The sequence below is a fragment of the Hemiscyllium ocellatum genome, chromosome 35 (genome assembly GCF_020745735.1).
Source record: "Hemiscyllium ocellatum isolate sHemOce1 chromosome 35, sHemOce1.pat.X.cur, whole genome shotgun sequence".
NCBI classification, from domain to species: Eukaryota; Metazoa; Chordata; class Chondrichthyes; order Orectolobiformes; family Hemiscylliidae; genus Hemiscyllium; species Hemiscyllium ocellatum.
Window position 1 is genome coordinate 21815201 of NC_083435.1, and position 71553 is coordinate 21886753.

Sequence of the window (71553 nt, forward strand, 5' to 3'; positions counted from 1 at the left end):
ACGTGTGGAGGGGGAAACCAGTCTGATTCTTTCACTTAGACTCGGGGCAAAATAGATTGTCGGGGTTGCCCCTGGCTGAAAGCAGTATATAATGGCACAGTTGACATATAATGGTTGAGGGGATGTTTAGCTCTTGCACCTCTCCTGATGCTTTATATCAGTGCCTAGAGTTCCAGTCTTCTGGCCCCAGCCAATGCCTCGTCTCCATGGCTGTGCAATTCCTACATGTCCAGCCTCATCAGGACAGTCTGTGGGCTCTCCACTTCCTTTGAAAGATGGCCTGAACAGTGTCCACCCGCCACCAACACCCTCCTCTACACAGCCATGTTCATTCCTCCTTTAACTTGTCTTACTTGGCAAAGGTGCACATTATGGGTACCAGCAAGGGTCTCAATAATGTCCGTGTCTTTGTGGGGAATATGACAGGAATATTTCCCGTTCCAGTCCTCCTTCAGCCCTTCCCACTACGTTCTGATTCAATGACGACATTGGTGCTACTACAAATTCAATGGCCTGTTTCCAATTTCCACCCTCCTCTCACTTTCAACCACTCCAACTCTTCCCTTTCCTTCCTTAACTTCGCATTTCCATTTCTGATAACAGGCTGTCCAACCAAATCCATTACAAACCCACCAACTTCCACAATAACTTTACCGACACTTCCTCAGTGTTTCTTGTGAGGATGCCATTCCATTTTATCAGTTTCTCCAGTCACATACATGCAAAGGATGGCACTTTTCACTAGGGTGCCTAAAACATCATTGTTTTCCTCAACTGAGGAACCTCCCCTACCCCCACCCCGCCCCGCCCCCCCACCCACCCGTCCCCAATGCAATCACAGGTTAACACTTGCCCATTCACCTCCTTGTTCATCACTGTCCAAGGTCCCAAATATGAAACAAAGCAACATTTTACTTCTGCTTCTTTCAATCTAGTCTCTTGCACTCATTGCTTACAACGTGGTCTTTTTATATTGGTGATACCAAACGCGGCAGCATAGTGGCTCTGTGATTTGCACTGCTGCCTTACAGCACCAGGGACCCAGATTCAATGCCACCCTCAGGCAACTGTGCAAACTCCACACATACATTCTCCCCATGGCTGTGTGGGTTCCCTCCCACAGACAAAAGACCTGCAGGTTAGGTGGACGGGCCATGCTAAATTGTCCCATAGCAGCCAGGGATGTGCAAGCTTGGTAGATTAGCCTGGGGAATTGCAGGATTACCAGGGCAGGGACACTCTTTGAAGGGTTGGTATAGACTTGATGCATCAAAAGATCTGCGCCCACACTGTAGGATTCCACAGAACTCCGATTGTGTGCTCACTTCTTGGAATGACTCCACTCTGACCATAGCAATGACCCCGAATTTTCAGGTGCCTGCCATTTCAACAAGCCACCTTGCTCTCACACTAACATTTTCAGTGAGGCACAATGCAAGATCGAGGGACAACACCTCCTTTTTCAATTATACACTCCACAGTCTCTAAGACTCATTGTTGAACTCAACATTATCAGAGCGTGACCTCTGAATGCCATTTTTCTTACATCCCTGACAACCTGCTGACTTCACTCTGAACAGAATAGACCCATTTTATTCATGCTGGTTTACATTTGTACCTAATTTCCATAGCTATCCCCTCTTTACCACCATTACTTTTGTCTTTTGCTCTGGGCATCCCATAATCTGATTCACTTGCTACTCCTTTCCTGGTCACAGGATAGACACTGTTCAGGCCATCTTGCTTTCAGTTTCGAAGATGAGTCATAGAGGACTTGAAGCATTAACTGCTTTTCTCTCTCTCTCTCTCTCTCCCCACAGATGCTGCCAGACCTACTGACCTTTCCTTCCATACCGCACAAGGGGGTGCCACTTACCTCACCAGTCAGTAGGTGGATGATCTCAAAGGCGTGCTTCACAATCCGCACGGTCATCAGCTTCTTGCCGTTGTTCCGCCCGTGCATCATCATGGAGTTGGTGAGACGCTCCACAATGGGGCACTGAGCCTTACGGAAACGTTTTGCAGCGTAGCGCCCAGAGCTGTGAGGGAGGTACTTGGCATATTTCTCCTTGACAGCAATATAATCCTGAGGGAAGGAAAGAAAGAGTTCAGCAAGGCTTCACGTGCAACCAAAGACAACTAACAAATGTGCCAAGAAGCAAGCAAAGGCAATGGAAGCAGATTCTAAAGTCTTTTTCAATACTGGGCCAAATAAAAATATGCCCAGTGGGAGGAAAGAGCAAGACTAAAGGGACAGATTCACCAAACAGCCCAGGTCAGACATAACCAATCCAAACAGCCTCCTCACAAGTAGAAAGCAGTCCCCCCCGTGGGTCACCAATTACCTCACTCAGTCAACAAGTGCAGAGGCATTAACACCAGCGCAAATATGAAAGGATTAACAGAATTCAGTGAACTATCAGCAGGACAATATTTCTAAACAGTATCTTCATTGGTGGGCACCAACTAGAAACAAGTATTGTACTGCAAAATGCAAAGGGGTACCAGTGTCTACTGGCAAAAGTAAACAGCTTAAGATGACAGGCTTTGACAGCAACCACATCTCCATTTACGCTGCCAGGGTTTGCAAGTGGATTTTGAAGAGTCAGGACCTACCCAGAGACCCACCATTGTCCAACAACTCATACCTGGGCAAGTTTGCAGCCAAAGGGAAGGAGAATTCTGTTGCCGCAACAAAGACATGCATCAAAATAAAAACATCAAAACATGCTCTGCACATGAGAAAAGTACATAATACTGTTTATTCCCTTGGTCTCACTTCACAACCCCATACATTTTGCTTTATTTTTAAAAAAGATGCTGCAGCTTCCTCTCAAATATCTTGACACTTGTGCATTCTAAACTTCAATCACTCCCAGTATGATTAGAAAAAGAAACCCCACTTTTTTTTTGCCAATTAGCTCATATCAGTGCCCTCACAATACAGCTACCCATGTAAATGTTCCCCCATCCACTCTGTCCAGAACTCTAATAAACAGTCCAAACATCTGTTCCTCATGTCTGGAACTATTCTTGTTAATCTCTTTTTGCATGCTCTCACATCATTTATCCAGAAATGCATTCATTGTCTAACTACCGTTTTACACAATTCTATACTCTACACCCTTACTAATAAATCCAGAATGCTATATATTTAAATACACTCTCAACTTGCCCTTTCCAAATTCAAAGCCTTATGCACATACACTTATCCTCTTCCTTGTTTACTACGTTTCCAATTATGCCTCATGCTCCTCAGTCTGAGTCATCAATACATCAGGAAGAGCAATATGCACCATGATAGATGAACTATAAACAATCCTCCAAACTAAAGTATAGACAGCGGTCACTACTCTGTTGCAGCAGCTTGTCAAATGGATTTAGAACCCCGTGTGCAGCATATCAAACACACTGCACTCACCAACACTCTTACCTCTTTAAACAAAACAATTCCATGGCAACTTTGCTTAATTCAACCACATTTGCTGAAGAACGTTATAATTCTGTCTCCAATTATTGGTTCTAGAAATCTCCCCCTCCAGCAAGGTTATACATGACCGGCCTGCAGTTGCAGGGCTTCCAGTTACTAAAAGTGAGCACCGATTGAAAAACAAGTAGAAGATCATTGTTAAAAAGCCCGACTGTTTCATCTTGACGTGGTCCACCTACTGGATGGATGGTCGAGTACCTCAAGATTCACATTCTGCTTCTTTTGACAGTGGTGTGGGACTAGACTTCCAGAATTAGCCACCAAGGGTCAGTATTTACCAGTGTAGTGCACTGGGACCTCAGTGAGCAGCAGATAAGTTTAGCACACAAAATGTGAAATAGATGCATGAAGCATCCAAACAGTCAAAGACCTATCACAGGTAAACACAGAATAGCTTATACTTTTCAGTACTAGCACCCACATGCAGCAAACAGGTGACTGCCCATTACTGGCAGCTTTAGTTGAGGGAAGGCACTCGTGCATTCTAAACAAGGTGATGGATCAACCGAGATATAGCAGCAGAGTTTAAGGGGACATTTCAAACAGCCAAAAAGTGTATGCCTACTCTCAACAAAAGTCCTAAGGTGTGACATCCACCATTTGAATTAGTTAGAGGTTAAGAAAATCGTCAAGGTGAGAGGCATGCCAGAATTTGCCGGAATATAAGAAACAGCACAGAATGATTCGGAAGTTAATCAGGAGCTAGCTAGAAATGCAAAAATGGATAGCAAAATTTTCTAAAAGCTATTTGAAAAGGGGAGAAAGTAAAGTTTTGCACCTCTCAAGAATGTGAATGGGGAATTAATAGATGATAAAGAAATGATGCCACATGAAATGGCCGAATATTCTGCTTCGGTCTAATTGCAGAGGTCACAAAAGCCATTCCTGCAATAGGTGTAAATGAGAGGGAGGATTGGAGAGCACAACTTAGCTAAATCACGAGGTCAGTGCACTGAGCAAACTGGCAGAGCAGTGAAAGGACAGGTCGCTGGGTCCAGCCGGATTTTATCCTTAAATCTGAACAGGGTCACTAATGAGGATGATAGGTATTTATTTTCAGAAGTCCCTAATTTCAGAAAAGGTTCTATCCGAATGGAAAACAGCAAGTAAGCCCTCTAAGCAAGAAGGGATGGAGGTAGAAAACGGGCAAATACAGACCAGCTAGTTTGAAATGAGGAAGATGTTAGAATTGAACATTAAAGTGATCAGTACATTAAAAACACAAGGTTACCGAGAAGAGTCAGCATGCTTTCGTCAATGACAAATCACTTTTAACAAATTCAGAGTTGTTTGAAATATAACATGCTATGAAACCTGTAAATGCAATTTGTTTGAATTCCCACAAGGCATTTGATAAAGAAACCACAAAAGATTTTTGCAGAAAATAAAAGCACAGACTGCAGGCGATAACATATCAACAGCCATAGGATTGGCTGGCTGGCAGAAAGCACAGTCTGTATTAACATTCCTGTCTGCTTAGCAGGATGCAAGTGGAGTCCGCAAGGGTCTGTACTGGGGCTTCAAGTGTTAAAAATTTGCAATGACTTTGATGGGGCAACAAAGACATGGGCATTAAACTGTTAGACAACACCAATTAGATAGGAAAGCATGCTGTGAAGACAACATAATGAAGTTACATATGGATATACACAGGTTGAATGAATGGGGGAAAAAAAATTTCAGTTGGGAATATAATGTGGAAAAACGTGAAGTGATTCACTTTGGCAGAAAGAGCAAAGAAGCAGAATATTACTTAAAGAGACTGACTGCTGAAACCCCAGGTATAAGGGAATGTAGCTGCTCGGGCACATGAGCTACAACGTTAGTATGTGGTCCACCTACTGGATGGATGGTCAAGTACCTCAAGATTCACATTCTGCTTCTTTTGACAGTGGTGTGTCATCAAGAAAGCTAAGGGGATGCCACCCTTTATTACGAGAGGAATTGGACACAAAAGTAAGAAAGCTCTGCTTCAGTTATGCGGGGTATGACCATTTTAAAATTAGGGTTTGTAATTTCAGGAGAGATTTGGGGAAAAAAATTTCTGAATGTTTGTGACTTTAGAACACTGCCTCAGAATGTGGTGGAGGCAGGGACACTGGAAGATCAAGATTAAGGCAGTTAAGATTCTGGTCAGGTAGAACATTGGGGTAGGTGGGAAACAGAATTTGAAAAAAAACTGATCATAAATACTTGGCTAGGCAGGTTCAAGGGGTCTACTTTTGTTCCTATTTCAAATATTTGTAGGACATCAGGAGAACACATTCTCCCGTCTTCGACTCGAGTGCTGGCAGCACACACAACCTGGCGAGAAAGTATCACTCAGCTAATTGTTGGGATGCCAGGTACAGCAACCAGGCACCGATTTAGACACCCCCAAAACCCAAATCTGCTATCACAGGTTTGGTGAGGGTGAAGATCGGTTAAAATACAGGTCTCCAGAAAACATGGTGAATTTGGCAGCGCTCGCATGTCTGAATCAGAAGGCTTTGTATTCAGGTCACACTCCAGAGGCTGAACACAACCATCTATACAGCTGCTGCCAGTGCTGTGCTGAGGGAGTACTGTCTTTCAGAGGAGAAGCTAAGCCAAGATTTTGTCCATGCTCAGGTTGGTGGAGAAGGCTCTGTGGCGATACTCATTTTAAAACAGGCAAGCTTTCCCCAGCATCCTGAATAATAGTTATTGCCTGAACAAAAATATAGTATCAGTTTCAGAAAAGGTCCCAACCGAATGAAAAATAGCAAATAAGCCCTCTTTTCAAAAAGGGATGGAGGTAGGAAACAGGCAAATGCGGACCAACTAGTTTGAAATAAGGAAGATGCTAGAATTGAACATTAAAGTGATCAGAACATTAAAAACTCAAGGTTATTGTCCATGACAAATCACGTTTAACCAATTCAGACTGCCTGGCGTATTTCCATTATTACAACTGTAACAACACCACGCAAAGTTGTGGGAAAACTCAATAAAGAGGAGGAATAAGGAACAGCTCCAAAATACCTGCAGGGAAATGTCATTGATCTGGACATCATCTGTGCTCCATTTGCCAAACAGCTTGATCTCAGGGGTCTCCGCAACCGCGGGCACACCTTCCCACTCAGTCATTCTGCAAAAAGAGAGACCGAGAGATAATACATCAACCTAAATCAAATTGAGAGAAGCTAAAGTAAGAGTGGTACACTCTTAGGAGACAAAAAATTAAGGGACATTTCAGCACTAAGCAGCGTAGATCCAGGGGAAGTGGTCAAGGGGCACTGTCCAGTGAAAGCAGAGCACAACGCTCACGTGTGAAAACCTCTGCACAGGCAGAAATTACCCAGAAGCATTCTGCCAAAGGGACATTTTGATTGCCCTGGAGCACACAGAGTTCCTGAACCCTGGGCATGGGACGAGCGCTTAAAAATACAAGGAGGGTTCTGTAAAACCCAGGTCGCTCGGTGATCCGAGCATGTTAAGCGTGTGGCAGAGACAAAGCTTTCTAGAAGACGACAGACGTGAGCCCTTGCCACTTGTTGTTAGCAGATGAAATGACCGGAGGGAATGGAAACAGAAATTGCAGTAAAGATCAGCAAGGTCAGGCTGCATCTGTGGAGAAAAATCAGTGTAAGCATTTTGGGTCAGTGACCATTCCTGAGAACTGAAGGGAAAGGAATTTAGGATGAAGGAAAGGTTGGCTCAGAGGATTTCAATGGAGGAATTGATTGGGGGGGGGGGGAGGAGGAGAGAAAGAGGAGAGAGGGGAGGAGAGAACATGTCAGCCATAAAAGAATGGGGAGGAAACATAAGCAGGAAAGGGGTTGGAGGAAATCAGAGAGGACAGGATTTTGGGGAGGGGAGTGTTAAATCACACTGAACAGGATTCCAGCAGGGTGGGGTGCAGAGAGGATGGGATTCAGGGGGGCGGGGTGGAAAAAACAGAGAGGACGAGATTCCAGGGGAGGGGGGGGTTGTGCAACCAGACATGACATGATTTGGGGGGCAAAACCAGAGAGAACAGCATTCGGAGGGGGGAGTGAAACAAGCGAGGCTGGGATTCAGGTGGCTCAAATCAGAGAGGATGGGGTTGGGGAGGGAAGAATCAGAAAGGAAGGTTGGGGAGAGAATCACAGAGTAAGGGGGAACAGCCTCTTCGCGCCTCAGGATTTTAGATTAGATTCCCTACAGGGTGGAAACAGGCCCCTCGGCCCAACCTCCGTTCCCTCCATGACTACCTGGTCAGGTAAGGCCGTTCCCTCCACGACTACCTGGTCAGATCCACATCCCCCCCCCCTACGACCCACCCTCCCATCCTGGCACTTTCCCCTGCCACTGCAGGAATTGTAAAACCTACACCTCCTCCCTCACCTCTATCCAAGGAGCCTTCCACGTCCAAAGTTTTACCTGCACATCCACCAATATCATTTATTGCATCCGTTGCTCCCGATGCAGTCTCCTCTACATTGGGGAGACTGGACGCCTCATAGCAGAGCGCTTTAGGGAACATCTCCGGGACACCCACACCAATCAACCACACCGCCCCGTGGCCCAACATTTCAACTCCCCCTCCCACTCTGCCGAGCACATGGAGGTCCTGGGCATCCTTCACCGCCGCTCCCTCACCACCAGATGCCTGGCGGAAGAATGCCTCATCTTCCGCTCGGAACACTTCAACCCCAGGGCATCAATGTGGACTTCAACAGTTTCCTCATTTCCCCTTCCCCCACCTCACCCTAGTTCCAAACTTCCAGCTCACCACTGTCCCCATGACGTGTCCTACCTGCCTATCATCTTTTCCACCTATCCACTCCACTCTCCTCCCTGACCTATCACCTTCATCCCATCCCCACTCACCCACTGTACTCTATGCTACTTTCTCCCCACCCCCACCCTCCTCTAGCTCATCTCTCCACGCTTCAGGTTCACTGCCTGTATTCCTGATGAAGGGCTTTTGCCCGAAACGTCGATTTTACTGCTCCTCGGATGCTGCCTGACCTGCTGTGCTCTTCCAGCACCACTGATCCAGAATCTGGTTTCCAGCATCTGCAGTCATTGCTTTTACCTTCGGCCCAACCAGTCCATACGGACCCTCCGAAGGGTAACCCAGCCAGACCCATTCCCCGCTGAATGATGCAATTTAGCATGGGCCATTCCACCCCGACCTGCACATCTTTGGACTGTGGGAGGAAACCGGAGCAAACCCCCGCAGACGCGGGGAGAACGTGCAAACCAGAGAGTTGCTGGAGGCTGGAATTGAACCCGGTTCCCTGGTAACTGAGAGGCAGCAGCGCTAACCCCTGAGACACCTCATATGGTCCTGGCATAATCACTGGAGGTGGGGGATGGTGTGGAGTGTAGGGGGTGTGTATAGGTGGTGGTGGTGGGGGGGGGGGGGTGATGTGGGGGGGGGCGTAGGGGCTGTAGGAGGGTGTGGGGGGGATGTATAGGGGTGTGGGGGGTGTAGGGAAGGAGTGGGGGGTGTAGGGGGGTTGTAGGGAGAGTGGGGGAGTGTATAGGGGTGTAGGGGGTGTGGGTGGGGGCATAGGGGCTGTAGGGAGGGTGTGGGGGATGTTTTGGGGTGTGGGGGGGTGTAGGGAAGGAGTGGGGGGTGTAGGGGGGTTGTAGGGAGGGTGGGGGAGTGTATAGGGGTGTTGGGGGTGTGGGTGGGGGCGTAGGGGCTGTAGGGAGGGTGTGGGGGATGTTTTGGGGTGTGGGGGGCGTAGGGAAGGAGTGGGGGGTGTAGGGAGGGTGGGGAGTGTATAGGGGTGTAGGGGGTGTGGGTGGGGGCATAGGGGCTGTAGGGAGGGTGTGGGGGGGATGTATAGGGGTGTGGGGGTGTAGGGAAGGAGTGGGGGGTGTAGGGGGGTTGTAGGGACGGTGGGGGAGTGTATAGGGGTGTTGGGGGTGTGGGTGGGGTAGGGAAGTGTGGGGGTGTGGGGGGGTGTGGGGGGTGGGGGGGTAGATTGTGGGTGGGGGGGTTTGGGGGGTAGGGGAAGTGTGGGTGTGGGGGGGGTATGGGTGGTGGGGGGTGTGGGGGGTTGTAGGGAGAGTGGGGGGGTGAGGGTGGTGGGAGTGTGGGTGTGGGGGGGTAGGGGAAGTGTGGGTGTGGGGGTTGTAGGGAGAGGGGGGGGGGGGTGGTGGGGGTGTGTGGGGGGGTATGGGTGGTGGGGGGGGTTGTAGAGAGGGTGGGGGGGAGGGTGAGAGGAGGTGGGTGGTGGAGAGTTGGGTGGGGGGTGAGGGTGAGGGGAGTGTGGGTGTGGGGGAGGGGGGGGGGTCAGCATCTGAACAAGAGGGCCCCGGTTCACGTGGCTCAGTCACACGCTCCCAGCCCAGTCTCTTCCCTGTGGACACTGGACTCCGAGGCTGAGGGCCTAGCTCTCAGGCCGCGGGCACATGTCTCACTGGGGCGGCCCCGTCCAGGCCCTCTCCCCCGGAACCTTCCCCCTATCACGGGCCGAGGCGAGGATCCCCCTATCACGGGCCGAGGCGAGGACCCCCCCCCCCTCCTCTCCCCTGCCCTCGGTGTCAGGGCCGGGGCCTACCCTCAGGCCTCTCCCCGCCGCCGCTCTCCCGCACCTGCTCCGCTCGCGATCCGCCGCCGAAAAGACCGTCTACGGGTTGCACCGAGATCATAAAGCAGGGGCCGGGCCGCGTCACTTACCAACCTCCCCCGGCTCCGCGGAGCACGTCGATCCGCCCGGCGGGGACAGACGCAGCTCTGGGCATGCGCAGTCCCGTAAATGGCTATGCCTCCGCCATCTTTCGTATGGACACCCGGGAGACGCGTTCTCCCCCTCCATTCCCATCATGGAGCATGCGCGTCGGTGCCCGCTCGCCATCTTTACTCCGGGCAAAGGGGAAATTGGCGCGGCGCCATATTGAATGTGGGCAAGTTGAGAGCTGGCCATAACTGGCCTTTCTACCTTGCCCCAAAAATTATTTATTAAAATTATTTTTTTTTAAAAGAGTTCATTCAAAAATATGAGTGTTACTGTCATACACTGCCATTGCCCTTGAGAAGTTGATGGTGACCTACCCTATTGAACCTCTGCAGTCATTGGGGGTTGCAGGTCCACTCCTCAATGCCATTTTGGAAGGAGGTCCACGATTTTAACCCAGTGTAGTATATTACTAAGGCAGTATATTACTAAGATAATGAGGGTTGGTTTGAGAATCCACAGCGGGAAAAACTCTGCTCCATGTTTCAGACCCACAACCCGTCATCTCGCTCTGCTCCCAATCTCTTGGGATGTTGCCAGCCCTGCCTCATGCTCCCAGAGCTTGGATTTCAGATTTCCACTGGAAGTATTGTGCTTTTGCATCGTAGCAATGTAGGAAGCACAGCAACGAGATCCTATAAGCATCAATGTGATGACAACTAGGTCACCTGTTTTTAGTGATGTGCAGAAAACATTGGAAAGAACACTAGGGACACTGCGCCAGGTCTTCTTCAAAATAAGTGCCAAGGGATTTTCCACAAACCCCTGATAGGGTTAGCCAGCTCAACAGCATGTATTGCAACATGCCTTTAGAGTCATACAGCATGGAAACAGACTACTCAGTCCAACGCATCCATGCCAAACAATATCCCAAACTAAACTAGTCCCACCTGCCTGCACCTGGCCCATATTTCTCCAAACCTTTCCTATTCATGTACTTATCCAAACGTTTTTTAAACATTGTGGCTGTGCCCACATCCACCATTACCTGCACTGGTCTGGTGAAATCCACATTGATGCCGTAGGCCAGAGAACACAGGGATGGTTAACAGAGAGGGCTTGGTACAACTAAGAATGTCGGGCAGCAAGAGTTTTGAGCAACCTCTTGCTTATGGAGGGAAGAGGTGAGGAGGTCCATTCATTACTTTCAACAGGGAATCGAACCCAGCCTACACCTTCAAAACTGCACTGATACGTGATCAGCGAGGGGTGACTGGGAGAGTGTGGAACGGCAACTAACCAGGTATACAAACAGGAGTAATATACATCAATGACCACCGCCCACCTCAGGGACAAACATGTAAATGTGCTCCATCTAGATTGTGACTGAACTGAACACAGGACTAACAGTTGTCGCTTGTAATTCCCAGAGGTTGTTTGTTAATTGAACTGGAAAATTTGGTGCGAAGGATCATTGCGGAACAAGCGTTTAAAATGTTTTAATTATTGCTCATGGAAAGAAACACAAAACACTTAGCAGGACATAAATATATCCCAAGTCCTCCTCCATTTAGTTGCCACTCAGTGGCTTCGACTCATCTAGATGTATCCGAGCCGGTGCTTTCAGCTTGCGGAATCGGACTATCCCTGAATCTATTCGGAACCCAGCTTTTTTGTCACGTATGTTCTCATTTAGCCGCTTTCTTGCTACCTTCAACATTTCTATGTTTCGACTGGTTTCTGCCATTGCATTTTTTAGCACTCCGACACCCTAGTTGGCGATGAGGGGTGAGGGTTGGTTTGTGGGGGGTGAAACAAAAGAGATTGGGTTAAGCCGAAAGTTGGCGCTCAACATACTTTTCAAACACAAGTGCAAAGATTTTTCTCTACCCCTAACTTCCTCAAATCTCCCTCCACAGCACCTTCCAAACCCACCACCTGTCATCATCACCCGATGAAGGAGCGGTGCTCCAAAAGCTAATGCTTCCAATTAAACCTGTTGGACTATAACCTGATGTTGTGTGATTTTTAACTTTGTACACCCCAGTCCAACACCGGCATCTCCAAATCATGGTGCTCTCAGGGTAGCCCATGTTCCTGGAGTTAATATAAATAAATTGTCTCAGTTCTGGTATCATCTGTGGAAATCTGTGTCGCACCTCCTTTTGCGCCTCAGCATCATTTCTGTAAGATGAAAACTAGACCAGCATAATCTTATCGGTGGTGTTAGCATATAGTATTTATGTTTTCCATTTTCGGTCAGCAACACACCTGCTCCAGACACACCTTTTGCATCATTGCTACTTTCTAAGTCCCATCTCCATTCCCTTTAGTCCCGAAGCATGAACTTTTCCATCATTTAATCTCTCATGTCTTTTGCCCTGTTGATGATCTTTCCCTTTGTTTTTGTCCCTACCCTCCCCGCCAGTAGGAATTAATGACTTAGAGTCACACAGCATGGAATCTTAAAATTCTCCCTGTCCTGAAAGGTCAAGCCTGAAGCATTAACTCTGGTTCTCTCGCCCTGTCTCTCAGCAAACACTGTCACAACCTGCTGGATATTTCCTGCATTTTCCGTTTTCAATCCGGATTTCTAGCTTTCCGATTTGTGGTGTAATTACTCTTCTTGAAAAGTTTAAACGAGCTACTGGGCTTTTCAAGCCTAGGAATTAACCCAAGTGGGATTCTTTTGGATGTTATTAAAGTGGAAAGGGTGTGGGTTAGCAAGACTGGAGCGTTTGACTTGTAAGGAGAGGCTGGATGGGCTGGGACTTTTGTCGCTGAAGGGTCAGAGGCTGAGGAGTGACCTTGTAGAGGTTTATAAACTCATTAGGGACATAGGTAGGGTGAACAGCCAAAATCCTTCCCCAAGGTAGAGGAGTCCAAAAGCAGGGGTGCATAGGTTTAAGGTGAGAGGGGAAAGATTTAAAAGGGACCTAGAGGAGCAATATTTTCCACACAGAGGGTGATGCGTGTATGGAACAAGCTGCCAGAGAAGGTGGTGGAGGTGAGTATGATCACAACATTGAAAAGACATTTAGACAGGTCTATAGATGGGAAAAGTACAGAGGGATAAAGGCCAAATGCAGGCAAATGGGACCAGTTCCGTTTAGAATACCTGTTCGGCATGGATGAGTTAGACCAAAGAGTCTGTTTCCGTGCCTCAGATGACAGGATGCTAAATGCACTCTCAGAACGATTGACACGTACCCTTTGAGAGTCCAGAATCTCACAGAGTCAAGCTAAGGGCACTGTTACTCACAGAACACTAAAACTAATGGTGGGAAAGGGAAACTTGATCTCCAGATCTTTATAGGCTAGCTTTCCAGAAGAGTTTGGTATCAGCTCCACCTTTTTAGTGCATCCCCTGCCCCACCATTTCTGTTTCAATTCTTGATTGAGGTTGTTTTAAAAAGAAGCCAAGACAGTTCTGCTGCTGTTACCGGCAGGACGTTCCATTTTTGACGTTACTGCTCGAGAATAGGAAGAGGAAAGGGGGGGGGGGGTGGCCATTCAGCCCCTTCAGTTCTGCTTCACACCCACGGTGGCAATTCCATACCACAACTCCCATCTCCCTGCTTGAGATCCTTTAATACCTTCCAAACCCACCACCTCTCATCACCTGAAGGGACATGGGAGGCACATACATGGGAACACCAAGGTTGCAGTTTCACCATGCACTGGTCACGTATCAATGCAGTTTTTGAAAGTGCAGCCTGGGTTCGAGTTCTCATTGAAAATAATGAATGGACCTCCTCACCCCTCCCCTCCATGAGCGTGAGGTTGCTCTGAACTCTCAGTTGCACCTCAGTCCGAAAATTCTCACGAGCTGTAATCTCCTTGAGCCCCACAATCCTCTTGAGGTATCTGCCATCCTCCAATTCTGGCCCCCCGCCTTGAGTGTCCTCGATTTCAAATGTTCCGCTATTGAAAGTAAAGTGCAACAATCCCACATTTTGGAAGTACTCAGTTGATCCTGCACCCATTTCGCTCTTTGCAAGAAAGAAATAGACTTATCTGCGTAACCACCTTGACAAGAGTTGCTGCCTCAGGAAGTTGGGTCGCCGGATGACGCTGGTAAACCTTCACCAAAGGTCGGTCCAGCCGCTCACGCAGCATTAGGTGCCTGCTGTCCACTGGACCCTGGTGAACAAAGTGAACAAAAACAAGCACCCTCTTAAAGAGTTAGCTAGGAGTGAAGTCAGCCAACGCATGGCTTGTGTTACCAATCATCCGCCGACATTTCCGCCACCTCCAAAAAGACCCCACCACCAGGGATATATTTCCCTCCCCTTCCGCAAAGACCGTTCCCTCCGTGACTAACTGGTCAGGTCCACGCCCCCCCACAACCCACCCTCCCATCCTGGCACCTTCCCCTGCCACCGCAGGAACTGTAAAACCTGTGCCCACACCTCCTCCCTCACCCCTATCCAAGGCCCTAAAGGAGCCTTCCACATCCATCAAAGTTTTACCTGCACATCCACTAATATCATTTATTGTATCCGTTGCTCCCGATGCAGTCTCCTCTACATTGGGGAGACTGGGCGCCTCCTAGCAGAGAGCTTTAGGGAACATCTCCGGGACACCCGCACCAATCAACCACACCGCCCCGTGGCCCAACATTTCAACTCCCCCTCCCACTCTGCCGAGGACATGGAGGTCCTGGGCCTCCTTCACCACCGCTCCCTCACCACCAGACGCCTGGAGGAAGAACGCCTCATCTTCTGCCTCGGAACGCTTCAACCCCAGGGCATCAATGTGGACTTCAACAGTTTCCTTATTTCCCCTTCCCCCACCTCACCCTAGTTCCAAACTTCCAGCTCAGCACTGTCCCCATGACTTGTCCTACCTGTCTATCTCCTTTTCCACCTATCCACTCCACCCTCTCCTCCCTGACCTATCAACCTCATCCCCTCCCCCACTCACCCACTGTACTCTATGCTACTTTCTCCCATCCCCACCCTCCTCTAACTTATCTCTCCACGCTTCAGGCTCTCTGCTTTTATCCCTGATGAAGGGCTTTTGCCCAAAACATTGATTTTACTGCTCCTTGGATACTGCCTGAACTGCTGTGCTCTTCCAGCACCACTAATTCAGAATTACCAATCTTTGGACCAACTTAGAACCAAATTTGCACACTTCGGAACTATCATAAATGTAAACGTTGCTAAGGTGGAATAGAATCCCTACAGCGTGGAAGCAGGCCCTTCGCCCATCAAGTCCGTACTGAACCTCCGAAGAGTCACCCCATAACCCTGCGTTTCCCATAGCTAACCCCCTCCCCCTAAGCATGCACATCCTGGACACTACAGGACAAATTAGCATGGGCCAATCCACCTAACTTGCATGTCTTTAGATTGTGAGAGGAAACCAGAGCAGGAGGAATCGCGCACAGACATGGGGAGAACGTGCAGATTTCACCCAGCCAGTTGTCCGCGGGTGGAATCGATCCCAGGTCCCTGGTGCTGTGAGGCTAACTACTGAGCCACCGTGCCGCAGCTGTAGTCCCATAGGGCCGCTCTCCCATCAGAGAGAACGAAAGAGTGAGTGAGAGTGAGTATATAGAGGGAGAGAAAGATCAATGACTGGTGACGGCTTCACTTGAGGGTCACTATGCCTCAGGCAAGGGGGAAGTTTAAGATGGGGAGACCGTCATGGCGGTGGCATTAGCCAGCACAGGAAAAGAACCTGCGCTGTTGGCATCATCCCGTCAATTGAGGTCACCTACCCCGATATCACATTTAAGAGACTGGGTCATAATCTGGAAACTCCCTTCCCTCACGGCATTGATGGTGTCAGTGGTGGGTGGGTGGGTGGGGGGGGGGAGGGTGATATGCCTGCACCCCACTGACTGCAGCGGTTCAATACGGCAGCTCACCACCACCTTCTCAATGGCACTCTGGGATGGGCAATATATCTGCTGGAGACTCGTGCTCAGCGAGTGAGTACTTAACCACAAAGTACAATGAAATTCCAGAGACCTAACAGGAAAGTACTTGCACGGTGAACATCAAGAGGGAGGGGAGTAGGATCAGGGTGGAGTTGAGCCACTAACACTCACCCAGAAAGAGGGCCTCTTTCCGAAGGGACATCACCCAGGTCAGGAGGCAATGTGAATGGCAGTCTGCAATCTGTGCTCAATAACGGACATCTCCGTGCAAGCTGTGTCGTAAAAGGTGTGCGAGGAGTAACAATACCCCTGTGTTTTTAAGAGGGTAGGCAATTTGACCATTGGAAGGGTCTCAGAGGTCATTTGGAGAGGGTGATGGTGGGTTGGCTCGCTGAGCAGAGTCACCCAGGATCATGGTGCCCTCTGTGGGTTGGATCCACTCCCTCATTCTCCAGCTCTCCACCCCCGCCCCCCCCCATCAACCATCTCAACCTGAACCCCCTCCTGGCATGGCTCCCCACGTACCAGAACGACACCACTCGCCAATTCCATGTCATCATACCAGCGCTGCGTGCGATTAAGGGCAGCTCGTGTTTCCCCAGAGCTGACCTCCATGTGTTGCTGAAAGAGAGGGAAAACCCGAAACCAACATGGGTTAGCCAGTGCACACTCCACCAAACCCCATCCCCCCCCCTCCCCCCCCCACCCCCACCCCCCCAACCCCAAACCTCCAAATCGTTACAATCTTTAGTTCTGCTCTCAACTCTGCACCTCATGGAGATGGGTGGCATAGACACAGACCCTTCGGTCCAACTCATCCACGCCGACCAGATATCCTAAACTGACTAAATCTCATTTGCCAGCATTTGGTCCATATCCCTCTAAACCCTTCCTATTCATGTACTCATGCGGATGCCTTTCTATCGACATCATTGTACCAGCCTCCACAATTTCCTCTGGCAGGTCATTCAGGTTTTGGTCTAAGCTAACCAATAGACTTCAGTATTGATAACAATAAGTTATGGATATGGTGCTCTTTATTGACAGATGTACGTTATGCCATGCCATGTAGAGAGTGCTGACCTCTCTGACAACATCACCAGGAGACAGTGGCCAATTGCCTGTTCCACCCTCTCCCCTCTAGACTGCAAGCTGACGAATACAAGTCCCCATGCCAGGAAACTGAGCACTTGCATTTGACATCACAAGGGCAGTGCTGTACTGACTGAGGGTGAAATACTAAACCTCAGTCCCAGGTCTTGGGTGAACCTTTACTTCAGAGAGAAGCAAGGAAGACCACCCCAGTGTCCAGATCCATATTTGTCCCTCACTCAGGGTCACAATTCCAGCCTGTTAGTATGGTCTGTGAAACATTAGTGAGCAGCTACTGGAAGTTCCTAAAATAATAAAATCTGGAATACTGCCTTATCAAACACTCTACACTAACTCCACTAGAAGTTCAATTCAGATCAGCAAATATCACAAGTGGTACAGTTTGCCGATCTAAACTGACTTTGTTTCTGTGCAATATTTTGATTTAATTAAGTTCAGTACTGGCCATTATTTCACTGCTGTATTAATCCACCTAGCCTGCACATCTAAGGACTCTAAGGGGCAATGTAGTATGGTCAACCCAACAAACCTGCACATCTATGGACTGTGAACAAAACCCACACAGACACGGGGAGAATACGCAAACTTAACACAGACAGTCACCCAAGGCTGGAATTGAATCCAGGTCCCTTGGCACCATGAGGCAGCAGTGCTAACCACTGAGCCATTGTGCCACCCTGAGTCACCGTGCCACCCACATCCATCAAAGAAATTTCGACATCCCAACCAGTCGAGGCTGGCAAATACCCAAAAGATGGGTCATCACTTTTCAGAAGGCAGGGTTGGGAAAAGCTGACAAGGGTGCACAAACTAAAGAGGGAGGGGAGGGAAGTTAAGCACAGATGTCACAAAAACAGCTGCATGCATGTTCTCGGGTGACTGGTTCTTACCGTCATGGCCACACTCTCTGCCATCTTCTGAGTAAGCCCATCGTTGACTGATTTCTGTGCCCCTTTGATGACCACAACTGAGTCCTCTATTAACTTGTCGCTCTTCTCCCGTACATTCCTGGACTGGACAATGACACTTTTTGCATTATTCATCGCATTATCGCAAGCTGGTAACGGGATGAGATTTGGTCTTTACTAGCACGTTTCAGATAGCAATGTATCCAGATACACGAGTGAGCATTGTTTGGGGTTTTTCAGGATGGTCACTATCCTTCACCTCAATGCAGGTTCCAAGAACCAGGGCTGACAGCACCATTCATTTAATCACATCGCTAAGCACAGCAACACAACCATAATAGTGTACTCTGTAATGACATGGTTATACACTTGGTCCAGTCATTTATCCCTGGCAATTTTAGCAGTGTTTCATATGTATTCATTCGCAGGATATGGCTGCTGCTGGCTATACTGATTGTCATGGGGTCATTCAGGAGAACATCACAGGAGTTCCCTGATTGGGGATATTAACTGGTCCAATCTGGGAACCCTGGCTAACAGATAAGAACAGGGTGTCAGGCACCCTGCTCACTCTGAGGGAGATGGATCAGTGCTAAAGACTCTCCATGTGTAAATAAAATGTGACAGAATACCAGCCTTTGTGGAGAGATTTCACCGGCTAAGCCAGCATTCATTACTCCTCCCCAAGGACATATGAGAATCGACCTCACTGCTGTGGCTCTGCAGATATATGTGGGCCAGACCAGGTAAGGACAGCAGTTTTCCTTCCCTCAAGGACAATAGTGAACCAGATGATTTATTTTTCTGACAATCAACAATGGCATCATGGCATCCAGATTGTTATTGAATTCAAATTCCCCCACCTGCATGGTGGAGGATTCAAACACAGCTCCCCCCCCCCGCCCCCCGAACATTTCTTGGTTCTGCGGATTTATAGTCGAGCAATGATACCACTAGGCCGTTCCCTCTCCCAGTAGCATCCTTGCCTCTGAGCCTGACACTACTGTGGAATACAGCCCTCTCTATAGAGTGGTTCGCCTGACGGTGTGATACAGGCCTCCCCATGTGGACAGTTACTCCTGACACTGTGATATGTGTCTCCCCATGTGGACTGTTATTCCTGACGCTGTGATAAAGGCCTGTCCACATGGGCAGGTGTCTCCAGCACTGTACTGGATGCTCCCTGTACTGTGTGACTCTTTCTCGCCTTACCGTAGGTGTATGGGCCAACTGGTGTTGGTGAGGGCATCAAGTTAACGTCCCTGACTTCTGATAGTGCTTTGGTTATTCTCGGAGTCAGACAATCTGTTCTGGCTTCTTTGGTGGTCTGGCTCAGTAACTGAGGGACCAGATCAATGACCAGCATCCGCTCTTTGTAGCATTCTTGCAACTTTATCCGAGCAGCATCCAGTTTCTGAGAGAGGATTACAGACAGATACCATCACAAGAGCCTGGATGACTAGAAAAGTTTCACTACTTGCTACCTCCACAATGTGGCACACGTTTGCTGTCATTTCATTGTGGTTATAGCCACGAGCAAGGCCCTGAGGACTATTTTATCCTGAAATCAAAATCTTCATGCCCCAAGGTAGGGGCACCCTTAGGGCGGCACGGTGGCACAGTGGTTAGCACTGCTGCCTCACAGCGCCTGAGACCCGGGTTCATTTCCCGCCTCAGGCGACTGACTGTGTGGAGTTTGCACGTTCTACCCGTGTCTGCGTGGGTTTCCTCCGGGTGCTCCGGTTTCCTCCCACAGTCCAAAGATGTGCGGGTCAGGTGAATTGGCCATGGGAAATTGCCGACCAGATATCCTAAACTGACCGAGTCTCATTTACCAGCATTTGGTCCATATCCCTCTAAACCCTTCCTATTCATGTACTCATGCGGATGCCTTTCTATCGACATCATTGTACCAGCCTCCACAATTTCCTCTGGCAGGTCATTCAGGTTTTTGTCAAATCTAACCAACAGACTGCAGTATTGATCACAATAAGTTATGGATATGGTGCTCTTTATTGACAGATGTACGTTATGCCATGCCATATAGAGAGTGCTGACCTCTCTGACAACATCACCAGGAGACAGTGGCCAATTGCCTGTTCCACTCTCTCCCCTCTAGACTGCAAGCTGACGAATACAAGTCCCCATGCCAGGAAACTGAGCACTTGCATTTGACATCACAAGGGCAGTGCTGTATTGACTGAGGGTGAAATACTAAACCTCAGTCCCAGGTCTTGGGTGAACCTTTACTTCAGAGAGAAGCAAGGAAGACCACCCCAGTGTCCAGATCCATATTTGTCCCTCACTCGAGGTCACAATTCCAGCCTGTTGGTATGGTCTGTGAAACATTAGTGAGCAGCTACTGGAAGTTCCTAAAATAATAACACCTAAAATACTGCCTTATCAAACACTCTACACTAACTCCACTAGAAGTTCAATTCAGATCAGCAAATATCACAAGTGGTACAGTTTGCCGATCTAAACTGACTTTGTTTCTGTGCAATATTTTTGTTTCTGTATCTAACCCCGTGCTGTCCGCGTCCCGGGAGTGTTTGATGGGGACAGTGGAGGGAGTTTTACTCTGTATCTAACCCCGTGCTGTCCGCGTCCTGGGAGTGTTTGATGGGGACAGTGGAGGGAGTTTTACTCTGTATCTAACCCCATGCTGTCCCTGCCCTGGGAGTGTTTGATGGAGGACAGTGTAGAGAGAGCTTTACCCTGTATCTAACCCCATGCTGTCCCAGCCCTGGGAGTGTTTGATGGGGACAGTGTAGAGAGAGCTTTACTCTGTATCTAACCCTGTGCTGTCCCTGTCCTGGGAGTGTTTGAAGGGGACAGTGTAGAGTGAGCTTTACTTTGTATCTAACCCTGTGCTGTCCCTGTCCTGGGGGTGTTTGATGGGGACAGTGTAGAGAGAGCTTTACTCTGTATCTAACACTGTGCTGTCCCTGTCCTGGGAGTGTTTGATGGGGACAGTGTAGAGAGAGCTTTACTCTGTATCTAACCCCGTGCTGTCCCTGATATTTCTTTTGGAAGAACCATTGGAGGGATTGGCGTGTAGAGGCTCTCCTGTGTTGGTAACGAACCTGCCTCTGGACAGGTCTACACAACTTGCGTGTTGCGGGTGAGGTAGGGAGTCAATCACAGCAGGGTCAGTGGCCTGTCAGCACCAGACAAGGGTGACCTTCACCGAGAGACAGTCGGCCAGTGAACATGTGGATGGTGATGTAAAACGAGGGGGATTGCAGGCAGCCGGGGTGAAATGATAAAACCAGGAACACAGGCTTCTGTCAACAGGCCACCCTGACTGACCCTCCCAGCTGCTAACCTGAAGCATGTCCTTGATCGTGTGCAGAGGCTCCTCCAAGTTCGGTTTAATCTCGGACAGATGTTTCTTCTCCAGGCCAATCAGTAAATCAGCTCCATCGGGCTCCTGCACAGACCAGGACACAGCCAGGTGAAGCCATGTAAGATTCTGTCAATCGCTTTCTTTTAAGATTAGAATCAGTCTGACCATTGTGGCACAGATAGCCTCACGGGGAGTTAACACCTTCAATCCCTTAACTGGGCACCAATTGTTAAAGTGCACTTGAGAATGTAACTTTTAAAAAATGTCTTGTGATTTACATGTGAAAGAACTGAAACCAACATGGTAATTCTAAAAGGTGAGAGACTTAACAAACAATCCAGGTCTTTTTCAATGTATAATTCCAGTTGCATCACACTGTAAACCTTTGCTATAAATTCTGTGTCTTACAATCTTATACTCCACAATCACCTGATGAAGAAGCAGTGCTCCGAAAGCTAGTGCTTCCAAATAAACCTGTTGGACTGTAACCTGGTGTTGTGTGATTTTTAACTTTCTGTCGCCAGGTGAGTGTAGCAAACAAGAACCGAGGGTACAACACAGGAGTGAAAACTTCTGGCATCTTTGCAAACCTCCTGTCTCCTTCCCTCCTCGCATTGTTCAAGGGATCACTGCCCCACTCCTTTCAACATTAAAGGGATCAGCTCCTCTCTCTGCCCTCCCCCATCTCAATTTTAAAGGAATCAGCACCTCTCTCTCTCTCTCTCTCTCCGCCCTCCCCCCTGATATTAAAGAGGTCAGCACCTCTCTCCCTCTGTGCACCCTAGTTATTAAAGGGATCAGCACCTCTCTCTCCCCGTCCCTCGATATTAAAGGGGTCAGCACCTCTATCTCTCTCTGTCTCTCTTCCCCCCTAGATTTTAAAGAAATCACCACCTCCCCCTCTCTCTCTCTCTCTCTTCCCCCCTCAATATTAAAGGGATCAGCACTTCCCTCTCTCTTTTTCCCCCTAGATTTTAAAGGGATCAGCACTGTTTCTATCTGCCCCCTCGATATTAAAGAGCTCAGCACCTTTCTCTCTCTCCCCACCCCCAATATTAAAGGGATCAGCACCTCCCACTCTCTCTCTATTCCTCCCACCATTATTAAAGGGGTCAGTGCCTCTCTCTCTCTCTCTCTATCCCCTCTATATTAAAGAGGTCAGCACCTCTCTCTCTCTCTCTCTCTCTCTCCCCCACCAATATTAAAGGGATCAGCATCTCCCACTCTCTCTTCCCCCCTGATATTAAAGGGATCAACACCTCTCCCTCTCTCTCTATTCCTCCCGCCATTATCAAATGGGTCAGTGCCTCTCTGCACCCACCACCCCCTCCCCCCCAATATTAATGGGATCAGCATCTCATTCTCTCACCTCAATAATAAGGAGGCCAGTGCCTCACTCTCCCCTTAATATTAAGGAATCAGTTCTTGTCCCTTTCCCTGCTCCCCCCCCTCCTCAAAATATGAGGAACTCCTATCCAACTGATGTGTTTAAGATGATAATTCAGCCCGTTGCTCCCCACAACCCTCCTCCTCCACTATAGCATATCACCCTCTCAGGATCTGCTTCCATTTCTAGATCCCTCCTGTGCTTATCTGACAAAATAAACTTGCTGAGTTTACCTCAACCGTTCCCCTCGTTAAACACAATAACTATTCCCTCCGCACACAGGAGGATATGGTCAGCACAGATCTTGGTACCTGCTACCAGCAGACTGCCCGACTCTCATAGACACATCTCTACCCAGAGCTAGCCATCCCGAAACAGACAGGTGGGGGGGAGTGGGTGCGGTTCACAGAGCAGCTATGAGAGTATTTTCTATGGGTGCACAGATGTTAGCATGCTGGCTCAGTGGTTAGCACTGCTGCCTCACAGCACCAGGGAGCCGGGTTCGATTCCACCCCCAAGCAACTACCTGTGTTGAGTTTACACACTATGTCTGTGTGGATCTCCTCCCACTGCTCTGCTTTCCTCACAAGCATCCAAAGATGTGCAAGTGACATGGGTTAGCCATGGGACATGCAGGATCGGGGTGGGGCCTGAGGGGAGGGGGCCTCTTCAGAGGGCTTGTATAGACTCGATGGTCCAAATGGCCCACCTCCACACTGTGGGGGATTCTACGATGTCAAGTATCAATCGATTCCTTCAGGACCCCTCGCAGGTGAGGCTACGCAACTCCAGTGTCTTATGCCAAAACATACCTCTCAACCAACACTACTTGGATACAGGACATCTGTGCTTCGCCATTGGTGGGATCTTGCCGATCACAAAGGGGCTACTTGGCAACAGGGAGTCTAAGAATCACAACTCGCACGCAGTGAGTCGTGAGGAGGGTTTCAATGGAAACTTGTTGGAGGCAGGTTCCACTCAGCTATGCAAGAGGGATTTTGTTTTGGACAGTAATGGTTTGCAAGATACGGGAAAGGGCAGCCGATTGGCACTGGAGAATAAAGCTGGGCTGGATAATACAGCCGGTGCAGGCAAGGTGGGTGCTGAGTGGCCTTCTTCTGTACGGTAATCCTTCAGTGATTCTGGGCTGTCCTGGCATGGTCAAAGGGAGGTCCCCTAACTGGACAGAATCGGTTGATCACTGCGACGAAGGGTAGGAGCTCTGAAAAGTAAATGTGGGTGGAGCCGGGATCAGAATGTTGGTCAGGAAGCTACGGTGTGCAAGTGGAGATGTACGGCCTTGGGCAGGTTCCGACGTCATGTTGGGTTTGCACAGGAGGTTGGTGAGGCCACCTTTGGAGTCTTGTGTACAGCTCTGTTCGCCCTGCTATGGTGGGGGGGGGAGGAGTGGAGGGGTGGGGGGAGGATTGGAGGGTTGTTGGGAGGAGTGGAAGGTTGGGGGAGGAGTGGGAGGGAGGAAGGGAGGAGTGGGGATTGGGGGAGGAGTGGAGGAGGGGGGTAGAGTGGGGGTGGGGGGGAAGGCCTGGGGGTGAGGAGAGGAGTGGGCGGTGGGGGGGGGTGAGGAAGGGGGAGGATTGGGGGTGGGGTCGAGTGGGGGGGAGGAGTGGGGGAGTGGGAGGGATTGGGGCTGGGGGGAAGTAGTGGGGCGGTGGGGGGAAGGGGAGGGGGAAGATTGTGGGGTTGGGAGTGGGGAGGAGTGGGGGAGTGGAGGATTGTAAGAGGCGTGGGACGGTGGGGGGGGAAGTGTGGGGGGTGGGGGGGATGATTGTGGGAGGGAGTGGGGAGGGCAGGAGTGAGGGGAAGGGGGGGAGTGGAGGGGAGGAGTGGGGTGGGGGAAGGATTGGGGATGGGCAGGAGAGGGGCGGGGGAAGTGGGGAGGGGAAGGGAAAGTAGGGAGCTGTGTCCCAAGCGGAGTGCGGTGACCGGCGGAACCCACTCACCCGTTCCAAGGCCGGCCGCATCTTGCGCATCTCGTTGGTCATGCGGTTGAGGACCAGGCCCTTGCGGATGTCCGCCAGGGCCAGCCGCAGCTTGTCCCGGGTCTCCTTCAGCCGGAAGATCTCGCTGTTGACGCGGTTGATCTGGTCCAGGAGGTGGCCGATGACCGAGCGGGTCTGCAGCATGTAGCTGCCGATCTGCTCATTGCTCTGCATGGCGCACAGGTCCCGCAGGAAGGGCAGCAGCTCCATCTCCAGCTTGAAGCCCCAGCCCGTGTCCTTGCCCTCGGGCACCTTGTAGAGGATGTCGCTGCTCGGGTCTTCGGTGGAGGCCGTCACGCTGCACACATTCTTCTTGGCCTCCTCCAGGGCCTCCCTCTCCTGCTGCATCCTCTGCTGGCGGGACTTGAACTTCTCCAGTGACTCGGGGTTCTCCGACAGCGCCCCAGGCAGGTACTTGCAGCCCTTCCTCCTGGCCAGGCGTCGGGCCTGGTTCTCGAACAGGGTGGCCGAGCGGAACGGGGTGTCCTGGTAGCGGTGGGCCGTGATCTCGATGGCGGCCTCAGCCAGCCCCACCGCTTTGATGGCCCTGTCCCGCCAGGCTTTGGGCCCGATGGATGCCGGGGGAATCTTCACGCTTTTCCACTCCATCGCGAGTCTGAGGAGGAGAAGGGGAAAGGGTTTCTGGTCAGAGCTCAGGGAAGGGGAAGTAGGAGTGGGAAGGTAGTGTGTCCGAACAATACACACACATACACACACATACCTCATAACACACACACACACACACACACACACACACAAACTCATGTCAGACACATACAAATACAACACACAACACAGACATATATTTACGTGCACAATACTCACAAACACACTCTTCACAACACATACACAGACAATCACACAGACACGTGCATACACACACACACACCCCTGCACACAGCTACACACACACGACACAGACAAACACACCTCACACACCTCACAACACTCGCACACAGACAGACACACACAAGACACAGGTACACACCTCATAGCACACACACACACACACACATGCATGCCCTTTCAGACATACTCACACACACACAACTCACAATACAGACACACACACATACAGACAACACAGACAAACATACCTCACAACACACACAAAGACGCACACATACAACACACAACACAAACATATATTTAAACACACACACTACACATTTCAATCACTAACTCAGGCCTCCCTCTTTCTCTCCTGCTGCCCACATTCTCACCATGGCCTCAAGCCTTCCCCCACAATGACTCCCCTGTGCAGTGCAAATGGTCTCCTGGAATCCAGGCTAGTCTCCTTGTAACTATTACTGGCATCCACACACCCTCCCCTGTCGGAGCCAATTGCTCAAAGTACATTCAGTTCCTCGTCCTTACTGCCAAGCTCTCATGAATCTCTCAGCTCCCGGTTGTCAGCCCTATATCCCACAGCACAGACTCTCATTCCCTGCTGTCAGCTGCTGTGATATCAATTTAAGCGAATGTGCAAATTATATATCATTATCTCTTGGGGATGTAAAGCAGCTTGTGGCCAGCAGGTTGCACTTTTGTGTTAGTGTGTGTGTGTGTGAGAGAGACAGGGAGAGAGAGAAATCCTAGAGTATGTCCATTTAAAGCCATAGAGTCATAGAGATGTACAGCATAGATACAGAGCCTTCGGTCCAACTCATCCATGCCGACCAGATATCCTAACCTAATCTCACCCCATTTGCCAGCACTTGGCCCATATCCCACTAAACCCTTCCTATCCATGTACCCATCCAGATGCCTTTTAAATGTTGCAATTGTACCAGCCTCCACCACATCCTCTGTCAGCTCATTCCATACACGCACCACCCTTCGTGTGAAAAAGTTGCCCCTTTGGTCTCTTTTATATCTTGCCCCTCTCACTCTGAACCTATGCCATCTCATTCCAGATTCCCCCACCCCTGGGAAAAGACTTTGTCTATTTATCCTATCCATGATTTTATAAATCTCTATAAGGTCACCCCTCAGCCTCCGACGCTTCAGGAAAAACAGCCCCAGTCTGTTCAGCCTCTCCCTGTAGCTCAAATCCTCCAAACTGGCAACATCCTTGTAAATCTTTTCTGAACCCTTTCAAGTTTCACAACATCTTTCCGATAGGAAGGAGACCAGAATTGCACGCAATATTCCTTGTTGAGTTCTTCTGTGGCATGTCCAAACTGATTCTAATATGCAAATAAATAACCTATTTATAGTTTACTAATTTTCTGTACTACAAGTGATTGGGGAGTTTGCCTAAATAAGACAGAAATGAGCCTCTCCCTCTCAATTCCAATGCTTTCTACCCCAGCTTCCAGTACTCACACATCACCCACTCACATTCCATGAGCTCCCAGTTCCAATGCTCTCTCCCCCCCACCTCCTGGTACTCTGTCTCCCAGCTCCCGATACTCGCTCTCAGCTCCCAGCTCCCAGCTCCAAGTACTGTCTCACCCTGCCCCCAGTCGTCTCACTGCCACTACACAAGTTCCAGCATCTGCCTGACCTCCAAACCTCTGGCTCACCAGATTAGATGTTTGTCTTGTTTGGTCCCAGAATTGACCGACATCACAATAAAGGCTATTTGGGGGAATAGTGTGCTATTCTGAGTTAGCTTGTTTCCATGGATACCAATATTCATCAACAATGCTGGAACAGAAAGAGGTGTCGGGTCAGATTGTAGGAATTGGCTAGGGCTTGGCACACCATGTCATGGCCCTCTATGAAGCTTTACAGTTGCAAGCTCCTGAGGCTAGTGAGAGTAGCACTGTCAATGCAGGACGTTTTAAATATGGCAATGATAATTTACTGTGGCTCTGATAAAAGAGGTATCAAATCAGTTTGGGAGAGACAGATCGGAAGTAGCAAACAAAAAAAGCCTTATTTGGCAATACTGATTCTGACCTCTAACTTGCGGGCGGCACGGTGGCACAGTGGTTAGCACCGCTGCCTCACATCACCACAGACTCGTGTTCAATTACCGCCTCAGGCAACTGTCTGTGTGGAGTTTGCACATTCTCCCCGTGTCTGCGTGGGTTTCCTCCGGGTGCTCCAGTTTCCTCCCACAGTCCAAACATGTGCTGGTTAGGTGAATTGGCCATGCTAAATTGCCCATAGTGTTAGGTGAAGGGATAAATGTAGGGGAATGAGTCTGGGTGAGTTGCTTTTCGGAGGGTTGGTGTGGACTTGCTTGTTCGAAGAGCCTGTTTCCACACTGTAAGTAATCTAATCTATGATACTATGTAGGACAGAATATAAATTAATAAATAACAAAAGCTCGTGAGAAAGGAACATCAATAATTTGAAAGTGCAGTCGCAAATAGACTAGAAGTGAAGAAGGTTTTTGGTATGCTTGCCTTTATTGGCTTAGTGCATTGAGAACAGGAGTTGGGAAGTCATATTGCGGCAGTACCGGACATTGGTGAGGCCGGCAGCTCATACATAAGCACAAGGTTGTCCCTTAGATTAGATTAGATTCCCTACAGTGTGGAAACAGGCCCTTCAGCCCAACACTTCCACACCAGCCCTCCGAAGAGTAACCTACCCAGACTCATTTCCCTCTGACTAACGCACCTAACCTACGGGCAACTTATTATGGCCAATTCACCCCTAACCTGCACATCTTTGGACTGTGGGAGGAAACCGGAGCACCCGGAGGAAACCCACACAGACACGGGGAGAATGTGCAAACTCCACACAGACAGTCGCCTGAGGCTGGAATCGAACCTGGGACCTTGGTGCTGTGAGGCAGCAGTGCTAACCACTGAGCCACTGTGCCGCCTCAAGGTCCCTTTTAAATCTTTCTGCTTTCCCCTTAAACCTATGCCCTTTAGTTTTGGACTCCCCTACCCTGGGGAAAAGACCTTGACTATTCACCCCATCCATCCCCCTCGTGATTTCATAAACCTCTATAAGGTCATCCCTCAGCCTCCGACGCTCCAGGGAAAACAGCCCCAGCCTGTTCAACCTCTCCCTATAGTTCAAACCCTCCAACCCTGGCAACATCCTTGTAAATCTTTTCTGAACTCTTTCAAGTTTCACAACATCTTTCCTATAGCAGGGCGATCAGAATTATAGGCAGTATTCCAAAAGTGGGAAGCTGGAACAATTTCAACTTTTCAAAGGCATCTGGATGGGTATGTGAAGTGGAAGGGTTTAGAGGGATATGGGCCAAATGCTGACAAATGGGACTAGATTAATTTAGGATATTTAGTCGACATGGACAAGTTGGACCGAAGGGTCTGTTCCCATGCTGCACATCGCTATAACTCTATGACTCCATAACTGAATAATTTTAATCTTCACATAAATTGAATAAATGAAATTGATGAAAGCAGTATTGGAAATGGCTTAATCGAATGCATTCAGGAGAGTTTCTAGGAATGATATATTCTGCGCCCGACTGGGGAGGAGGGAATTTCAACCTGGTTGTGTCCAACGAGGTGGGATGAATTAATAATCTCATAAACTGTCATCTTGGCAAGAGTGATAATAACATGATAGGACTTCATTTTCAGTTTCAAGGTGAGTAATTTGGCTCTGAAACTAATATCTTATACTTAAATAAAGATAGTTACAGAAATGTCACAACAGAGTTGACTCCAAAGGACTACACCACTCCAAATGTTATCACTACACCAACATCTCTAAGGTCAGCCAGTGCTATTTGGCACTGCCAATGACCCTTACTACCTCTTTGCTGATCATCAAGGGTAGATGATGAGGTGGTAATTGGATGGATTGGATTTGTCCTGTTTTTCGCAGACAGGACGAGACCAGGACCATTTTCCACATTGTTGGGTCAACACCAGGGGTTGTAGTTGTACTGGAACAGCTTGGCTAATGGTGCAGTCAGTTCTCGAGCATGTCTTCAGCATTGTTGGTCGAAACTTATAAAACCATAGAATCCCTAAAGTGCGGAAATAGGTCATTCAGCCCATTGAGTCCACACCAACCCTCTGAACAGCATCCCACTCAGACTCACCTTCCCCACCCTATAACCCTGCATTCCTCATGCACCTAACCTGTACATCCCTGAACACAATGGGCAATTTAATATGGCCAACTCACCTAACCAGCTTATCTTTGGACTGGGGGAGGAAACCGGAGCACCCGGAGGAAACCCACACCGACATGCAAATTCTACACAGACAGTCGCCTGATGGTGGGATCGAATCCGGGTCCCTGATGCTATGAGGCAGCAGTGCTAACCACTGAGGCACCATGCCACCCAAAGTCTGAACCTATAGTCTTTACAGTGCACAGCATCCTCAACTATTTCGTGGTATCATGAGGACTGAATTGAGTGGGCTAAAATAAAAAGGGAGAAATTAAAAACATGAAAGTGGGGGGGATCCAAGATGGCGGCGACCCAGCAAGACTGAGTCTACAGTGCTCTACCCAAAACTTGGGAAAAGTGGGCTATCCACCCCCACCACACTCACTAAACCATTTATAATAGTTGTTAACCTTAAATAGTTACCTATTAGTACATTTAAATAGTCTAATACTAGCTGGAAAATGAGTAAAGGGAAGGGAACTGGCGGCTCTAAGAAAGCAGGGACCCCTCCCCCACCCTCTCCCTCTTCAGCTGCAACAAAGGTGTCTTCAGCTACTTCAGGAGATTTACCAATGAAGATGAGCTTTGAGGAGATGTTTGCCAGGTGGGAGGCGAAGATTGATGCTTTTATCGATGAGTCTCGGCAGAGCAGAGAAGCACAAGCAGCCGAGCTGCAGAAGCAGGGCAGAGACATTCAGGAATTGGGGTGCCGAGTCAGAGAGGTGGAGTCGAAGGCCGCAGCCTCAGAGACTGGGATAAAATCAACAGCCGACCACATCCGTTTTCTCGAGAATCGAGTCCAGAACCTAGAAAACCACATTGATGACCTCGAAAATCGATGTCGTAGAAAAAATATTCGGTTGTTGGGCCTGCCCGAGCAGGAAGAGGGAGGTCAGCTGACAGCATTCTTAGAGCATTGGCTGCCACAACTTTTAAATCTGCATAATGGATCAGGCCAGGTAAGGGTAGAATGGGCCTACCGGGTCACAGTACGTGGGCCCGGCTCAACCCAGCGCCCACGCCCGGTCCTGTTCCAGCTGCAGAGCTATAGGGAGAGGCAGATGCTCCTGGAAGCCTCAAGAAATCTGGGAAAAGATCCCCAAGCTATGACCCACAAAGGATCCAGGATCATGCTGTTCCAGGACTTCTCCCCAGCTTTGGTCCGAAAGAGGAAGGCATTCGATGAGGCGAAGAAGCGTTTAAGGGACTTAAATATCCAGTACTCCTTACGATATCCAGCGACGCTACGCCTTAGCCACGAAGGATCCATATATAACTTCGGATCACCGGAGAAGGCTAAGGAATTCTTGGACTCTCTTAAATAAACTGTAAGAGATTGTGGACGCTGGTCTGCCTTTCCCATTATTTTGGTTTACATCCCTTCATCTTTTCTTATCTTTCCCCCTATGTGTGTATGTATATATATATATGTTGGGGCGTTTGGTTAATGTTGATGGGGAGAGGTGGTTACCTTATTCTATTTTACTTCTGTTTTTAGGAGCGGGGTTGTTTTTCTTTCCCCTGTTATTTTGTGTTATTATATTTAAGTATTACATGTTGAGATTGTAATCTTATAGTTATATATGGTATTAATATTCCCAAATATATTTAGATGTGGGTGGGGGTGGGGTGTTCACTGTTAACTCTAGCTTTATATTATATTTGAATTCTCCTCATTTTATTGAGGAACACCTGGGTCAAGGGTGGGGCACTGGTTGGAAGAGGGTAAGATGGACTGTGGGAGAGGAAGTGACGCTCCCTGGGAACAAGGGAGAAAATCTCCAATTCGGAATGTTTTATATTTTTTATACTTAGAAAGAGTTTTTTGTTATATTGTTTTGAGTGTTTCAGAGAATCTTTACTTTTGTAAATCTTGTATGCTCCATGCTCGGGATGTTCTAGATAGGGTTTCCCCTCCCGAGGGGTCTCGGATCTGTCCGGATGATTATGGCTGAACAGTCGGTTAAATGGTGCACCTGGAATGTCAGGGGGAGTAATTCGCCAGTTAAAAGGAAGAAAATATTATCAAATCTTAAGAAGGAGAGAGTTGATATAGCTCTCCTACAGGAGACACACCTGTCGGATAAAGAACACTTAAAATTACGACAGGGCGGATTTGATCAGGCCTTTTTTTCCTCTTTTAATTCAAAAAGCAGGGGAGTCGTTATCCTTGTCCGGAAGAACTTCCCTTTGAAAATTCTAAATCAGATAAAAGACGAATCTGGACGATATATTTTGATTAAAGCCCTCATAAATGGAGAGGAATATGGGATCTTAAATGTATACTGCCCCCCGGCACACCCCTTTAAATTCATAACGGAAGCTTTTTCAAAACTGATGGCCTTTGGTGCCCATCATACAATTATAGGGGGAGACTTTAATTGTATTATGGATCCGGAAATAGACAGGATTCCCAAGAGTGCCGTTGGAGTATCTCCCAGATCTAGACAACTGGCGGACCTGAATAAAGAATTAGGATTGGTAAATGTATGGAGATGTCTCCATCCACAGGGTAGAGATTTTTCTTTCTACTCTAATCCACATAAATGTCACACAAGAATTGATACGTTTTTTGCCCCATCGATTTTTCTAAACTCTATAGCAACCTGTAAAATAGGTACTATAGCAATCTCTGACCATGCCGCTGTATACATGGAAACTAAGGTAAAGAACAATGGGACATCTGCTCGGCATTGGCGTATGGACCCCTTCCTGATAAAAGATAGCAAATTTTTAAAGTACTTCTCCCAAGAACTTAAAACTTTTTTAGAAATTAATACTGGTACGGCTAGCAATCCGTCAATGATGTGGGAGACCATCAAAGCTTATGCACGAGGTTTGATCATCTCCTATTCAGCGACCCAGAGGAAAATGAAGGGAGAGCAACAACGTCTGCTCGAAGCTCGCCCAAAAGCAGCCGAAACAGCATACGCTGATAGACCTTCTATCACAAAATTGCAGAGGATTACAGCTCTTAGAACAGCTTTAAACACCGCGCTTACTCAAACGGCTAAAAGGGAAATATTATTTGCGAAACAAAGATTATATGAATATGGCGACAAACCGGGTAGATACTTAGCATTTCTTGCAAAGAAAAAGAAAGCCCCTCAAACTATTCCGACCATCAAGGAAAGTACAGGTACCCCGACTCATGATCATAAAAAGATCAATGCGACCTTTAAAAAATTTTATTCTGAACTATATAGATCGCAGGATTGTGAAGATAGGATTAGGAGGATGCAGTCATTTTTTAAAAATTTGACCTTCCCGGGCCTGACTCCGGAACAGGTGTCGGCCCTAAATACCCCTTTAACAGTCCAAGAAATACTTGAGGCAATTAGGCAACTTCAGAGCGGAAAAGCACCGGGCCCGGATGGTTTTCAAGCTGAATTCTATAAAGAATTTACAGGAATATTGGTTGACTCACTTATGGATATGTATAATTTTGCACATAGTCAGGTCTGTCTCCCGCCCACGCTGAAAGAAGCAAATATTTCTCTTATCCTCAAAAAAGGAAAAGACCCAGAAGATTGTGCATCTTACAGACCAATATCCTTACTAAATGTAGACTTTAAAATTCTCTCAAAAATGTTAGCACTAAGACTAGAAAGGATACTGCCATATATTATAAAGGAGGACCAGACGGGATTTATTAAGGGCCGCAGATCATCCAATAATATCAGAAGGGTCTTGAATATGATCCAAGCCTGTCATCAGGGAAAGATACCAGGAGTAGTAATTTCATTGGATGCGGAAAAGGCATTTGATAGGGTTGAATGGTCATATTTATTTTACACATTGGAAAGGTTTGGCGTTGGACAGGTGTTTACCAAATGGGTTTCAACATTGTATAATGACCCCAAAGCAGCTGTTATTACTAATGGGTTAAGATCGGATGGCTTCAGTGTGGGTAGGGGCTGCCGTCAAGGATGTCCTCTCTCACCATTGTTGTTTACACTGATAATCGAACCATTAGCAGAAGCCATCCGGACTGATCCTAATATAACGGCCCCGAGGATTGGTACAGGTAAACACAAAATTACCCTCTATGCAGATGACGTTCTCTTATTCCTCAGTAATCCTTTAATGTCAGTGCCTCGTCTAATTCAAGTTATTAATACATTTAGTGCATTCTCAGGCTATAAAATTAATTTTTCAAAATCGGAAGCCATGCCAATGGGTGGTCTGGCTATGATACCCCACTTAATGGACGGATCCCCTTTTCCCTTCCGTTGGTCCCTGGAGGGCTTCTTATATTTAGGTATTTTTATCACGCCAGTATTTGATCAGCTGTATAGGGCTAATTTTGTACAATTAATGGAAAGGATAAGGCAGGACCTCCAGCGATGGAGAGACCTTCCGATTTCCTGGCTAGGGAGAATAGCATTAATTAAAATGAATGTTCTGCCCCGTCTCTTATATCCTATGAGAATGCTCCCGCTGATGCTGCCAAGGCTAGCCCTATGTAAATTATATGGCTGGTTGGGCTCCTTTATTTGGAACCATAGACGGCCCCTTATTAAGCTGAAGAAGCTACAGCTTCCACAGGCAAGGGGAGGACTGGACTTCCCAGACTTTAGGAAATATCAGTTAAGCTCCCTACTAAGTTACATAGCTGATTGGGTTTCATCTGATCCACAATCAATTTGGCTGGATATCGAAGCCTCCCAAGTAAAATGCCCACTTATTAACCTTTTATTTTCAGATAAGAGGAAAATCATTACAGACCACTGTAAAAATCCCATAATATTAAACACAATTAAGGCCTGGAATATAATGCGGCAAAATGAGGGTAACTCACATAAAACATCCCCCCATGCACCAATAGTAGGCGCATGGGGATTCCAACTGGGGATTACAGATGCCACCTTTAAACTCTGGAGATCCAGGGGCATCTCATGCTTAGGGGACCTATTTAAAGATGGGATCCTGATGTCCTTTGAGCAGCTGCGTCTGAAATTCGGAATACCTAATGGGGATCTCTTTCGATACTTCCAAGTTCGAGATTATATACAGAGGAAGACTACATTAATAGATAGTCTTTATAAATCAGACAGAGAACGTAATGTCTTACGACCAGCGGGGGCATCCTCCGTTAGTACTATATACCATTTGCTACATGATGGAGTCTCAGGAGACATGGGTGACCTGCTTAAAACATGGGAGCAGGACTTGGGGCTAGAAATCTCTGAGGATATGTGGAATGACATTTGGGAAAATGCTAGAAGAATTGCTATCTGTAACAGAACTCAGGCTATCCAACTAAAGATACTTCATAGGGCCCATATAGCTCCGGCTCGACTGGCAAAATTTAAGGCAGGAGCATCTCCAATGTGTCCTAAATGCAAAATAGAGGTGGGTACTCTTGTACATTGTCTGTGGACTTGTCAGAAAATCCGCAGATACTGGACTAAAGTGGCAAATACCCTGACAGAAATTTTAGGAACGGAAATTAGGGTGGACCCTGTATCTCTCCTTTTGGGCTTTTCGAACCTCTCATCTCTGGATATGCACGGGAAGAGACTATTTTCTATTCTCTCTTTCTGTGCAAGGAAAAATATTTTGGTGAACTGGGTGGCTGAGGGCCCCCCTGGACTTTCAAATTGGCACAGATTAATTATGGAATATATCCCCCTTGACTTCCTCACAAATATGGTGCACCGAAAGACTGAATTATTTTATAAAATATGGCAGCCCTTTTTGAATTATATAAATGCAGATATTTCGGCTATCCTAACAAGGGCTTTTATTTAGTGAAGCTTTCAGACCGGGCTGCTCCGGGGCCCCTTGGGAGAGGAATCCTGCGCGAATACGGGTTTTATTATATTTGGTGTTTATACATTCCGAGCATGTAAGAGACTTAGGTATACACTCTGGTTAGTTATAGGTTAGATTAGTAGAAAGTTGAGTTTTTTTTTCTTTTTTCGTTTCTTTTTTTTTGTTTTTTTGTTTTCTTTCTTTCTCTTTCTTTGTTAAATTATGACTATTGTATATATGATTTAATTGTACATCAATGTTTGTATTTGAGAGTTTTGTTTATTTTTGTAAATTTGCAAAAATGTTAAATTTCAATAAAAATATCTACAAAAAAAAACATGAAAGTGAATTGGTAAAAGATATTAGACTGTAAAAATTCTTACAAGTAAATATAAAGGAAAAGATTAGCTAAACTAAATGTCGATCCCTGAGAGGATGAGAGTGGGGAGTTAATGGCAGAGACTTTAAACAGACATCTGTCTTCACAGTTGAAGATACAAAAAGGCATCCTCAAAATAGTAGAAGATCAAAAGGCAAAAGTGAGAGTGGAAACTAAAACAATCACAAGAGCTAGTGTATCATGGAAACTAATGGGATGAAAGACTGACAAGTTCCTTGTAAATGAGAGTCTGCATCTCAGACTCTTAGAGGAAGTGACTGCAGAATTAATCAATGTAATAGCTATAATCATTCAAAATACCAGGTTCCAATAAGGATCCAACAGGAGGAAAGCTGCAATTGAGATGCATCTATTCAAGAAAGGAGAGGTATGGAAAGCAGGCAACTGTAAAACAAACAGATCAGTGATGTAAATCATGACAGTATGAAGTCCTTCAATGTCTTTACTGGTTAATCATTGGAATGTAGCTGGTGTATTTTTCATTTCAAATGGCCTAACTTTGCATTGATATCATCCATCTGGTGTTATAAAAATGAATATTTCTGTAGCTCTGTCAGTCAATGGAACTTGCCAATATCCATTCAGTAAGTCATTGTTGGTGATGAATTGCATGTGTCCAATTCATTCAACTCTGTCCTCCAGTGTTGAACTAGGATGTGAGTCTGTTTTTGTTACTATGCTGACTTTGCAAAAAACAATACAGAACCCTTTGTGACCCATCTGGTTTTGGCACCATCACGATACATGAGCTCCAACCATTATGACTCGTTTCAACCACATCACTGTCCATCTCTTCCCTCACTTGAGCTAATTTCTCTAGGTTGATCCTGTAAGAATGCTGTTGGTAAAGAACCACATTAAAATCATGAAGAACCAGGGCTACTTTTCCTTGCCTGGTCATGAAAGCTTACTTCTGATTCTGTAACGGACTTTGTCAGATGTTTCAATAACTGTTTGGAAATTAATCTATTAGGCCATCTAACCCATTTTTTGCATCTCAAATCTAGTTGCTGGTGGATAAATTTTAGAATTTTCAATTTCTGATTCATTCTCTAATTGTTCTGGTATTTTATTTCACTCCCGATCTCTTACATAGCCATAAATGTACTTATCTCCTGTCTTTCCCATCATATCTCTTTTATGTGGTAAATGATACGCTCACTGATTCTATATTCTGTGTGCCGCACTCAATGCATAATTGAGTTTATTTCTGATTTGATAAGAACTCGTGGTTGTTGCTCACAATGGTTATTCACCTTCTGTGCAGCAGCATATGCTGGACTGTAGCCTTTTTATCTGCTCTAGTTTTCATTGTGTTTGAACACCTTGTAAATGACGTTTGGTCAGCTGACAGGTTTTGGTCAGTTTATCTCTGAAACCTGAAACAAACAGGAAGTGCAGTCTCTAAGCTTAGTTTTATTAGTTTAACTTTAGTGAATTGAAGTTGTCCTCTCACTTCATGTCAATAGTTCAAAAGGACTACTTCGTTGTGACGATGCAGTGAGTTTAAGAGGTTATTTAGTCCTGGTGATGTTTTAAGAGAGTTTGGAATGTAGAGGTACAGAGTAGCCCACCAGATCACTGGAGCAAACAGCTTCGCAAGCCTTGTTTTTTATTATTTAAACAGTCTGCATGCATGTGGCCAGCTCTCACAAATCCAGATTTATAGGTTTTTGGTTTTTTGCAGTACCACAGAAAGCCTTTGGGATCACAAAAGAGTTGGAAGCTTCAGCAAGTGCCTCATACCTGCTGTTCTCTCTGAATCTTCTCTTGATGGTGTTTTTCCTCCTGGACTGGAGAATGGCATGTGAGGACCCTGCATCTGAATAGGCCTTTTAACCAAAGGGTGTGTTTCTGGGGTGCTACTATATTGGGACAGTTAATTAACAATACTTATTGAATCTATTATTTGTTTAAGTTTTCCAATAGTTATTTTATTCTAAATTCCTCATTCTTTTGGTTGTACTGTAACTATAATGTTTAAATAAATTGTGTTTTGCTTAATGTTGAGTAGTTTGACCATTCTCATCACATTTGGGATACACTTCCATTCTTCCCTTAAAATAAGAAAAGGTTAGGGTCTAGGCTGCTTTCTTAAAATATATTGAAGGGTTCAGGTCTGGTCCATAATAATTCAGATTCATTAGGAGCATCCTTACCATCTGTTGTAATAAAGGAACTCCTTTATCCCAATTATTAGGATATATTTGGCAGTCAACGTTTAATTATAGTCTTCAAAATTTGACGTCATCTTTTCAATTCCCCTTGAGATTGTGGCTGATAAGCAGAAGGTGTAAATTGTTTTAAGTTGCAGTTTCTGAAATGACGCATCTCTTTGTGAAATAAAACGGGAAGCCTTGAACTTTTTATTTTACACATCTTGTGAAGTATTGAACCAACTTTTCCACAACAATGTTTGAAATATTTCTTTCTTAAAGGCGTTGCTTCAGGAACCTTTACAGGAATATCCATTATCAGTGAAAGATACAGCTTTTCATTCGTGGTTTTAGCTATACAAGTTAACAAGAGCCTGCTAGGTGGTTCTTCAAAGGCTGGTAATCAGAATCAGATTTAATGGAGTTATTTTTATTCACTCATGGGATAAGCGCATCATTGGTTGGACTAGTTCAACACTAGCTGCCCCTGAGAAGGTGATGATGAGCTGCCTCTTGAACCGCTGCAGTCCGGGTTTTGTACATAGTTTGAGTTTTCCCATCACCTTGACACATAAGGCATGTCTGGCAGAATGTGGCCACACCTTTATATGATCCAACCAGTATTTTAATATTTTAGCAAGTGTTCCCCTAACAGACAAGCGTCCTGCCATCAGAATTTTGTAAGCTGCTCATAAAAGGCTCATGTAGAACTACCAACTGAAACAAAGTCAAAATAGAAATCTGACACACACACACATACACATACACATACATACATACATACATACACATATACCCACACATACACATAGACACACCCACCCACACACACACACACACACATACACACCACCCACACACCCACACACACATACACACACACTCACACACACACATACACACACACACACATACACGCACCCACACACCCACACCCACACATACACACCACCCACACACACATACACACCACCCATACACACACACACACACACACATACACACCACCCACACACACACACACACACACACCACCCACACACACACATACACACCACCCACACACACACACACACACACACCACCCACACACACACACACATACACACCACCCATACACACACACATACACACACACTCACACACACACACATACATACATACACATACACGCACCCACACACCCACACATACACATAGACACACCCACCCACACACACCCACACACACACACACACACACCACCCACACACACACACACATACACACACACACACACACACACAATGCTGGAGAAACCCAACAGGTCTAGCAGCATGTGTGGAGAGAGAAACAGAGTTAACATTTCAGGCCCAGAACATTTTTCTTCATTTCTGAAGAAGAGTCAGACCATGCTCAAAATGCCAAATGTTTCTGTCTTCGCCAGAGCTTTCAGACCTATTAACTTTCTCCAGCAATCTCTGTTTTACAACTACCACCTGATGGACAACTTGCTATTCCTCATCAACTGGTGTTTGGGGTGGTCTCCATTTCCTGATTAGGAATTTATCTTTGAAGAAATAATACCCAGTTATTGCCTCTGATTCAATTCCTGAGGTTTAAATCTTCTAATTTCAAATCTGTTTGTTGCATTTCTATTAGCAACGTTGGTGTGACCAGATCAGCCTTATTTCACTTTACATTTTTTTTTCAAATTAAAGTTTGAAAATTCATAGAACCCTACAGTGTGGAAGGAGGCCATTCACCACATTCAGCCCTCAGTGACCCACTGAGGAGCATCCTACCCAGAACACCCCCATCCCATAACCCTGTATCTCTCATGGCTAATCCATCCCTGGATCATGGCTACACATCCCTGGACACCATAGGCAATTTAGCACAACCATTCCACCTATCCTGCACAGCTTTGGACTATGGGAGGAAATCGGAGCACCTGAAGGAAATCCAAGCAGACACAGGGAGAATGTGCAAACTCCACACAGACAGTCGCCTGAGGCTGGAATTGTATCTGGTTCCCTGACGCTGCGAGGTGACAGTGCTAACCACTGATCCACCATGGCAGCCCGATAACTGAATTTTGAAATCATTCCTATCTAATTGCAAGAACCTGAGATCCACTCACGGTACAGTCAGGAAACAATCCAAGACATTCCTTCTGTAATTTTTCTTTGCACCACCCCCTCTCCACCCCCCCACCACTGGTTGTTCCACCACCCTTGGTGAGCTCTATAGTCTTGAACTCATCAGTTTATTTCCCAAAGTAAAATCGATTTCATCAAAAGGAATTGTCTCCCAATTTCCCTCTAAATTCATTGAGTCACTATGTCTAATCCAACTTCCTTTTCTTTAATCGAAACTGCTCTGTAACTAGCCCATTCTGTTTAATTTGCATATTTCATTGGAGCTCTAGCTTTCTTTTCATTTCCATCTCAGTCTCTTTCTCCTCCAACTCAGTTAAAAGTCACACAACACCAGGTTATAGTCCAACAGGTTTAATTGGAAGCACACTAGCTTTCAGAGCGACGCTCCTTCATCAGGTGATAGTGGAGGGCTCGATCGTAACACAGAATTTATAGCAAAAATTTACAGTGTGATGTAACTGAAATTATACATTGAAAAATTGATTGTCTGTTAAGCCTTTCAACTGTTAGAATACAGTGATAGTTTCAATTCTTTCATGTGTAAATCACAAAACCCTTTTTTAAAAAAGTTTTTAAAAGTTTAAAAGGGTTTTGTGATTTACACATGAAAGAAGTGAAACCATCACTGTATTCTAACAGATGAAAGGCTTAACAGACAATCAATTTTTCAATGTATAATTTCAGTTACATCACACTGTAAATTTTTCCTATAAATTCTGTGTTACGATCGAGCCCTCCACTATCACCTGATGAAGGAGTGCCGCTCTGAAAGCTAGTGTGCTTCCAATTAAACCTGTTGGACTATAACCTGGTGTTGTGTGATTTTTAACTTTGTACACCCCAGTCCAACACCGGCATCTCCAAATCCTCCAACTCAAGTCTTCTCCTTTCTCTCTCTCTCTCTCTCTAATTCAAGTGTTTCTTTTTTGCAATCACATGCCTTAATTTAGCTAATTCTAGTTGCAACATCCAAATTTCAGCTTTCAATTTATCCAGTTCTAAATCATTTAAAACATCTCCTCCTTATGAGATCCTGCTCTTGCTTTTACCTTCAATGTATCAGCTAACTCTCTGAGGTTGGCTTCAGATTTCAAATAATCCACTGTTATATCTTCAATTTATAGTAATCCATACAACAAACTACACCACAACGCAGCCATTTTATACCTTGACCTGCCACAGACTCTTATCACTTTAAAGTTAAAGGCACAGTTCCCTCTTAAATCCAATGAAATCAACTCCTTGTTATGATCCCAGTTGAAGTTTCCACTGGACAAATCTTGAAAGCTGACTTGAGAGATTTTTTATTTTCCTTTTCTCACACGATGGTCTGTCACTGAAACAAGCATGCAATGCTGCAGATTTGATTTTAATAATAAAACAGACATTCATTGCACTTAATAAAATGAAGACACTTTAGAACAGACCAAACCAATTACACATAATACAAAGTGTAACATTGCAAAACACATGGCAAACAAAATCCCGTTTATGCCAACACCATCATGTTATTGTATTCAAATATCAGACAGTTGCACTTTCAATTGCATCTATAGCATTAGCCTAACGGTTTCTTTTTCCTGATTTTGAGAACATATTGTTTCTTCCTTAGTTATGCAAAGGGAGCCCATTTATTCAGTTGGTTGGCAACTGGTTGTGATGCAGAGCAATGCCAAGGGTGTGGGTTTAACTCCTGTATTGGCTGAAGTAACCACAAAGAATTCTCTTTCTCAATCTCTCCCCTGATCTGAGGCATGGTGAACTTCAGGTTAAACCACCACGAGTTGTCTCTTTCTGATGAGAGAGCAGTCTTCTGGGACATCAGTGACCTTATTTTTAATTATGCACACAATCAATCTTAAACTTCCTTAGTTTCAAATAGCCCTTGCAAGGCTCTGCCCAAACACGCCTGGACTGGAATTTTTAAATTACTGAGGCAACTTCTTTCCTCACTGTTCTGAACTAACACCTTTCTCCAGGTCTTGCGTCTGAGCTCAGTCAGATCTTTGCAAACTTTGCACAAACGTTTCCAAATTTTAGGCTTTATTTTTTCAATATAAATACACAAAGCAGTTTGCTGCTGTGCATTCAGTGATCCTACCCTCTCAAGAGATCAAATACTGTGGGGCAGGTACTTGAGGCACAGGGGTAGTGTCTTTGGGCAAGCAGTCTGGCTTCAAGTCCAACTAACTCCTAGCTTAGAACAATATTGACATGTGAACTAGTCCAATCGGTCTCGTATGATTAGATTAGATTACTTACAGTGTGGAAACAGGCCCTTCGGCCCAACAAGTCCACACCGACCCGCCGAAGCGCAACCCACCCATACCCCTACATTTACCCCTTACCTAACACTACGGGCAATTTAGCATGGCCAATTCACTTGACCCGCACATCTTTGGACTGTGGGAGGAAACCGGAGCACCCGGAGGAAACCCACGCAGACACGGGGAGAACGTGCAAACTCCACACAGTCAGCCGCCTGAGTCGGGAATTGAACCCGGGTCTCAGGCGCTGTGAGACAGCAGTGCTAACCACCGTGCCGCCCACAAACGATGCACCCGGAGGAAATCCACACAAACATGGGGAGAATGTGGAAACACCGCAGCGACAGTCACCCAAGTCTAGACTCGAACCCGGGTCCCTGGTGCTGTGAGGCAGCAGTGCTAACCACTGAGCCACCATTACTTTGTTTCAATATGGAACTCCAATACAGCGATTACCAAGTACTTACTGATATTTTTTTCCCTTTAAGAATTAAATGTCCAAATTATTTAAGGATCAAACTTCGAGCTGTAACCTGGTAATCTAGGAGAAAGTGAGGACTGCAGATGCTGGAGACCAGAGTTGAAAAGTGTGGTGCTGGAAAAGCGCAGCAGGCCAGGCAGCATCCAAGGAGCAGGAGAATCGACGTTTCGGGCATAAACCCTTCTTCAGGAATCCTTCTTCATAGGGTAATCTACCAAAAAAATCTTTGGAGGAGCAAATTACTGCAGTTGTTAGAATCTGTACTGAAAACAACAAATGCTGGGAGTCACAGTGGGTCAGGCAGCATCCAGGGAGCAAAAGCAAGCTAACGTTTCCAGATGAAACTGTCCAAATCAAGACTTGAGTTTTGGTTGTTAGGTGAGGGTACTGAAGGGGACAGCGTTAATTCTGGTCTCCCTACTATGGGAAAGAAGTTGTTCAACTTGAAAGGGTTCAGGAAAAATTTGCTAAAAATCACACAACACTAGGTGATAGCCCAACAGGTTTATTTGGAAGTACTAGCTTTCGGATCGCTGTTCCCTTCATCAGTTAGCTTGCCAGGGTTGAAGGGTTTGAGTTAAAGAGGGTCTATTTGCCCTGCAGTGCAGGATGCTGAGGGTGACCATATAGAAGTTTATAAAATCATGAGGGATACGGATAGGGTGATTAGCCAAGATCTTTTCCCTAGAGTTAGGGAATCCAAAACTAGAGGGCATAGCTTTAGGGTAAGAAGGGAAAGGTTTAAAAGGAGGAACTTTTTTTGCGCAGAGGCTGTTGTGTGTATGGAATGAGCTGCCAGAGGGTGTGGAGGAGGCTGGTATAATTACAGCATTTAAAAGGCATCTGTGTGGGTACATGAATAGGAGAGGTTTGGAGGGATATGTGCCAAAGGTTGGCAAATGGGACTAGATTCATTTAGGATACCTGGTAGGTCTGGACGAGTTGGACTGAGGCGAATGTTTTCGTACTATCTACCTCTACGACTAATTACAAGGGAATGCGGTATGAAACGTTTTCACTTATCAGAGAGGTCAGTAACAAGGGGGCACAGATTTTATAGTAAAGGGCAAATGGCTCATAACCTTCCCCAGAAATAACAACACATAATTACTTGGTTGGGAGGTGGGGGGTGGGGGGAGAGTGGTGCGATGTATGAAATTGACGGGACTGGCGCCAGAGCTAGGTGAAGTTTCAATTCTCACTTTCCGTCTCCAGCCTCAACCGAGAAATAGAAACAGAAACTTAACTTTGAGGTGGAGCCTCGAAGCGTGGGACTATCAAAGGCAGGAGGCACACACACCAGCTGATCTTACACGCACACACACACACATACAGATTCACACATAGAGATAGATGCACACACACACACACACAGTTAGACACAGATACAGAGAGAGAGAGAGAAAGAGACACAGATTCCCACATAGAGATAGACGTACACACACACACACGGAGGGGAGAGACACACACAGATTCACAGAGAGAGAGACACACACACAGACTCCCACACACAGATTCACAGAGAGACACACACAGACAGATTCCCACATAGAGTTAGACGTACACACACACACACACACACACAGGTCCTGACGGAGAGGGAGACACACACACACAGAGAGCTGCTGTTGCCCATGGCTTCCAGTTTTAAGGCTGAGCTGACTTGCTCGGTGTGCCTGGACCTGTTCCAGGACCCGGTGCTGACCCGCTGTGAGCACACCTTCTGCCGCCGCTGCGTGCTGGAGTTCTGGAGCCAGCAGCAGCGCAACATGTGCCCGCTGTGCCGCAAGGTCTGCCCGTCCGCCCAGCTGCTCCGGAACCGGGTCCTGGGCGGCCTCCTGGACAGCCTCCGGCAGCGGGAGAACCCGCAGCTCTGCCCCGACCACCGCCTGGAGAGGAGCCTCTACTGCCCCGAGGACCAGGAGCTGCTGTGCCGCCAGTGCCGGGAGTCGCCTCGCCACCGCGGGCACAACCTGCTCACCATCACCGAAGCCAGGACCCGCTACAAGGTGAGGGCTTGGCGGTGCGGTCCGGTCCGGGGAGGGGAGGGGAGGGGTGGGGGAGAACACCCTGACCGTGACCCCCACCCTCCAGCTGGGGGAGACACCCTGACTCTCCCGTTCCTCACTCAGGTGGACCCGGTTTGTCGGTGTCTCAAAGGGGAAGCCGATTGTCAGGGGGCTGTTTGACTTCTTAGATATCTGACTCCCCTCCGTCTCTTACCCCCCTCCCCTTCATCTCTTACTCCCCCCATCTCTTACCCACCTCCCCTCCATCTCTTACCCCCATCCCTTCCATCTCTTACTCCCCCAACTCTTACCCACCTCCACTCCATCTTTTACCCCCTACCCTCCAGCACCCCCTTCTTCCCCAATTCCCATCCCTCTGATCCCCTCCCTTCCATCCCTTAGACCCTCTCCCCTCCATCCTTCAGACCCTCTCCCCTCCATCCCTCAGATCCTCTCCCCTTCAGCTCTCTGATCCCTTCCCCTCCATCTGCACCCTCCCCTCCCCTTAACCCCTTCCCTCTCTTCCCCTCCCCTCCTTCCGCCCTCCCCTTCCTTCTCCCCACTCCACCATCTCCCTTCTCCCGTAACCCCCCCTCTATCTCCCCTCCATTCCCTGTCTCCATCTTCCCTACCTGGAGTAGAGTCAGTTTTTAACAGCATGGAAAGTGGCCCTTCAGCCCATCAAGTCAGTGCTATTCATCAAGCACCCATCTGCTCCAGTCTCACTGGCCCCATCATCTGAATTCTCCTTTGATGTGATAGTAGCCACAACGTGAGTCCCAAATAGATGAAAATGAATTCCTTAAATCCCTTCCAAACCACCTGCCCTTTGCCTTAAGTCTATGCCCCCCAGTTACTGATCCCTGTGCTAAGGGAAAATGTTTCTCGCAATCTATCTTACCTATGGCTCTTGTAATTATGTCATCAATATTCTGTACCCATCACCTCACAAAGAAGAACTCAAGCCTCGTTTTTGACATCCTCTGTTGACTTCCCAAAGTCGCACAGTGTCCAAACTGAACAGAAACAATCTCAAATCTCCCAAAAATCAAACAGTATCAATATTGAACAAAAAAAAACTCGGATTTCGGTCTTGACATTTCCATTTCGACTGCTCTTATTGGCCGAGTCCAGAGATTCTTAACTGTCCATTCTGTGAAAAAAATACAACCTGACTCCATCAGAGAAAATCATCTCCTTTCATCTACTCTTATTAATTGTTTCGATTGTCAAGATCACCTGCATTAGATCGCCCTTTTCCCAGAATTTGAGGCGTCAGGTCACAGAGTCATACAACATGGAAACAGACCCTGCAGTTCAACAGTTCACACCAATAATGTTCCCAAACTATACTAGTCTCAACTGCCTGTATTCGGCCCATACCCCTTCAAACCTTTTCTATTCGTGTATTTATCCTAATGTCTTTTAAACATTGTAACTGTACTGCATTTATTACTTCCTCTTGACAGTTCATTCCACACACAGACCACTCTGTGTGTAAAAAAAACTTTGCCCCTCATATCCATTTTAAATCTTTCTCCTGTCACCTTAAACATGTGCCCCCTCGTTTTGAACTCAGCCAAGTTAGGAAAAAGACTTTTGCTGTGGCCCCTCATGATTTTATAAACCACTATAAGATCACTCCTCAACCTCCAACACTCCAGAGAAAAAGGTCCCTGTTTATCCAGTCTATTTTTATAACTGTAACTAAAACTGCCATTCCTGGCAACGTCGTTAAAAATCTTTTCTGAACCGTCTCCAGCTTAATAATACCCTTCCTATAACAGGGTAACACAGTACTCAAAAAGAGGCCTCACCAACTTCCTGTACAACCTCAACATGACACCCCAACTCCTATACTCAAATGAGCAATGAAGGCAATGTGCGAAATGCCTTCTTAACCACATTATGACGCAAATTTCAAAGAATTATGTATCTGAACCCCTAGGTCTCTCTGTTCTACAATACTATCTAGGGCCCTACCAGTAAATGTATAACTTCTGCCCTTGTTTGTTTCACCAAAATGCAATATACAGTCGGTTCTTCTATGGCATGGCAATTCTGTCATCGTACAATCCTGTGTTACAAGAAAATCATGTCATAGCAGCATCACTGCGTTATAACCAACACAAGCTTGAAAAGTTTGACTTTCAGAAACAGTGTCCCCAATTCATCAATCGTATTACAGCAAATTTTCATGAACGAAACGCACATTGTAGCAGAATGACCTGTACCTTGCATTTATCCAAATTAAACTCCATTTGCCCCTCCTCAGCCCATTGACCCAACTGATTAAGATCTCTCTGAATTAGTTCTTAGATAACCTCCTTCACTGTTCACTATATTTTGGTGTCATCCACAAACTTGCTCACCATGCCTCTGATAATCTCATCCAAATCATTTATAGAAATGACAAACAAAAGTGGACCCAGTATCAATCCTGCTGCACCACTGGTCACAGGCCTCCAGTCTGAAAAACAATCCCCCACCACCACCTTCTGCGTCCGACTGTAAAACCAATGTTGTCTTTGGTCTTAAAGTGAGCTCTTTTAGCCCCAGCATGATTGTGGTGAATCGAAGTAGACAAAGGAGAAGGGAAAGAGAAACAGCTGAGACAAAATGAGATAGCTTGGGAGGAGGCTCAGGAGGAAATATGGACTGGCATTAGCCCAGTCGGGCCTTTCTCTACAATATAACTTGCATCCATTTTAATGAAATCTAATTTTACGTTCATGTGTTTTGGAGTTCAGACCATTTTTCAAAGATAGAAACCTTACAACAAAATTGCTCACAAAATGGTGACCAATAATCAGGAACTTCCTCCTGTACTGGATATCGAGGCTGGGGGAGGGTCTGTGAGCTGTAGGTCGAATGGTAATTTGTAGATGTTAAGTAGATTAAGGTGTCCCGAGGTAAAGATCAAAGCTGGGTAGCATGACTTGGAGGTGCTGGTGTTGGACTCAGGTGGACACAGTTAAAAATCGCACGCAACACCAGGTTATAGTCCAACAGGTTTATTTGGAAGCACTCGCTTATGGTGCGTCTTCATCAGCTGGTTGGTAAGCTGAGTAGGTGGATCTGGGGTACAGATTAAGTAATGTTGAACTAAACAATAAAACAGATTTGAGCATTTGAAATGGGCTCCCAGCTCCCCTTGGTATGTGAACATTTCTCACCAATGGTCTGAGACCTACCTATCAGGAATCTTTCACCTTTTACCCTCCCGTGCAGTCTTTATACATAAATGTGATTCAGTAGATCTCCATGATCACTTGCGTCCGTATCTTTCTTTCATAAAGACGTCACCTTCTTTCGGTCTCTCATTTTATACTTGTGCCTCACTCTATCTTCAGGGTTATTATCTGGTGAATTTGTCCCAGTAAGAAATCTCGATTTACATTTACAGATAGAATCAACTCAGATCTGCCCAAAGTGCATGACAGCTGACTTAAGTGCTTTCCCATAAGTTTGTCGCTTTTTTATTGTTGAGCTGAAATTGGCTAATAGAGTGTGTGGGTCGAACAGCGAGCCCAGTGTTTGATATTTACACTGAGCACTGTCAATAGGGTGGAGTTTCTATATCATTTTTCCATTTCTTGTTTGAGGTTTTCTGTACAGCCCTCTCCCTCTGCTACTCTGTCTCTGTGTCTATCTCTCTCATGTCTCTCTCTGTATCTCTGTCAGTATGAATGTGTGTCTCACTCTGTCTGTGTCCTTCTGTGTCTCTGTATGTGTGGTCCCTCTTTCTCTCATTATCTCTGTCTGTCTCTCTCTTTCACACTAACTGTCCCTATCTCCCTATCAGTATCTCCCTCTCTCTACATTTCTTTGTGTGTCTCCATCACTATCTCTGCCTGTCTCTCTCTGTCTCCACGTCACTATCCCTGTCTTTCCTACTATCACTCACTATCTGTATCTGTCTCTTTCTCATTATCTCTTGTCTCTCACTCTCTCTCACTTTCTCTGTCTATCTCTCTCTGTCTCTGGCTGTCTTTCTCTCTTTCATGATCTCTGTCTTTCTGTTAATCTTGTCTTTGTCTGTCTCACTACCTCTCTGTCTCTCTCTCTCTATGTTCCGGTATCTCTTGCTTCTGTGTGTGTCTGTCTGCCTGTCTATCTGTCTCTCTTTGCATTTCTGTCTGTCTCTATCTCCTTGTATGTGACTTTCAGTCTCTCCATCTGTATATCTTTACCGCTGTTGTGTCTGTCTGCCTCTCTCTATTGCTGTGTCTGTATCTCTCTATGTGTGTGTGTCTCTCTCTCTCACTCTCACTCTCTGCAATTCGCTGTCTGTGAGTGTACTTGTGTCTCTACATCTGTATGTGTGTGTCTGTCTCTGTGTCTGCCCTGGGTGTCTCTCTTTCTCTCTGCTCTACTACCTGTAGCTTCCTGTTCCCATGTTTCTTCACAACTTTTACTACAACTTGATCTCTTCTCCTGGGCCCAACAGCCTCTGCCTGTCACCGTTCAGTGAAACTCTCCCTTCCAATGTAGCCGTGTTCCTTCACCTTTCTTTAAAACCACCCCCACGTTTGTCCAAACTCTGCCAATACCTCCTTGTGTGGCCTGGTGTCAAATTCTGTGCAGCAGTGCTGCTGTAAAGTGCTTTGAGAGGTTGCTAAACGACGTTAGAGGCGCTAGAGAAACGTGAGTTGTTGTTGCATCAGAAGGCTAGGAGAGTGCCACATTTGCAATGAGCGTTGGCGTGCCTCTGCGGACTTAGTGTTCTGGAAGGAACTTGAGAACAGCGTATTCTGACACGTTTTAAGCAGGGCAAAACATGGGTGACAAACTGCAATTGAAATTCTGAGCCTGACTAGTTGTTAAGGAAAGACCGTACAAAAAGGGGAATCTTATTGGTTTGCATGTCTTCAATGAACAAAGCTAATTTTGCAGCTAAAATCGATTACAGGGATGATCATGATGCTGTAAATCTATTTACTGTTGAATAAATGCAATGGCAAATGTTTTGAACGGAGGGTCTTACTTTTGTGATTAAAGTCAGAAGTCACACAACACCAGGCCATAGACCAACAGGTTTATTTGAAATCACAAGCTTTCAGAGCGTAGTCCCTTCGTTAGGTGGAGTGAGAGAGAAGCAGGCAGAACCCAAAATTTATAGGCAGAGAGATCAAAAGATCATGCAGGTGGCATGAGTGAAGCGCCAAATAGTAAGTCACTGCAGGTGACTAAAAGCGTCCGACGGTGTGATTAAACTGTCCACAGCTGAATAACAAACGAAGGGATGACCATAATCCAATGAAATGAGCCAGAAAGGTAATTCCAAAAAATTAAAAATAAGGTGGCGCTGGAGAACATGACTGGAAGAACATGCTAGGGACATGCCGAAAATCTAACCGGAGCTAATCAAGGTAGAGAGATCATAACAATTTACGAAGTTGATGGTGTCAAAACAGGCCAGTTAGGAAGATACAGAAATGGGTTTGAGCAAAAGAAGGGGCCAGTGAGATAACTGATGCATTCGTTTCCATTTTCAAAAACTCTTGTGATTTGGGAGTAGTTTAATTAGACTGGAAGTTAGTGAATAGAATCATAGAGCTGTACAACATGGAAACAGAGCCTTTGATCCATTTCATCCACGCCGACCAGATATCCGAAATTCATCTAGCCTTATTTGTCAGCATTTGGCACATAACTGTCTAAACCCTTCCTATTCATCTACCCATCCAAATGCCTTTTGAATGTTCTAATTGTACCAACCTCCACCACTTCCTCTGGCAAATAATTCAGATGTTCAAAAAGGTAACGAAGACAGAAAACAGAAGGCTACAGGCCAGTGTGCTTAACATCTGTCAGGGGGAAAACATTAGGAGCTGTTATTAAAGTTGTTTTCCCTGGAGCATCGGAGGCTGAGGGGTTGATAGAGGTGTATAACACCATGAGGGACATGGATAGGGTAAATAGACAAAGTCTTTTCCCTGGGGCGGGGGAGTCCAAAACTAGAGGGAACAGGTTTAGGGTGAGAGGGGCAAGATATAAAAGAGATCTAAGGGGCAACTTTTTCACACAGAAGGTGGTACGTGTATGGAATGAGCTGCCAGAGGATGTGGTAGAGGCTGGTACAATTACAACATTTAAAATGCACCTGTATGGGTATATGTATAAGAAGTCTTTGGAGGGATACGGACCGGGTGCTGGCAGGTGGGACGAGATTGGGTTGGGATATCTGGTTGGCACAGATGGGTTGGACCGAAGGGTCTGTTTCCGTGCTCTACCTCTCTATGACTCTGTGACTCTAAGTCACAATGGGACAGTTGGATAAGTTCCAAGCAGTTAGGCAGACTGAACATGGCATTGTCAGAGAGAAATCAGGACTGACCAACCTGCTGGAGTTCTTTACGGAAGTTATACTTCATGGGGATAAGGGAGACCTGTGAATATGCTCTACTTTGATTTCCAAAAGGCATTTCAAATAAGGTGCCATCTTACAAGGGGGTAACATATTGGCATGGATAGAAGATCAGCTGGCCTACAGGAAGCAGAGAGTAAATGGGACTGTTTCAGGTTGGGAAGTTTAAATGGGTATGTGCCATAAGATCAATGCTGGGACCTCAACTGTTGGGTGAAGGGTCAGAAGTATAGTTACCAAATTTGTTGACAACACAAAAGGAAAGGAAATTACGAAGTAGGTATGAAAGGGTTACAAAGAATTACTGATAGGTTGAACGAATGAATGTGGCAAATGAAATATAATGTGGGAAAATGTGAAGCTGTCCATTTGAACAGAGAATTATGAAAAAAAAGCATCAAGTCTAAATGTTGGGAGATTGCAGAACTCTGGATTCAAAAGGATGCCTGATGGATGAATTGCAAAAGGTTAGAATGCAAGTAATTAGGAAAGTTCATGCAATGTTACCAATGATCACTTGTGTACAAAAGTCATAAAGTTATGAGACCCTATCTAGTGTACTGTATACAGTATTGGTCACCTTATTAAAGGAAGGATGTATATGCATTGAAGGCCGTTCAGAGAAAGTTTAACAGACTAATAATTGATTTGTTTTATTATTGTCACGTGTACCTAAGTACAGTGAAAAGCATTGTTTTGCAAGCCCTACAGGCAAATCATAACATATAAAGATCATAGGGTGAGTGAACAGAGCGAGGAGTGCAAAGTTACAGCTGCAAAGAAGGTGTATAAAAGGCAAGATTAGCATTAGATTTGGAATTTGAAAGGTCCATTTGAGAGTCTAGTAACAGCAAGGAAGAAGCCACTCTTGAACCTATTGGCACGTATCTTCTGTGTCTTCTGCCTGACGGAAGAGGTTGGAAGAGATTATAACCGGGGTGGGACGGGTCTTTGATGGAATGGGAATGGGCAAGAGAAAAAGTTGGACAGGGGAGGCTTGTATCTGCTGAAGTTCGGAAGGTTAAGAAGCAATTTGATTGACACACATAAGATGCAGAGGTTTTGCTGGGCTTGATGTGGAGAGGATGTTGCCACTCATGGGAGAATCGAGAGCCTGAGGTTATCGTTTCAAAACCAAAGGTGGCCCACATAAAACAGAAATTGGGTAAAATGTGTTGTCCCAGAGATTCATGGGTCTATGGACGTCTCTTTCTGACAGTGATCTGCAGGCACAGTCCTTGAATTGTTTTTTTAAGGGAGGGGTAGACAGATTCTTGTTAAGTCAAGAGCTGAAAGGTTTTCAAGGGGAGGCAAGTGAGTGGATTTGACGTTGCAGTTGGGACTGCCGTGAACTTACCAAATTGGACAGGCCACAGGCTGGAAGAACACAGCAAGCCAGGCAGCAGCAGGAGGTGCAGAAGTCAACGTTTCCGATACGTTAACGTCTCCACCTCTTGATGCTGCCTGGCTTTCTGTGTTCTTCTTTGGATTCCAGCATCTGCAGATTTTTTTGTCTCTAGCGAACTTCCCAATTGGCAGAGCAGGCTCGAGGGGCTGAATGGCTTACTCCGGAGTTTTTTTTTAGATTAGATTCCCTACAGTGTGGAAACAGGCCCTTCGGCCCAACCAGTCCACACCGACCCTCCGAAGAGTAACCCACCCAGACCCATTGCCCTCTGACTAATGCACTTAACACTATGGGCAATGTAGATTAGATTAGCTGACTTACAGTGTGGAAACAGGCCCATTCGGCTGTGGGCGGCATGATGGCACAGTGGTTAGCACTGCTGCCTCACAGTGCCAGAGACCTGGGTTCAATTCCTGCCTCGGGGGTGACTGTCTGTGTGGAGTTCGCACGTTCTCCCCGTGTCTGCGTGGGTTTCCTCCGGGTGCTCTGGTTTCCTCCCACAGTGCAGGCCAGGTGAATTGGTCATGCTAAATGTTAGATGAAGGGGTAAATGTAGGGGTATGGGAGAGTTGCGCTTCGGCGGGTCGGTGTGGACTTGTTGGGCTGAAGGGCCTGTTTCCACACTGTAAGTAAATCTAATCTTATCTACAAAGTCCACACCGACCCTCCAAAGAGTATCCCATCCAGACCCATTCCCCTCTGGCTAGTGCACCTCACACTGTGGGCAGATTAGATTAGATTAGATTACTTACAGTGTTGAAACAGGCCCTTCGGCCCAACAAGTCCACACTGACCCCCCAAAGAGCAACCCCCCCCCAGCCCCATTCCCCTACATTTACCCCTTCCCCTAACACTGCGGGCAATTTAGCATGGCCAGTTCTCCTAACCTGCACATCTTTGGACTGTGGGAGGAAACCGGAGCACCCGGAGGAAACCCACGCAGACACGGGGAGGATGTACAAACTCCACACAGACACAGTCGGCCTAAGGCTGGAATCAAACCTGGGACCCTGAGCCACCATGCGGTTGGGACGTTGTTCGGAATTATTTCGTGTCATCGCATGGAATGTGACCAGTGGTTAAGCCGTGCTCTTGCTTTGTTTTATTTTTAGGAGGAAATAGAAAATACGCTGAAGTTGCTTCAGGACAGAAGAAAAAAATGCGAAGGATTGAAAACGAAATCGGACAAGTACATAGCGAAGTTACAGGTAACTGGATATATGATGCAGTCGGGCGTCAGAAGGGGGAGGAGAAAGTGAGGACTGCAGATGCTGGAGATCAGAGCTGAAAATGTGTTGCTGGAAAAGCGCAGCAGGTCAGGCAGCATCCAAGGAGCAGGAGAAGGGCTTCAGGAAAGGCTCATGCCCGAAACGTCAATTCTCCTGCTCCTTGGATGCTGCCTGACCTGCTGCGTTTTTCCAGCAACACATTTTCAGCTCGCGTCAGAAGGGGGAGCCCTGATATCACTTCTGTTCCCACTTGCAAGCTGAGCCGTCTTACCGACCCTTACGTGAATGTGAACATTTTCTCCCTCTTTGATCCCTCCTGATCTGGAAGACGGAGTTTGGTCAGGTGTCCTCTCTAGCCTTTTTTTGTTCCCCAAGGGAAACAGTCCCTGCTTCTCCAAGTCAAACTCATAACTGGCCATTCCTGGGTGCACTCACACTCATAGACCTCTCAATGCACTCTTAATGTCACCTCCTTCCTAAAGTGTGTCATCCGAGACTAGACAGAACCACAGAGTCATACAGCATGGACACAGACTCCTCGTCCCAACCAGTCCACACCGAACACAACCCCAACCTAAACTAGTCCCACCTGCCTGCTTCTACCCGTATCCCGCCAAACCTTTCCTATTCATGTACTTATCCAAATGTCTTTTAAACATTGTAACTGAGCCCACACCCACCCACCTCCTCAAGAAGTACATTCCACATGCTCTGTGTTAAAAAAAGTCCCTTGTGTCGCTTTTTATTTTAACTCTCTCATCTCTTGCTTTACAAATATGCCCTCAAGACATGAAACCCTCCATCCGAGAGAAAATACACCTCCCGTTCACCCTGTATATGCCCCTCGTGATTTTATAAATCTCTATAAGGTAGCCTGTCAATCTCCTATTCTCCACTGGAAAAAATCCCAGCCGATCCAACCTTTCTTTCTAACTCAAACCTTCCATTCCCGGAAGCAACGTGGTAAATCTCTTCAGAACACCCTCTAGCTTAATAATATCCTTCCGAAAATAGAGTGAGCTGAAAACGAAACTAGCCTGCTCTTCTGATTCAGCATAGCCTTCCTGCTTTCATACTCCACGCTGCTATGAACAGGACTTAGTATGTTTGATGATTTATCATCTGTGCTCTCAACCTACCCTGGCACCTCGAATGACTTGTACAAATACCGAGCTCACCCTGCTCCTGGACCTTCAGAATCGAGTTTTCACTTTGTATTGTGTCTCTGATGAAAATGTGTCAAGTCACTGTTCTCTGCACTGAACTTAACATTGCAAGTATGAGCACACTCTATCATGTCAATAGTATCCCTTTCAGCTTTACACTGACCTCCTTGCAGTTTCCAATTCTACAAAGTTTGCTGGAGTGCTGCACTGTCAAAAGGTCAGGACTGAGGGAGTGCCGCACTGTCAGAGGGTCAGTACTGAGGGAGTGCTGCACTGTCGGAGGGTCAGTACTGAGGGAGTGCCACAATGTCAGAGGGTCAGTACTGAGGGAGTGCTGCACTGTCAGAGGGTCAGTACTGAGGGAGTGCCGCACTGTCAGAGGGTCAGTACTGAGGGAGTGCTGCACTGTCAGAGGGTCAGTGCTGCACTGTCAGAGGGTCAGTACTGAGGGAGTGCTGCACTGTCAGAGGGTCAATACTGAGGCAGTGCTGCACTGCCAGAGGGTCAGTACTGACGGAGTGCCACACTGTCAGAGGGTCAGTACTGAGGGAGTGCTGCACTGTCAGAGGGTCAGTACTGAGGGAGTGCCGCACTGTCAGAGGGTCAGTACTGAGGCAGTGCTGCACTGCCAGAGGGTCAGTACTGACGGAGTGCCACACTGTCAGAGGGTCAGTACTGAGGGAGCACCGCACTGTCAGAGGGTCATTACTGATGGAGTGCCGCACTGTCGGAGGGTCAGTGCTGAGGGAGTGCCGCACTGTCAGAGGATCAGTATTGAAGGAGTGCCGCACTGTCAGAGGGTCAGGACTGAGGGAGTGCCGCACTGTCAGAGGGTCAGTACTGAGGGAGTGCCGCACTGTCAAAAGGTCAGGACTGGGGGAGAGTGCTGCACTGTCAGAGGGTCAGTATTGAAGGAGTGTCGCACTGTCAGAGGGTCCGTACTGAGGGAGTGCTGCACTGTCAGAGGGTCAGGACTGAGGGAGTGCCGCATAGTCAAAAGGTCAGGACTGGGGGAGAGGTGCACTGTCAGAGGATCAGGACTGAGGGAGTGCCGCACTGTCAGAGGGTCAGTACTGAGGGAGTGCTGCACTGTCAAAAGGTCAGTACTGAGGGAGTGCTGCACTGTCAGAGGGTCAGTACTGAGGGAGTGCTGCACTGTCAGAGGGTCAGTACCGAGGGAGTGCTGCACTGTCAGAGGGTCAGTACTGAGGTAGTGCTGCACTGACAGAGGGTCAGTACCGAGGGAGTGCAAAATGAGCCAATGGCATTAGCTGTCAGAGTGAATTGACTTGAACAGAGTGCAGTGCGTGGCTGCTGTGCGAGACAAGTGGCCATTCAGCATCACCCATCAACATCCAACGTTTGAAGGTACCCCCCGCTGACCGAGAGTCAGCCAGGGAGGGAGGTGTGTTTTAAGAGTGGAGGTAGGTTGGACGGAGTTCCGTTAATTCCTTTGAATGTGACCGTGTGCCGCAGGACTGGGCGCGGCAGACGGAGAGCCAGATCAAGAACTCCTTTCGGAAGCTGCACGTCTACTTGAACGGCGAGGAGAGCAGCCTGATCCAGCAGGTCAGGCAGGAGGAGCGGGAGTCCAGCCGGAAGCTGCAGGACATGACCAAGCAGGTCTTCCAGCAGCTGACGGTGCTGCAGAACAACATCCAGGAAGTCGAGAGGCACATGCAGGACGGTATTCTCGACCTGAAGGTATGTTCGTTTGGGGCTTTGTAAAAGGAAATTCAGAACAGGTGGACACCCCCTCTCCACCTTTCCCCCACTCCCTCTTCACACTCCCCTCCTCCACCCATTCTCTGTCTCAGCCCCTTTTCCCCTTCCCCACTTGCTCCTCACACTCCCGTCTTCCACCCGTTTCCCCCCCCACCGTCCCCCACTCCCATTTCTCCATCCCCTCCTCGGACTCCTTTCCTCCCTCACTCCCCCCACCACCCCTCTCCCCAACTCCCCCCGCCACCCCTCTCCCCAACTCACCTCCCACCACTCCCTCATCACCTTCCTGGGTCACGTTCAGTTGGTTTGAATGGAGGAAAGCTTTGGAAATCAGTAGAAACCCCTTCATCCAAAGTTTGTTTTATGAGGTGCGGTTGAACAGATTGGGCCTACATCCATTGGAATTTAGGGCAACGAGTGATGATCTCACTGAAGTATCCTGAGGGGATTGGAGAGGGAGGGTGGTCCCTCTCCCTGGAGACCATAGATATAGGGGCACAATTAGGCCGTTCAGCCCATCGAGTGTGCTCCGCCATCCAATCATGGTTGATAGGTTTCTCAACGCCATTCTCTTGCATTCTCCCCGTAACCCTTGATCCCCTGACTGATCAAGAACCCTATCTATCTCTGTCTTAAATACACTCACTAACTTGGCCTCCACTGCCTTCTGCGGCAATAAATTCCACAGATTCACCTGCTTCTGGCAGGAAAACATAGCCAAGTCCTGGCGCTAGGTTACAGTGACATCTGAAGCGCGGGAGACTGCGGGGTGACCTGGTAAGAGATCCATAAAATCATGAGAGGCTTGGGTAATGTAGATAGCCAACAGCTTTCTCCCCAGGTTAGGGGAGTCTAAAAGTAGAGGATGTAGGTTTTGAGGGGAGAGATAGAAAAGGGTCCAGAGGGGCAACTTCCTTCACACAGAGAGTGGTGAGTGTCTGGAACAGGCTGCCAGAGGTAGTTGAGTGTAGTTTTGTCAGGCAGGAATATGGATGGGATAGGTAAGGAGGGATGTGGACTAGAAGGAGGCAAATGGGACTAGATTAATTGTGGAAACTGGGCGGCATGGGCCTGTTCCATGCTATAAATCTCTCTGGTGGAACAATTTCCCCTGGAATGTCGGAGGCCAGGGAATTACCTTATAGAGGTTTATAAAGTAATGAGGGGCATGAATAGAGTAAATAGACAAGGTCTTTTCCCCAGGGTGGAGGAGTCCAGAACTAGAGGACACAGGTTTAGGGTGAGACGGGAAAAATTTAAAAGGCACCTAAGGGGCAACTTTTTCACACAGAGGGTGGTGCGTGTATGGAATGAGCTGCCAGAGGAAGTGGTGGAGGCTAGTACAATTACAACATTTAAAAGATATCTGGATGGGTAGATGAATAGGAAGGGTTAGAGAAATATGGGCCAAGTGCTGGCTAATTGGGCTAGATTAATTTAGTACGTGTGGTCGGCATGGATGAGTTGTGGAAAAGGGCCTGTTGTTGTGCTGTACAGCTTTAGAACTGTGGATGACGCGTTTGCACAGCATGGTGTACAACAACAACTTGCATCTGTGTGGCACCTTTAATGTCACGAAGGAGCTTCACAGGGCCGAAATCAAGTAAAGTCTGAGACCGATCTCCGTAAGGAGGTTCGAGGGCAAGGGGGCGGGGAGCGAAACACTTTGGTTCTATGGAGCTTCTTAAAAGGGGAAGGCAAGGTACATTCCTAAAATGGGTGAGAATGTAGAACGTGCTACCTCACTGGAGGAGTTGACATGAACCGTGTAAAGCGTTCCAGGGAAAGGTGGACATGTGGACGAGGAAGGAGGAAGTAGACGGTGATAACGACAGACTGTTAGGGAGGAAGGCTCAAATGCAGCATTAACGCTGACATTTTAGATTGTTTGATGGCGTGTTTCTGTCCCAGTACCTGAATAATCCTATGGGTCAATTGGCACGATCCTCTGCTGACGGTGTTTCTTTGTGGTCCTTCCCGAAGGCACTGAAAATAATTCAGAGCAAAGGCGTATTTGCAAAAGGTTTTCAGATCAAAATAAAAATTCAGCTGACTCAGAAATGGACAGTTGTAATTTTGTTTTTGTATTAGATTAGATTACTTACAATGTGGAAACGGGCCCTTCGGCCCAACAAGTCCACACCGTCCTGCCGAAGCGCAACCCATCCATACCCCTACCCCTACATTTACCCCTTACCTAACACTACGGGCAATTTAGCATGGCCAATTCACCTGACCCGCACATCTTTGGACTGTGGGAAGAAACCAGAGCACCCAGAGGAAACCCACGCAGACACGGGGAGAACGTGCAAACTCCACACAGTCACCTGAGGCGGGAATTGAACCCGGGCCTCTGGTGCTGTGAGGCAGCAGTGCTAACCACCGTGCCGCCCACTATGTTCATGTGAAGTGAGCTTTATTGTTTAATTGTTCTGACGTGGGTGTGGGTGGTGACCTCAGTTTAGACATGTCATTACAGGGTATAACATGCACCTTTTGTGTTGTAGCCACCTCAGCAGCTTCCTCGAGGTATTCCATTCCTACAACTTCAATGTGTCGGACGCAGGTTAAATGCTGGCAAATTTCAATGCAAGGGGCCAAACAGGGAAGGCTGATGAACTCAGGGCATGGTCAGGAACATGAGACTGGGATATCGTGACAATTACAGAGACATGGCTCAGGGATGGACAAGACTGGCCACTTAATGTTCCAGGAAACAAATGGTATAGGAAGGATAGAAAGGGAGGCAAGAGAGGAGGGGGAGTGGCATTTTTGATATGGGATAGCTTTATGCTGTGCTGACGGAGATATTCCCGGGAATACATCCAGGGAAGTTATTTGGGTGGAATTGAGAAATCAGAAAGGGATGATCACCTTATTGGGATTGTATTACAGAGCCCTCAATAGTCAGTGGGAAATTGAGAAACAAATTTGTAAGGAGGTCTCAGTTATCTGTAAGAATAATAGGGTGGTTATGGGAGGGGATTTTAACTTTCCAAACATAGACTGGGACTACCATAGTGTTAAAGGTTTAGATGGAGAGTATTTTGTTAAGTACGTGTAAGAAAATTTTCTGATTCAGTATGTGGATGTACCTACTAGAGAAGGTGCAAAACTTGACCTACTCTTGGGAAATAAGGCAGGGCAGGTGACTGAGGTGTCAGTGGGGGAGCACTTTGGGGCCAGCGACCATAATTCTATTAGATTTAAAATATCAATGGAAAAGGATAGACCAGATCTAAAAGTTGAAGTTCTAAATTGGAGGAAAGCCAATGATGATGATATTTGGCAAGAACTTTCAAAAGCTGATGGGAGGAAATTGTTTGCAGGTAAAGGGACGGCTGGAAAATGATAAGCCTTCAAAATTGTGATAATGAGAGTCCAGAGACAGTATATTCCTGTCAGGGTGAAAGGGAAGGCCTGAAGGTGTATGCATGCTGGATGACCAGAGAAATAGAGGTTTTGGTTAAGAAAGTGAAGGAAGCATACGTCAGGTATAGACAGTAGAGATTGAGTGACTCCGTAGAAGAGTATAAAGGCAGTAGGAGTATACTTAAGTGAAATCAGAAGGGCAAAAAGGGAACATGAGATAGCGTTGGCAGATAGAGTTAAGGAGAATCCAAAAGATTTGTACATTAAGGACAAAAGGGTGACTAGGGAGAGAATAGGGCTCCTGAAAGATCAGCAAGGCGGCCTTTGTGTGGAGCCGCAGGAGATAGGGGAGATACTAAATGAGTATTTTGCATCAGAGTTTACTGTGGAGAAGGACATGGAAGACATACAATGTGGGAAAATGGATGGTGACATCTTGAAAAAATGTCCACATTACAGAGGGAGAGATGCTGGATGTCTTGAAACATCTAGGGAAGCGATTGCTGGGCCGCGTTCTGAGATATTTGTGTCATCGATAGTCACAGGTGTGGTGCCAGAAGACTAGAGGTTGGCTAACATAGTGCCACTGTTTAAGAAATGTGGTTAGGAAAAGCCAGGGAACTATAGACAGATGAGCCTGACATCGGTGGTGGGCAAGTTGTTGGAGGGAATTCTGAGGGATAGGATTTACACGTGTTTGGAAAGGCAAGGACTGATGAGGTTTATGTTTGGGAAATCATGTCTCACAAACTTGATTGAGTTTTTTGAAGAAGTAATGAAAAGGATTGATGAGGGCAGGATGGTGGACGTGATCTATATGGATTCAGAAAGGCATTCAACAAGGTTCCTCATGATGGACTGGTTAGCAAGGTTAGATCTCATGGAATACAGGGAGAACTAGCCATTTGGATACAGAACTGGCTTGAAGGTAGAAGACAGAGGGTGGTGGTGGAGGGTTGTTTTTCAGACTGGCAGCCTGTGACCAGCGGAGTGCCACAAGGATTGGTGCTGGGTCCACTGCTCTTCGTCATTTATGTCAATGATTTGGATGTGAACATAGGAGGTATAATTAGTAAGTTTGCAGATGACACCAAAATTGGAGGTGTAGAAAATTATCTCCGTGTACAACAGGATCTGGACCAGATGGGCCAAATGGGCTGAGGAGTGGCAGATGGAGTTTAATTTAGACAAGTGTGAGGTGCTCTTTTTTGGAAAGGCAATTCAGAACAGGATTTATAAACTTAATGGTAAGGTCCTCGGGAGTGTTGCTGAACAGAGAGACCTTGGAGTGCAGGTTCATAGCTCCATGAAAGTGGAGTTGCAGAAGTAGAAGAAGGCATTTGGTATGCTTTCCTTTATTGGTCAGAGTATTGAGTACAGGAGTTGGGAGGTCATGTTGCAGCTGTACAGGAAATTGGTTAGGCCACTGTTGGAATATTGCGTGCAATTCTGGTCTCCACCCTATCGGAAGGATATTGTGAAACTTGGAAGGGTTCAGAAAAGATTTACAAGGATGTTGCCAGGGTTGGAGGGTTTGAGCTACAGGGAGAGGCTGAACAGGCTGGGGCTGTTTTCACTGGAGCATCGAAGGCTGAGGGGTTACCTTATAGAGGTTTATAAAATCATGAGAGGCATGAATAAATAGACAAAGGTTTTTTCCCTGGTGTCAGGGAGTCCAGAACTAGAGGGCATAGGTTTAGGATGAGAGGGGGAAAAAAGGCACCTGAGAGGCAACTTTTTCACACAGAGGGTGGTGCGTGTATGGAATGAGCTGCCAGAGGAAGTGGTGGAGGCAGGTACAATTACAGCATTTAAAAGGCGTCTGGATGGGTATATGAATAGGAAGGGTTTGGAGGGATATGGGCCGGGTGCTGGCAAATGGGACTAGATTAGGTTGGGATATCTGGTAGGCATGGATGAGTTGGACCGAAGGGTCTGTTTCTGTGCTGTATGTCTCTCTAACTCTATGATTCTAAACGTATGGCATTATTCCCAGCTTGTTGGCCAATAATTATCCTATAAACATGACCTAAAACAGACTATCAGGTTATTAGCACATTGCATTAAATATAATTAGCAAATTGTTTCGCAGCCCTGTGTTGAGTTGCCTACAATCACATGATGGACTCGACCCTTTGTAACAGTGTTTTTCCCTTGGTTGCTGGAGTCAGGTTCTCTTTATTAAACTGTGCCAAGTTCCCAAACTCAAATACATTGATAACACCCTGGGGATCAAATGTTTTGAATTGCATTCGGAAATGCTACTCGATTGGTGGCTCTGCAAGTGCACTTGATTGAAAACGTGCTTTGGAAAAGCAATGCAATCGTAAAAATGGCCCACAAAACACTCTTGAGTGGCCAGAGAGGAACTAGACCGCTCCAAGTTACATGACCCGGTCAGACATCATCATCATCAGAGAGTAACAAACGACACGGAACTGGAGAGGAGCAGCACGGAAAAGAGTAATTGCATTTGTGTGGCAGCTTCCACGACAACATGATGTCCCCTAAAAAGGGAACAAAATACTTTTGAACTGTAATGAAGCACAGCATGCTCCCACAACAGCAGCGTGAGAGTGATCAGTTTTTGTGAAAATGGCAGAAACGGATCAGGGCTCCGAGGGTAATAACTCCTCTGCTCTGGGTTGAAATTGAGACATTGGATCTCTTGCACTCCCCTGACCCTCTGTCTTACCCGACAGGCAGATCCAGCCCACACTCCCTCAAGTCCTGTACCAGGGGCAGCAGTCTTGATTGTTGGGTTCAAGTCTTTGCAGTGAGACTCGACTCCACAGATTCTGGCTCAAAGGCGGGAGAGTTACTCACTGAGCCGCGACTGACGTTATCGGAACAAGTCATGGAACCCAGCAAACCAGATAGACTGAGGTCTGCAGACAGACCAGATAATAGGAACCATCTTGAGAGACAGAGAGAGCAATCTGAAAGAAAAACAGGCTTTTATAAAACAGTCAGTGTCGATTGAGAAGTACATTCTTTGTGACAAACCGCTCTGGGAATGTAACCAAGTCAGGCGGCTTTAATTTTTAAAAAAATATTCTCACATGACATGTAGGACATAGACATCACTGGGGTATTTATTGCCCGTCCCTAATTGCCCCTTGAGATAGAAATTACAGCGCAGTACAGGCCCTTCGGCCCTCGATGTTGCCCCGCCCTGTCATACTAATCTGAAGCCCATCCCACCTACACTATTCCATGTACGTCCATATGCCTGTCCAATGACGACTTAGATGCACTTAAACTTGGCGAATCTACTACAGTTGCAGGCAACGCATTCCATACCCTTACTACTCTCTGAGTAAAGAAACTACCTCTGACATCTGTCTTACACCTATCTCCCCTCACTTTAAAGTTGTGTCCCCTCGTGTTTGCCGTCCTCATACTTGGAAAAAGGGTCTCCCTGTCCACCCTATCTAACCCTCTGATTAGCTTGTGTATCTTGAGGTGTTGGGGATGAGTTGTCTTTTTCAAACTATTGCAGTCCATGCACTGTAGGTAGGCCCACAATGCCGTTAAGGAGGGAATTCTCAGACGTTGACCCAGTGACAATGAAAGAAAGGTGATACATTTTGAAGGAAAGACAGAGAATGGTTTGGAAGCAGACATGTAGTGGTGATGTTCCCCTGTATCTGCTAGCCTGCTTTGCTCATTTGTCTTAAGTTCAGATCTGTTATTGTTAAAGAACTGAACTAAGGGGCAACTACAATGGACAGCAATAAAGATATGTCTGGTGTCGTATTTATGCTTGAGACAGCATCAGAAAAGACACAAATTATTGTTGTTTGTTGGAGTTTGTTGGCTATGATGTTACAACAGTGACTACGCCTCCAAAGTTCACTGTCTTGACTATACAAAGTTTAAAAATCAGACCACACCAGGTTATAGTCCAACAGATTTATTTGAAAGTACTAGTTTTGGAGCACTGCTCCTTCTGAAAGCTAGTGCTTCCAAATAAATCTGTTCAACTATAACGTGGTGTTAAGACCATAAGACATAGGAGTTGAAGTAAGGCCATTCGGCCCATCGAGTACACTTCGCCATTCAATCATGGCAGATGGCCATTTCAACGTCACTTACCCGCACTCTCCCTGTAGCCCTTAATTCCTTGCATGGTTAAGAATTTATCAATCTCTGCCTTGGAGACATTTAATGGCCCAGCCTCCACTGCGCTCCGTGGTATTGTGTAACTTTTAACTTTGTCCACCCCAGTCAAACACTGGCACCTCCACATCTTGACTATTCAAGTTCTCTAAGACAGTCCGACCGTAATGACAGAAGGTTTTGTTTTAAAATGTATGTGGATCCTGGACAACACTGCATCTTGTTCAACAAAAAAAATTGCTGGAAATTCTGGTCTCCTTCCTATCGGAAAGATGTAAAATTTGAAAGGGTTCAGAAAAGATTTACAAGGACGTTGCCAGGGTTGGAGGGTTTGAGCTATAGGGAGAGGCTGAACAGGTTGGGTCTATTTTCCCTGGAGCATCGGAGGCTGAGGGGTGACCTTATAGAGATTTACAAAATTATGAGGGGCATGAATAGGGTAAATAGGCAAAGTCTTTTCCCTGGGGTGGGGGAGTCCAGAACTAGAGGGCATAGGTTTAGGGTGAGAGGGGCAAGATATAAAAGAGACCTAAGAGGCAACTTTTTCACGCAGAGGGTGGTACGTGTATGGGATGAGCTGCCAGAAGAAGTGGTGGAGGCTGGTACAATTACAACATTTAAGAGGCATTTGGATGGGTATATGAATAGGAAGGGTTTGGAGGGATATGGGCCGGGTGCTGGCAGGTGGGACTAGATTGGGTTGGGATATCTGGTCGGCATGGACGGGTTGGACCGAAGGGTCTGTTTCTGTGCTGTACATCTCTATGACTCTATGGCTCTGGCATCGCCTGTGGTAAGAAGGCAGAGTTGCCGTATCGAGTCCGGTGACACTTTATCAGATCTCTCTCTGTTTCCTTCCAACAGATGCTGCTGAGTTTTTCTTGTTCAGCAATTTCTTTTCAGGTCGCCAGCATCTGCAGTTTTATTTTAATTGCATCTTGTTCCTTTTTCATAATGTTCTTTTGTCCTGAGTTTTGTGGCACTAATGGAAGATTTCTGCTTCTCTCTTTTCCAGGGTCTAAAGGACATACAAGCAAGGTGAGATGGAATTAAATAAATATGACCAAACATGGAAAGACAATGTGAACTAAATGGTAAAATGTTCAAGGAATGCAGGACCATAGAGACCTGGGGGAGAGAGAGAGAGAGAGAGAGAGAGAGATAGATACATACATACAAAGATCTTTAAAGGAGATGGAAACGGATTTGACAAGCCGACATGATCCTTTGATTGTATTAAAAATGTACAAAAGCAAGACATTACTCAAAAGCCTATTGAAAAGAACTGATTAGGCCCCGAAACTTCTGCAGCTTGACACCAAATCTGTTTATCAAACTTTAGAAGAAATTGCAGAGGGAACATCAGAGAATGGAGAGCTGAGGGACTTTGGGTTGTGTGCAGGGACTGCAAGTCTGAAATCATTCTCCTCAGCCCGGAGGAGGTGAAAGGCATTCAAATCACAAAGTGTCTGTAGATTGGTCAGGTGAATCAGGGTGGCACGGTGGCTCAGTGATTAGCGCTGCTGCCTCACAGCGCCAGGGACCCGGGTTCGATTCCAGGTTTGGACGACTGTCGATGTGGAGTTTGCACGTGATAGGATCCCGACAGTGTGAGATCAGGGGCCATTCGGCCCATTGAGTCCACACTGATGAGCAGCCCGCCACCTTGCCCTGTGCCCATAACCCCACATTTCCCATGGCTAACCCACCTATTCTGCACGTCTTTGGCATGAAACCGGAGCACCTAGAGGAAACCTGCGGAGAATGAGAAAACTACACACAGACAGTCACCCGAAGATGGGGGAATCGAACCTGGGTCCCTTGTGCGGTGAGGCAGCAGTGCTAGCCACTGAGCCACTGTGCTGACATTCACGCAGCATCCATCCGGGTTTCCTCCCAAACGCCAAAGATGTGCAGGTTAGGGTGGATTGGCAATGCTATATTCCGCAGTCCAAAGATGTGCAGGTTAGGTGGATTGACCATGCTAAATTGTCCGTAGTGTTAGGTAAAGGGGTAAATGTAGGGGAATGGGTGGGTTGCGCTTCGGCGGGTCGGTGTGGACTTGTTGGGCCGAAGGGCCTGTTTCCACACTGTAAGTAATCTAAAAAAAAATCTATATTAACAAAGTGTCTAGGGATGTGCAGGCTGGATGTGTTAGACTTGGAAAATGCAGGATTACAGGGATAGGGTAAGAGAGGGTTGGCTGTGGTTAGGATGCTGTTTTGAGGGTTGGGCTGAACAGCCTGCTTCCACACTGTAGAGATTCATTATCGCTGTAATGGTAAGGTCCAGGGGAGTGTTGCCAAAGAAAGACCTTGGGTTGCGGGTTCACCGGTCCTTGAAAGTAGAATGACAGGTAGACAGGGTCGTGAAGAAGGCGTTTGGGATGCTTGCCATTATTGGTCAGTGCACTGACCATAGGAGTTAGGAGGACACTTTGTGACATTGGTCAGACAACTTTGGGAGTGCTGCATTCATTTCTGATCTCTCTCCTATCGCATTGAGTTATGAAACTCAAAAGGATTCAGAAAGGATTGACAAGGATGTTGCCAGGGCTGGAGGATTTGTGCTTTAGGGAGAGGCTGAATAGGGCTGGGGCTGTTTTTCCATGGAGCACCAAAGGCTGAGGAATGACGTTATAGAAATTTATAAAATCAGGAGGGACATGGATAAGGTGAATAGTCAAGGCCCTTTCCCCAAGGGGAGAGTCCAAAACTAGAGGACGTAGGTTTAAGGTGAGAGGAGAAAGATTTAAAAGGGACCTAAGGGGCAATCCTTTCATGCAGAAGGTGGTGTGTGTATGGATTGAGCTGCCAGAGAAAATGGTGGAGGCTGGTACAATTACAACATTTAAAAGGCATCTGGATGGGTATATGAACAGGAAGGGTTGAGAGGGATATGTGCCAAATGGGACTAGATTAATTTAGGATATCCGGTCAGCATGGATGAGTTGGACCAAAGGGACTGTTTCTATGCTATACATCACTTTGGCTCTATCTGGGAGAGAATCCAGTTCCAATGGGAGAAAATTTGATCATTGGGAGTTATCAGGTTTCTAGTGATTTGGCAATGGAGCCAGAAGTTAGCTTGAGTTGCTCTTTGCTGCAGTGTGCGTCTTGATCTTGATAGGATGATGGAAGAGATGGCGCATGCCCGCTTTGGAAACCTAGCAAAACCTCTGTCCTGTGGACCCATAACCCTTGTTCTTCTAAGCGGTGGGTTCGTTAAAGAAACCCTCAGCGAGTCACTGAGGGAAGAACACCCACTGCAGGAGTGGGGCTGAAAAGGAGAGGAGCTAATCTGTGATAGATAAGTTGAAGTTTCTGGGCTTTCTGTCAGCTAGCCCTTGGAAGAGGCAGACGCCCTCTTTGGGTTTGGTCATCGATGGGGATAAGTGAGACCAGGAAGAGTTGGATAAATTTGGCAAAGGCAGGGTCACTCTGGTTGCCCAGAGAACCAGCATGACCTTAGACCAGGAGAAACAGGAACAGGAGTAGGCCATTCAGCCTCTCGATCCTGTCCCGCTACGAGACCGAATGGCCACATTTAGAATATTGTGACCAATTTTGGGCCCCAACCCTCAGGAAGGATGCACGGCCCTGGAGCAGGTCCAGAGGAGGTTCACAAGAATGATCCCAGGAATGAATGAGGAACATTTGAGGAATATACTCGATGGAGTTTAGGAGGAGGAGGGGGATTGGATTGAAATTTGCAGAATACTGAATGGCCTGGACAGAGTGGACATTGGGAAGATGTTTCCGTTGGCAGGAGAGACAAGGACTCGGGGGGCACAGCCTTAGAGTAAAGGGAAGATGCTTTAGAATGGAGATAAGGAGAAACTTGTTTAGCCAGAGAATGGTGAATCTGTGGAATTCATTGCCACAGAAGGCTGTACAGGCCAAGTCATTGAGTATATTTACAACTGAGATAGATAGGTTCTTGATTGCCAAGGGGGTCAAAGCAGGAGAATGGGGTTGAGAAACCTATCAGCCACGATTGAATGATGGAACAGACTCGAGAGGCCGAATGGCCTAATTTTGGCTCCTATGTCTTATGGACTCTTAAGTGCCCTCTGGGATGGGCAACAAATGCTGGCCTAGCCAGCTCCATCCTCATCGCACGAAGGAATTTTTAAAAATCTCAATTTCTCCAACTGACCAAGAACCTATCTTAAAAAAAAATACAAGGACTCTGCTCCCACAGCTCTCTCTGTGGCAAGGTCCTCCACAGACCGTAGGAGAAGAAATTCCTCCTGGTCTCGGTCTTAAATTGAGACTAGATGACGGGCTAATTGTGGGTCTCTGAGCGACCAGCAGGGCAGGCTTGCGGAGCTGCGTAGGCCGCTTTGGTTGTCACCTTCCCAGTGTTAACCCATTTGCTGACCTTTCTTACAGACTGGCCCACACCCTACCCACCCCAGTCCTGATCATGCACAAGGTGCCTTTTGGGAAGTTTGCGGGACCCGTGGAATATAAAGTGTGGAAAAAACTGAGGAAGCTCATAGACACAGGTAAGTGATGTGCTGACAGAAGCTTCACAATTTTACTCCTGTTTTTAGGGGTTTATTTTAGGGGAGGTGGTGGGGTAATGAGTGGTGTGCCACAAGGAACCCTCAACCTTTTTCAATGTACTTTAAATGATTTGGGTGAAGGGATGGAAGGTACAGTACCTAAATTTGCTGACAAAATGTAGAGACAACATAGGGAGTCTGCAAAGGGGATATTGACACATTACGTGGATAAGCAACCATCTCACAAATGGAGTATAATATGGAACAATGTGAAGTTGTCAGCTTTGACAAAAAAGAAGCATATACAATACAGGTGGCACTGCTGCCTCACGGCGCTAGGCACCCAGGTTCGATTCCACCCTGTGTAGGTTTCTTCTGGGTGTCCTGGTTTCCTCCTACAGACCTGGAATTCCAGATCTCTTTTGCATTCAGATTCCACTGTCAACCATGGTGGGAATGGAACCCAGGTCCCCAGACCATCACCCGGGCCTCTGGTTTAACAGCCCAGCGATAACACCACTAGGCCATCGTCTCTCCTACTTTGACAGCCTGCTTCAGCACCTACCTCATCTGTTAGTGCATTCCTTCAAATCCACAACAGTGCCAACCCACGTAATGTCCTCTAGTCCCAAGCCCATCTTGTACGGGCGGCAAGGTGGTTCAGTGGTTCGGACTGCTGCCTCACAGCGCCAGGGACCAGCCTCGGGGGCGGCCCCCTGTGAGGAGTTTGCACGTCCTCCTTGTGTCTGCGTGGGTGTCCTCCCACAGTCCAAAGATGTGCAGGTTAGGTGGATTGGCCAAGCTAAATTGTTCCATAATGACATGAGGATGTGCAGGCTGGGTGCATTAGTCGGGGGAAATGTGAAGTAATAGGAGGATGGGTCTGAGTGGGTTCCTCTTTGGAAGGTCGGTGTGGATGGCCTGTCTCTATACTGTAGGGATTCTACGGTTGTCTGTACCTCTTCCAGATCTGCATTGCTCCTTATCTTAAGACATAATGAGTGTCACTCAACCCGCAGTCATGTTCTGGGTGCAGGGCTCTCAATCCTGCTTTGGCACTGAGTGAAATTTGAATTTGATTAAATCTGGTTCACTACGACCCTCAGCTGAAGGAAATCTGCTGTCCTTCCCTGGTTTGGCCTACCTGTTATTCCAGACACACACACACGGTGGCTGACGCATGCTGGCCTAACCATTGATGTCCATATCCATGAAATAATTTATAAAGAAAACACCACCAGCTCCCTATCTCTGTAACCTCAACCATTCCCCACACTCTTCCCCATCTCTGTGGCTTCCCTGTCTCTGAGATCTCTAAGTTGTTCCATATCCAGCCTCAGGGGCGTTCCCTGATTTTAGTCGCTCCACTGATGGTCTGAGCCCTCTGAGCTCAGGAACTCCCTGAAATAAAATCTTTTTCTCCCACATACCCTTCTTGGAAACTGCTTCCTCGGGGAAGGCTGTTCCAGTCCGAGAGTGAATAAGCTTCAGAGGGGTGAGGGAAGGGGGGAGAGTAGAGAGAAAGATGAGAAAAACTCAAGACAGAGAGATGGTGGGGGGGGAGGGAGGGAAGGTTGCAAATGAGAGAGATAGCGAAGAGGGGACAAGTTCAAGAGAGAGAGATGGGGAGGGAGGGAAGGCTGCCAGAAAGAGAGAGATGGGGAGGGAGGGAAGGTTGCGAGAGAGAGATGGGAAGGGAGGCAAGGTTGCAAGAGAGAGAGAGATGGTGAGGGGGGAAGGTTGCGAGAGAGAGATGGGGGGGATGGTTGCGAGAGAGAGAGATGGCGAGGGAGGGAAGGTTGTGAGAAAGAGAGATGGGGAGGGAGGGAAGGTTGCGAGAAAGAGAGATGGGGAGGGAGGGAAGGTTGAGAGAGAGAGACAGATGGAGAGGGAAGGAATGCTGCGAGAGAGAGAGAGAGATGGGGAAGGGGAGAGTTCGATAGAGAGAGAGAGAGAGATGGGGGGAGAGAGGAAAGGGTGCTAGAGAGAGAGAGAGGGGGGAGGGAGGGAAGGTTGAGAGAGAGATAGGAAGGGAAGAGAGAGAATTGGAGGGTTTGATGTTCGAGTTAGAAATGGGGGGTTTGATGGTTGAGGGAGAAATGGGGTTGGAGGAAGGTTGAGAACGAAATGGAAGTGAGGGGGGGGATGTTCGAGACAGAAATGGAAATGGGGGGGGGAAATGGTCGAGAGACTTGGAAGGAGGGAGGGGAAGGTCGAAAGAGAGAGATGGAGGAGGGGGTTAAATGGGACAAGAGGAGGTGGGGGCAAGGAGAGGGCAGAGGGAAGGAGGTGAGCAAAGACCTGCATCTCTGTTGACCTTTTGTTTCGTCGCTTCTCACGAAGGGCTAGGGGGTTTAGGATGGGGGAGTTGGGATTGGAGGGGTTGGCATTGGGATTAGGAGGGTTGGGATTGGGATTGGGGGATTGGGGTTGGGGAGTTGGGATTGGGATTGGGGATTGAGATTGCAGGGGATTGGGGTTCAGGGAGTTGGGATTGTGATTGGGGTTGGGTGGGCTGGGGGAGTTGGGATTGGGATTGGGGTGTTGGGATTGGGGTTGGGGGTTTGGGATGCGGGTTTTGGGATTGGGGGTGTTGGGGTTGG

The 71553-nt window shown here is 47.0% G+C and overlaps 3 protein-coding genes across 4 annotated transcripts in view; 1 reads left to right on the forward strand and 2 right to left on the reverse strand.

Annotated features, from left to right (window-relative positions):
* The window catches only part of rps5 (ribosomal protein S5), a 17102-nt gene extending 6971 nt beyond the window's left edge, over positions 1-10131 (reverse strand). The window contains exons 1-3 of one of the 2 annotated variants that reach the window (XM_060850988.1): positions 10046-10131; positions 6494-6599; positions 1877-2086 (exon numbers count right to left, since the gene is read on the reverse strand). In XM_060850988.1, the coding sequence (XP_060706971.1) occupies positions 1877-2086; positions 6494-6598 (315 nt within the window). In that variant the 5' untranslated portion in view covers position 6599; positions 10046-10131. Of the gene's footprint in view, positions 1-1876; positions 2087-6493; positions 6600-10011 lie in introns of both variants that reach the window. The other variant, XM_060850986.1, reaches the window with a different exon arrangement.
* A 5649-nt stretch (positions 10132-15780) lies between these two features.
* On the reverse strand, positions 15781-25386 carry LOC132832559 (tektin-like protein 1). The gene is made up of 6 exons (XM_060850650.1): positions 24737-25386; positions 21368-21472; positions 19252-19453; positions 18022-18188; positions 16544-16639; positions 15781-15852 (listed from the first exon to the last, which is right to left on the reverse strand). The coding sequence occupies exons 1-6, from the start codon at positions 25382-25384 to the stop codon at positions 15781-15783; spliced, it is 1290 nt and encodes a 429-aa protein (XP_060706633.1). The 5' UTR covers positions 25385-25386.
* Positions 25387-44673: 19287 nt separating this feature from the next.
* On the forward strand, positions 44674-56949 carry LOC132832560 (E3 ubiquitin-protein ligase TRIM17-like). The gene is made up of 3 exons (XM_060850651.1): positions 44674-45048; positions 53939-54034; positions 56698-56949. Exons 1-3 carry the CDS (start codon positions 44674-44676, stop codon positions 56947-56949), a joined length of 723 nt encoding a protein of 240 aa, XP_060706634.1.
* The last annotated feature ends 14604 nt before the right edge of the window (positions 56950-71553 follow it).

What these genes read in the sequence shown, in the direction of transcription:
- LOC132832559 (XM_060850650.1), bottom strand. Translation starts at nt 25,384, where the DNA reads ATGGAGTGGAAAAGCGTGAAGATTCCCCCGGCATCCATCGGGCCCAAA. An exon ending in TGCGGCCGGCCTTGGAACGG is followed by an intron (nt 21,473 to 24,736) that starts GTGAGTGGGTTC and finishes TGGTCTGTGCAG; the next exon opens with GAGCCCGATGGAGCTGATTT. An exon ending in AGTTGGCCCATACACCTACG is followed by an intron (nt 18,189 to 19,251) that starts GTAAGGCGAGAA and finishes TCCCGTTACCAG; the next exon opens with CTTGCGATAATGCGATGAAT.
- LOC132832560 (XM_060850651.1), top strand. Translation starts at nt 44,674, where the DNA reads ATGGCTTCCAGTTTTAAGGCTGAGCTGACTTGCTCGGTGTGCCTGGAC. An exon ending in AAGCCAGGACCCGCTACAAG is followed by an intron (nt 45,049 to 53,938) that starts GTGAGGGCTTGG and finishes TTTTATTTTTAG; the next exon opens with GAGGAAATAGAAAATACGCT. An exon ending in AGTACATAGCGAAGTTACAG is followed by an intron (nt 54,035 to 56,697) that starts GTAACTGGATAT and finishes CGTGTGCCGCAG; the next exon opens with GACTGGGCGCGGCAGACGGA.